The 66110-nt window shown below is 55.4% G+C and overlaps 5 protein-coding genes across 5 annotated transcripts; 4 read left to right on the top strand and 1 right to left on the bottom strand.

The window, feature by feature from the left end:
* Positions 1 to 11592: 11592 nt before the first annotated feature.
* Positions 11593 to 11796, top strand: LOC123827920 (keratin-associated protein 19-7-like). Its single transcript, XM_045852368.1, has one exon. It carries the CDS (start codon positions 11593 to 11595, stop codon positions 11794 to 11796), a length of 204 nt encoding a protein of 67 aa, XP_045708324.1.
* Positions 11797 to 19194: 7398 nt separating this feature from the next.
* On the bottom strand, positions 19195 to 19449 carry LOC123827898 (keratin-associated protein 21-1-like). The gene has a single exon (XM_045852344.1). It carries the CDS (start codon positions 19447 to 19449, stop codon positions 19195 to 19197), a length of 255 nt encoding a protein of 84 aa, XP_045708300.1.
* Positions 19450 to 39022: 19573 nt separating this feature from the next.
* Positions 39023 to 39274, top strand: LOC123827953 (keratin-associated protein 20-1-like). Its single transcript, XM_045852394.1, has one exon. The coding sequence runs from the start codon at positions 39023 to 39025 to the stop codon at positions 39218 to 39220; it is 198 nt and encodes a 65-aa protein (XP_045708350.1). The 3' UTR covers positions 39221 to 39274.
* A 5072-nt stretch (positions 39275 to 44346) lies between these two features.
* LOC123827921 (keratin-associated protein 19-7-like) lies at positions 44347 to 44496 on the top strand. The gene has a single exon (XM_045852369.1). It carries the CDS (start codon positions 44347 to 44349, stop codon positions 44494 to 44496), a length of 150 nt encoding a protein of 49 aa, XP_045708325.1.
* An 11751-nt stretch (positions 44497 to 56247) lies between these two features.
* LOC123827895 (keratin-associated protein 19-7-like) lies at positions 56248 to 56427 on the top strand. Its single transcript, XM_045852341.1, has one exon. It carries the CDS (start codon positions 56248 to 56250, stop codon positions 56425 to 56427), a length of 180 nt encoding a protein of 59 aa, XP_045708297.1.
* Positions 56428 to 66110: the final 9683 nt, after the last annotated feature.

Genomic DNA, 66110 nt, shown 5'->3' on the forward strand with positions numbered 1-66110 from the left:
CCTTCCATCCCTCACCCCTAAATCACTGCAGACCTGTCCGTGCCCGCGGGCTCCTTCCCCTCTTCGTCCCGTCCATGCCCCCCCTCATGCGCCCCTTGTGCCCCCATCCTGCCTCCGTCTGTGAGTCTGTCTCTGTTTCATGTGTTCGTTCAGCTTGTTCATTAGATTCCTCATGTGACAGAGATCACAGGGTGTTCCGTATCCGAAGGAATTCCCCATGAGACACATGTGCACGGGACACACGCAGATCCTTAGGTAACGTGATTTTCTTATAAAGAGTGTGTAAATGAGTCTGACTTTAGTGCAGCTGACAACCTCTGTCTTTCAAGGTGCGTATAGATATGCACATGCTTTGCGGTTTCCGATATGGCCTGAGGTGCCTACTGTATAAACCTACAGAGCAAAACCAGAAAGTGCTAAAATCATCCCATGGAAACAATGTCCCCCTGCCCACCACCCACAACTGAGATTCACACAGGTGACAGGCGTTTGTGATGTCGCAAATGCGGGAATCCTTCTGGCAGAGACAAGACAAATGTGGAGGAAAAAACGTCCCAGAGAAAGATGATTGTTGCCCTACTGACCAGCAAAGAAGCAAGGGCCAACATTGCCTAATAAACGAAAGGAAATGAAGTAACTTGACTCTTCCAGGTTTATTAGGAAATTTGCCATTTATTAGAAAACAGAAAAGCCAATTCAGCACAATTCAGCAAAGTTACAAAAACAGGAGCCACGGCAACCTCGTCCCTGATGTGCAGGGACGTGAGTCCACGGGGACGAGTGTTGCGTCTTCCCAGACCCCAGGCGGCGTCACATCCGGGGGTCAGGCCCTCAGCTGACCCCAGCAGGTTCGTAGTGCTTGTAGGACAGACCCCGTCTGATGGTGGGGGCGCAGAACTAGGAGGTTCAGAGGGGGGACCGTTCAGTGAGGGTTCAGGGACTGAGGTCCCCATGGCGTCCTCAGTTGTAGCAGCCAAAGCCAGATGCAGAGCCCGCCCCGCAGCGGCCCTAGCCACGGCCCCCAGAGTCGTTCCCGTAGTCGGTCCCGTAGCAGCCACACATGGTGCTGGCGGTGAGCGGGTCCTGGGGCATGGAAGGGCTGTGGGTGACTGAGGCCTGGACACTGCTCCCTGCAGGGGCCTTCTGTGTGCCCCAGCGTGGGCGGACCCACCGCCCGTGTCCTGCCAGTGGGCAGTGGGCAGGGGCAGCGTGAGTCCTCTGTGGACTCCGGGACTGGGGAGACTGAGGCAGGAGGAGACCTGCTGTGGCCCTGAGTGAGGGTCCCTGGTCTCGCCCTGGGAGCCTTGTGCAGCGGGTCCCCCGACAGCCACTCCCACCATCTTCAAGGCAGCAGGAAACTGCTTTTGTTGACAAGCTGGGCCCCGCCCCAGACGATTTTAGCTTTTTCATTTCTGTCTCCTAGAGCAGAGCCTTCTACCTGAATGCTGAGCTTCTCCACCCACCCCTCCCTGCTCCGACCGCTGCTGTCCTTCAGGCACCCTTCCCGTGTCCCCGGGAGACAGGGCTTACCGCCCCCGCCCCGTAGGCAGCCCTGGGTCTCACGGGGCTTTGGGGACCCGCCCCCAGTCCGAATCCCCGGGGACTCCAGGCCCCGGGAACCTGGCCGTGTCTCCCGTTCACAGGAGGGTTTCTCAGACGCACACCCTTCCTTTGTGCAGCGCGAACTATTCCCCCCGCGGCTTCAGATTGACGTCCTGGATCCTGGTCAGAGAAAAGGGAAACGCAGCGGTTTCGTTGGATTTAAGGAACAAGCGGTGCCATTTCTCTATGTAGACAGCAATCCTGGCAGAGGTGCCTTTGCGTGCCTGGGACCTGCGGGACTTTCCCTCACGAACACGCTGCTGCTGGAACGCCCACAGTGCCAGAAGTGCGAGCAGCACGTTCCTGGTTCACGTGGGCCGGGCTCCTTGTTGACCTCAGACGTCCACAGAAACTCGCCCTGAGCTCCCTGCCCCGGGAAAGCGGCCCCTGGGCGTCGGTGCAGGTCAGTGCAGCGTGCAGCCAGAGCCGGTCTCAGCTGGGGGCGTCCGGAACCCCGTGCACCCCTGTGTCGTCGTCTGCCGGCCTGACTTCCTCTTCCACCCAAACGGCAGCGACCCCTTCTTCCCCACCCTGACGGCGAGAACAGACCCGGGTCACTCCATGTTTGCCCGTGTTTACTCCTACTTATTCTTTAGGAAAAATCCCAATTTTATTTTTCATTAAATATGAGCTTTTTGGAATCCCACTGGACAGTGCATATTCATGCAGGTCCACCGTGTCTTCTGTGAACATACTAGTGTTGTGGGAGTGATTGTGGGTCTGTCCTCTTGTGTTTGCATGGGTGTGTGAGTGTGTATGTGAGTGTGTATGTGAGTGTGTGTCTCTGCTGTATGTGCCAGCGCATGTGTGGACGTGTGCAGGGACACTGGTCCTCCAGTGGGCAGGGTGGGGGGCCCTCCAGGGGCAGTAATTCCTGGCTGCCCCAGGGATGACACCCCCCATCAGCTGGTCTCGAGGACTGGCAGTGGGGGACCCCGTCCTGACTGGGAGGGCTAAGACAGAAGAGGGCGGTGGAGGCACCAACCAATAGCTCCTGCTGGCACCTTGAGTCTGGCTGGTTAACATACCTACAAAAGCACAGGACTCAAAATAATCAGTGTTCCTAGGAGTCTTCTTGCAAGAGAGAAAACCTCACTTGGGGAGAAGACGACAGGAAGGTGAGGGAGGGAGAACATCCGTGAGCCCAAGCGTGAATCTCTCTGGTTGTGTCAGACGGACCAGCTCCGCCTGCCGCACCTCAGTCTCCCCGAGAGAGCTGGGGAGCGCCAACTCAGCAAGCCGAGACAACGTGTCCAAACACTGCTCTTCTTACAGCCGCGTGTGCGTGAGGGATCTGCCCCTGAACGCCCATGGGTGCCGATGGAGCGCAGCTCTGGTCTCGCCCCGGGTCCGCGCAGGGCGTTTCTGTTGGGGGTACAGCCGTGTGAAAGCCAGCAGCTGTGCAACATCAGGGTCCAGTGTGAGCACTCAGAGGGGCCCCACTTTCAAATGGTGTGGTTCCAAGAGAGGTGGAACGTTCTAGCACATCTTCTCCAGTTCTCAAACTTCTCTAATATTCCACAGCCTTACAGTTTACAAAAGCATAATAGGAAAAGGAAATATATCTGTGTCCTGAAAGAGTTGAGTCCCGAATGCAAATATTCATTAAAGGTGCGAGATGATTACCATGAGGTGAGACTGGTGGCCAGTTTCAGAAATTCTTCTAGAAGTCTGAGTACAAGAGTAACGAGAAAAACTATACAAAATGTAGAGACAGTGCGGAACACAGTCCAGACATCCGAGACACGAAACCATGGTCCACAGAGGAAAGGGGAGCCGGGGGTCTGAAGGGCAGCCGTCTCTCAGCGGGGAGGGCCGAACCCGCACCTGACTGCCGCGTGCGTGGGGAGTGTCAGGCGACGACAACCGAAGGGTGCCGACGCACGAATGTTCCTGGGAGTTGTCGCGCCTTTTCTGGAGAAGTGTCAGCTCGCGAGGAAACACAGTGTACGTTTCTGGGTCAGAGACAAAGCTCATGGCGCTGAGGAGCCTGGGGCTGGACGAAGCCCCTTCCCCCCTGCCCCTTTCCTAGCTGTGAATGGGGTCTCACGGTGACCACATCTTCACGTGGTTCAAGGGTTACATGAGACAAAGACCCACAGGTGCCCTGCCTCGTGATGGCCCCGTGGTGAACAACTAATGAATGCCCTGTAATTAGGGCAGTGGGCAGGGTTCTGACGTAAGAATTTCATGACAAACACCATGGAAGGGAGAGTATTCTCATGTACAAAGAAGCAGAAAACAAGTCACATGTGTCATAGCAGGTGATGGCACATGAAAAGCATTCATTACATTCTAGGCATGCTCTGAGGGCTTTACATATTTTCACACATTTACTTCTCCTTGAAAACCTAGGATGTGGGTGCTGATTTTTATGTAAGGATGCCAGGGCCAAAGCAGGAAACCAATTTGCCCCCCCCACCCCCCCACGGGCTGCTCAGTGGGAGAGCTGAGCCTGACTCAGTGCATTTGGGTCCTGCCTGCTCTCTGGCTCCGGGAGGGCCTGGGAGCTGCCCATCCTGTTGTGATGGTAACGGCTATTATCCCTGAAATCCAGAGAGGCAGGCTGATACAAATAAGCGAGCAGTCAAGTCAGAAGGGAAACTTCTTTGCATTAGAATACCAGCTAATATCTCACTTTAAATAATAAAATCAGAAAACCCTCAACATTCACACTCCATCATCATAATAAATTATTCAGGCAAGAAGAAATGTTGAGACTGGGGAAGTGTTGGGGCAGGAATGGAATATTTCTACCGTCACAGGAAACCTCTAGCAAAGTCCTCTGTCATTGGGAAAGGAATCCCACAGGTGGCTTCTGACTGGAGAAGTCTGCCCGCCCCCCGAGGATCACGTGACGGAGGCTGCCCCCAGCAGTCACCGGGCAGACTGTCCTCGGGTCCCTGCCCACGGGGGGGAGGGGAAGCTGACACTGTGGCTGCCACTGTTCGGTGGGCAGAATGCAGAGCCGTGTCCCACCCTGAGGACACGTGGGCCCGTCCACGGTGAAGAACGTTCTAAACAGAATCTCCCGCGACCCGCAGAAACAGAGGAGCCCCGGGGGCGACCCTCAGCCCGACACTGGCGGCACGCCCTGCCCTGGGCTGGCTGCTTTCGGGAGTGTGTGTTGGTGTGTGAGGGGCAGCCGACTCCTGGGATGGACGCTGTGAAAGGGAGGAGGGGGCCCGTGGGCCCGAGGGCAACGCTGAGCTGGGGGCCAGCTCTGTGGGGGCCTCAGGAGACCCCGTGGGAGCCTGGAGTCGGGGTGTCCCAGCAGAGCCGTGGGTGTGGGGACCAGGGGGTGTGTCTCTATGGCCAGGCTGCCGACCAGGGACAGGGGGCCGGTGCAGGGGAGCGGGCAGGGCCTGGTGTGGGGGGGGCTGTGCGGGTGAGCAGCCTGTGGGGGCGGCCACAGCTGGAGGCCCTGCCTGCGGCCTCACAGCCCCCACAGCCTGGAAGGGACCCTCTGCACCCCTGGTTGGGGCCTGCGTGGCTGCCTCTGACCCATGGAGAAGCGGGCACACAGCAACCTCGGGACAGGGCCGCCCACGGAGAATGATGACAGCTACGTGACCACACGCGTGTGTCTCAGGGACACTGCCCCACCGTGTGAAAACCGTTAGCCCGCAGTCCTCCAGTCACTCCCCACGTCACGGCGTTCTCAGGGCCACGGTCTCCACCCAGCGAGTGCTTGGCCTTGCTCCTCAGTGTCATCCCAGGTCACGTGGCCGCTCCGTGCCCGAGTCAGCTGTGAACTCTCCTAATCCGGGGCACATGTGACCACCTTAATCCTTGCCTTAAAACGTTAATTCGTAAAGCAGACATTCATTAGAATTAACGCAATAAAAAAAATTGTGGCATATTCTAGTGAAGGATCGTCTTTGAGTGCTAACGATGTGTTAACGCATTAACATCGTGGAATAACAGACGGCTGGGAAACACCCTCCGTGTCATGAGATGCTGGACTACCTCAGCCAGTGGCAGGGAATGATCGTTCCCACTGACCGAGTTCCGTGTCAGACGTTTTCAAGAGCAGGTGCAAAGGCGTGAACGCGGCGCCTGAGCGAGGCGACGGTGTGGTGCCCACGCGCGTCTGTGGGGCGACGTGGCTGCGGCTGTGGGTGGGGCCGCCGTCCACGTGCCGAGAGTGTCTCGAAGTCGCCACGTGTCCTCCACGGGGGGACAGTGGTGCTCGGGTGAGCGAGTGCGTGGTGGGGGGCGTCGGGGGAGACACAGAGAGGAAGGGAAACTGGTCACCCTCGAACAATGGCCAGATCCGGGGACGGTATGTACAGTTCCCACAGTGCTTTGCGGGCTTTATTGTGGCTTTGACATTTCTCAAAATTAAATTCTGGGAGAAGCCAATTCATACCGAGACAAACACTGGTTTTGGAGTGCTGAAATCCGCAGTGAGTTATTGCTTTAAAGCTGACATTTCAGGGATTTCTGTTTGAGAGACCGAGTCAAGTAAATGTGGCGAGTAGTGGGGGACGACAGTTTTCACCCCGAGAAAAGGGAGACTGGCCTGTGGACGGGGGACGTGGAGAAGGACGCTGTGTGTGTCCGTTCCAGGGGCGGGGACCGGGGACTGCAGCCTCACGGGAGCGGGGGAGCCCCTGGGGGTGCGGACTGCGGAGCTGCTGGTGCGGCTCCCGGGGCAGAGGCGGGCTCGGCCGCCTGCTGCAGGCACGGCCGGACCGGTGGGCAGGTGCTGGTGCCAGGGAGTGAGGGGCATTCAGGCTCCAGGACCCGTGAAAACCCTGGACTCCCATCCCAAAGGGCACCCCCATCCTGCTGGAGAGCGAGGCTCCTGTAGGGAGGGAGGCAGGGCCCTTTTCTGTCCAATGATCTTGCAAGATCTTGGCAGGCCAGGGCTGTGGGCTCCTCTTTCTCGCTCCCCAGGCCTGGTGACTGTCCAGCTCTGACCGTGGGAGGGCTAAGTCCCAAGTGTCCCCGGGACCTGCTGGTCCTGGGAGGGTTCCCACATCCCCTCCCAGTGGGGCTCCAGGCCAGGAACACCCAGGGGCATCGTCGTGTGGGCCAGTGTCAGCCGTGTTTGTTTGTCACAGCTGTCCCTCATTCCGCCACCATGCTGCAGAGGGGACAGAAGTTTCCCAGCCACCCACGGGCACACAAGGGTCCAGCCCGGGGGGACATCAGACCCCTGGGGCTGCTTGCTGACCCCCAGCGCACACGCGTGTTTTCGCCTCTGCAGCTGTTTACAGCCCCAGTCCGAGGTCCCTCCCGCTGGGGCTGCAGCAGCTGTGCAGGGGGTTTGCGGGTGCCTGCTGCTCGCTCCGCGTTTCTCCCCACTTTTCTGGGGAGAAGCGCCGGCTCTGGGGTCCCCCCTCTGCTTCCCCCTGACCTGGCCTGACCCACCCTGTCACAGAAATACTCAGAGAAGATACCCCCTGGGTAAGACCGTTGTGTCCTTCATTCGATCAGGGGGAAAAACAAACAAATGCCAGTACAGGACTCAAAATACAAGGAAGCCAGGCTGGTTACTGCGGATTGAACAGGTTTATTAGGAAAACAGGGAAACGAGCCCCGCGTGAAGGTCGGAAGGTCGGACCGTGAGAGCCTCATCCCACCAGAGACCTCCCGGGAGTCCTCAGGGCGGGTTTCCCGCCCGCCCCCCTCTCGGGATCAGACTCGGGGGGGGGGGAGGAGGAGGTGGGCGTGTCGCACGCGGAGGGTCCTGGAGCGCACGTCCACAGCGGGGCTCAGAGCGCATGGCCTCCAGACGGGGGAACCCCGGAGTCCAGGCGTGGGGGTGGGTCTCCCGGGTGTCCTCAGTAGTAGTAGCCCCAGCCAGAGCCGTAGCCGCAGCCGTAGCCGCAGCCGTAGCCACAGCCCAGCCTGCGGAAGCCACAGCCGTAGCCGCAGCCCAGGCCCCCGTAGCCCCAGCCCAGGCCTCCGTAGCCGCAGCAGCCGTAGCCGCGGCCCCCGTAGTAGTTCCCGTAGTAGTTCCCGTAGTAGCCACACATGGTGCAGGCGGTGAGGGTGTCCGTGGGCAGAGAAGGGCTGTGGGTGAGTGCGGTGTGCAGGTGCTCCCTGCAGGGCCCTTTTATGCGCCCCGGCGTGGGCGGGGCCCTCCGCTCGCGCGCACCCCATTGGCTGACGCGGTGACTCAGCTAATGAGCTTGTGGTTTCTCAGCGGGAGGACACCGCCTGGGAGGCGTGGGCGCAGGCAGAGCGGGGTGCAGGCGGTCTCCAGGGGAGCCTGCCCGCCCCGGAGTCTGCTGGGAGGAGAGCAGACCCCACGCAAGCACAGGGGCCGGCCCGGCCCCGAGTGGGCCTCCCCTGCAACCTCCCGCAGCGTCTTCACATCAGGGAGAACACATTTGCTGATCTCACTGCTGTTTGCTTTTGGCCCCAGGCAGTTTCCCTAATTTATTTATTTATTTTTTTTAGCATTTTACAAGAATAGCCTGTCTTTTGACTCATGGGTTTGTCTTCTCTTTATCCAAATCAATTATCTTCAGGCATCGAGTTCCCGTTCTCTTCTGATGCCACATTATCTCTCTCACCCCACGATGCTGCTAATAATCCGACTAATTAACGTTCCCAAAAGCCCAGCCTGAGCCATTACGCTTTTCTGCTCTTCGTAATGACTGCGATTTTCTTTTATGTGTGACTTCTGCGGAAGGGCTGAACCATGGAAGTTATTCCTCCCATGACATGTCTCTGCAGTTTTTTCTTAAATGGGACACGCGGTTGCAGAAATTAGTGCTCTCATTAACACGAGGCTCACAGTAAAGCAACTACCCAATGAGCTCAGTGTCGTACGTGTCTGTGTGTCCCCGTGGTGGGTCTCTTTATCCAGACACCCACCCACTCGTCGTCTCTGTGACCTTCAGGCTGAGTTGTCCTGCGCAGACCCGGCACTACCACCGCCTTTGTTCTCCTTGCTGTAACGACCCCTCCCACTGGGGGCGCTGCGGAGGGAGAATGGCTTCGACGCAGAGACAAAGCGGACGCGGGAGCGGACCCCGGGACCCAGAGAACCGGTGTGGGGGCGCCGTTCTTCTCACAGTGAACTGCCGCCCATCAGCAGGTCTCTGTGGCTCCGATGTTTCCGAGGCAAATACTCCTTGTGAATCCACTCGTAGCCTCAGGCGGACACAGAGAGTTCAAGGTGTGGGACACACCCTGTGTTCTAGCCAATTCTCCTCCTAAGAATGCGGACACAGTTTTTTAAAAGTTTCCCCAGTTCTCCTGTCTTGATAAGCAGTACATCTAATGAGTCAAGAAATTTCCCCTGGCTGGCGTAGCTCAGTGGACTGAGCGCGGGCTGCGAACCAAAGTGTCGCAGGTTCGATTCCCAGCCAGCGCACATGCCTGGGTTGCAGGCCATGACCCCCAGCAACCGCACATTGATGTCCCTCTCTCTCTCTCTCTATCTCCCTCCCTTCCCTCTCTAAAAATAAATAAATAAAATCTTTTAAAAAATTCCCCCTAACAAAGTAGAACGTTTTGATGCCGTGGACCCGCAGAAATGCACGCAACTCTCCACCCACATGCGTTCGAGTGCTTCATGAGTGTCTTTGGGTGGGTCCCTTCCTGTGGAATAGACGAGTTATGGGCTGAGATGGGGTCATTCGAGGACCCCTCGCCGCGTGATTTCACGTCCCCAGCCCAGCCAGGACGGTGCAGCCACTAAAGCAGCAACTTGGAACTAAGTTTCCGGGGACAAGGCAGTCAGTTTAAATAACCTGGCGGTGGGCCTTCCTCTGGGCTGAGTCCTCAGACAGTCCCGGGAAACGGGCGCGACTCAGCTGCAGAGGTCAATTTAAGAAGAAAACTCCACTTGACTTGGGCATTTTCTTGGTATTTGATTAAAGGAGCTATAAAAGGCATTATTATTTTTGTGGACTACAGTGTCCCTATTAAATAACATTTATTATGTTACATCTCCACGGACTGACTTCCGCGAGTTCATCTGACTCTTGCTGAGAGTGGAGTTGTTCTTTCTAATCGTGACACCTCTGCAGCCGATGAGCTTTCTCCTCTCCTTTTCCGAATTATGTTTAGCTCTTCAGTACGTTTCATAATCAAAAAGAGAACAAAATGATCCCTCTGTCTCTGCAACTGTCTGCAGCTACTACCCCGCCTTCCTCCCGGTTCACCGTGCAGCCCCCGCCCCCGACCCGCATTTCCGGGGCGGATTCTGTTCTCCGTTTCCCCCCTTTCTCCCCGCTTGGGCCTGGGGCCGCACCCCTCCCCCGAGGCGGCTCCCGGGGTGGGGGGGCCAGCAGCGCGCCGCAGCAGCGTTGCGGGTCCTAGAGGTTGGGCCTTCTCTACGCTACCGGCGCTCTGAGGGGTTGGGGCTCGCCAAGATCCCTCACTTCCAGACGCTCTCGGCCCTCGCCTGCGTCCTGCTCTCACGTGCGGTTTAATTCCAGCGCGCCCCGCTGCCCCCGTCAGCGCCCCGCTGCGCCCGCTCCTTCGGGTTGTCCTCGGAGGCCGGAGGCCACAGCCCCGGCGGCGGGGTGCTGCCCGGCGGCCCTGGTTCCCGCGCGCACTCGCCTTAGAGGCAGCAGCGGCGGCCGGTGCAGCGCTTCGCCCGTGCCTCTCGGTTCACGTCTGATGCTCGCCCTCCAGGGCCGCCCGCGTCTCCCGCCGCCGCTCCACCTGGAATGCGCGCCCCTCGACAGTGGGGGTCTCCTCTGCGCCCCTCACTGCTCCCGCCCGAGCATTCAGAGCAGCGACCCCCAGACCGCCCACTCCGAAGGTTTCCTCGCAGAAGACCTAGCAAACGGTGGAGTCCATGCAGCCCGAGGGCGTGTTTAAACTCTCCCCCAGCCTTTTCACTTTAAAATTGTTTTATTTGCCAACGGTTCAAAAACAGCGAGGGCTTCAGCCTGTCCCCTGCGCCCAGTCACACCGGCGTTACCGTCTTGCGTGACCGAGCGCCATGGTCAGAACTAACAAACCAACATTGTGCAACACCCCTGACGGACCCCCACACTTCGCTGGATTCCTCCCTTTCCCCTCCGCCGCGCTTTTTATGTGTCCTGGGGTCCGGTCCCAGACCCCCCCCCCCCGGGACCTAAACTCATGTCTGTCCGCCTCGTCTCTTTGGGTGGCGGTGTCCCCGTCTTTCCCTGGCGTCCGTGGCAGCCTGGAGCGCCGAGGGTTTGGCAGGTGCGCGTCCGTCTTCTCACAGCGCAGCGGAGGGTGGGGATCTAGGACACGAGCGCCAAGGAGATGTGCCCGTCACGTGTTGTCCTCGCGGGAGGTGCTCGCAGTCCGTAAACCTCTGATAGTTTTTGGAGCAAACTCTTAAGCCGGGATTACTAACAGAACAAATCCTTCTACTTCTGCATAATCGTGGTCCCTGGGTTTGAGCTTCAGGGACCCTGCCCCGGCATTTGATCGCACACAACGGGACGGGGGCAGGTGTGCGGGACGTGGAGATCCAGGTGGACCAAGCTGCTCCGCACAAGAAGCACGCACCGCGCTGACCGTCGGAGGACCTAGAGCGGAGCCGCCGCGCCTTCACCGCGCCTCCGCCCGTCCGCCCTCTCGCCTTCTCTGCAAGCTTTCCGTCCTCGCCGCCTCTTTGAAGCCACACTCTGTCCCCAAGGCTGCACCTGTGCAGGTAAGAAGAAGGATGTCATTCAAGGGAAAAAAAGAGTTTTCCAGGGGTGGAGCCTGTGTGGGTCAGTTACATGATGGCATGGCAGCTGGTAACCACACAGTTTAGATTTCCGTCTGGAATGGACAAGCCGCCCGACCGGAAGAGCCTTTCCCGAGAGGCCCGTGATTGCATCACAGGCGCCGGACGCACGGCAGCATTCTCCGGCAGGGGCTGGTTTACGGGGAATTCCTGAGATGGCTGCCATGCCAGTGAGGTGGAACACGAGGTCAGCAGTGTTTGTGGTTTGTCCCACTTCCTCCCCGTCGGTATATAAGGCCCCGCGTTGACCGTGAACTTAGAACGCTAGAAATCGACTCTGCTCTCCCACTGGGTCTGCTCCTCACACCATGAGCTTCTACAACTACTACGGTGGCCTCGGCTGTGGCTGTGGTGGCCTCGGCTACGGCTGGGGTGGCCTGGGATGTGGCTACGGCTGGGGTGGCCTCGGCTACGGCTATGGTGGCCTGGGATGTGGCTACGGCTGTGGCTGCAGATACACCTGTTACCGTCCGTGCTGCTATGGAAGATACTGGTCTTCCGCCTTCTTCTAAGGAGCTCTGGGTCGCCCCTCTGTTCAAGACATTCTCTTGTGAAGGACTCCGTGCACCCCGGCATTACTTGCTGCTTGTTCAAACAATGACATCCGGACCTTCGGCTGCCACGTAACATCAGAACCTTTGTGACAGAAATGACCTGCGTTTCCGGTAGCTTAGAAAAACATTCACGTGGCCGTGTCACTGTCACGGGATTGGGTACGGCGAATGCGATCCATTTCCTTTGCAGAAATGTGTAAATTCGTCTTCCATTAAAGGCAGCCTGCTTTGCACACTCACCACATCCTCCCGTGGGTTTATTTGCACAAGCTCTCTGTGTCTGTGTGTGTGTCTGTGTCCGTGTCTGCGCCGGCCGGCCCTCCGGTTGCTCACAGTGTGTGTTCCCAGGAGCGGTCCCAGGGCCGCGGCCCGCTGCGCTGGTCTGACCACAGCTCCACCTCTGGCGGAGCGGCACCTCTTCACTCCGTTTCCTCAGCATTTCGTTGTCTCTTGATAAGTGAATGTGCCTCTGGGCGGAGGCCACTTTTTCTTCTAAACTTTGTGTCGTTGCCCTTTCTTGCCACTCACTGAAAACACGTTCTTGACCTCAGGCTTCGCAGCTGCTCAGGCGGCCCGCCTCTGCGGCACTCACGCGTTGTCCCGGGCCGACGCGGAGTGCAAGTCCGCTCCGGCAGCCGGGGCTGGAGGCCTGGCTTCGTGCAGAGCGAGGAGCGCTGGGCCGGGCCGCGCACGCCTGCCCCGAGGTACGGGCTGCCGGGCGGAGCCCTAGCCCGCCTGGGCTGGGTCCTGTCCGGGGAGCCGTGTGCGGTGAATTCCCCTAATTCACTCCATTTATGAGACTGAGTGCTAATGATAATTCCAACAATGATAAACTATACGCCAATCACATTTATTAATGGGCTAGTAACTCATTTTGGAATTGGGGGTATCTAGCACAATGCGTTCATGAAAAACTACTTTCTGAACACAGATGAAAGTACGAGACTGACCCGAACCCCACCCTGCACCAAGGGCACGCCTTCTGGAAGCATCTGGAGGAGAGGCTTTTACGGACACATCTCCTGCATCAGCTGAAGTCAGACAACCCACGGGAGAATGTGTGATTGCAGTTTTTAAACTGTATTGGCTCTTGCTTTTTTCCTAGCATGTGATCTGTTTTGGAGAACAGTCTCCGTGGGTGCTAGAGAGAAACGGGTGTTCTCTTGCAGTTGGGCAGCACGCTCTCTAGAAGTGCGTTAGGTGTCACTGGTTTACAGTGTCTCTCAGGTCTGTTTATACTGAGACCTACGCAGTGGCTCTGTCCATCATCCTAAGTGGGACATTAAAGCCCCAATCACGATTAGAGTGGCCTCTCTCTCTCTCTCTCTCTCCCAATTCTGTCAGTTTTCGATGTGTGTGTTCTGGTTACACAAATCAGAAAGTGTTGTTAGGTACATGTTGATTTTAAATTGTCGTATCTTCCTTATAGATTGCCTTTTTATTATTACAAAGTGTCCCTATCTCTTTGAAAATTCTCTGTTTTGAAGTCTATTTAGAGACTTCTGGCTAAGATGGAGGTGTAGGTAGGCACATTGCCTCCTTGCACAAAAAAAGGAGGACAACAACAAATTTAAAAACTAAAACAACAACCAGATGTCACAGAAAGTTGAACTGTATGGAGGTCCAACAACCAAGGAGTTAAACGTCCATCCGGACTGGCAGGAGGGGCGGAGACAGGCAGCTGGGTGGAGAGGGCTCTCGGCAAGGTGGCGGATGGATGCCTAGGGCGGGCAAGGTGGCGGCTGGTGGAGCAGGTGGTCCCACATTCTCCTGCGGATAAACTGGGGGGAATAAGTGGGAAGCAAGACAGACCACACAGCCCGGGGCTCCAGCTGGGGGAGATAAACCCTCAAAACCTCTGACTGAAAACACCTGTGGGGGTGAGGCAGTGGGAGAAACTCCCAGCCTCACAGGAGAGTTTGTTGGAGAGACCCACTGGGTCCCACAACACACAGACCCACCCACCCGGGAACCAGCACCAGAAGGGCCCTATTTGATTGTGGGCAGCTGGGGCAGTGACTGAGAGCCGGCGGAGAGCCGAGCAAGTGGCAGTGTTCCCTCTCGGACCCCCACAGAGCTACGAGGCAGCAGTGACGTGGTTTGCCCCACCCTGGCAAATACCTAAGGCTCTGCCCCTTACCACATAATGGGCATGCCAAGACAAAAATAATAATAATAAAAAAGGCCCAAATGAAAGAACAGATCAAAGCTCCAGGAAAAATACAACTAAGTGGCCAAGAGATAGTCAGCCTATCAGAAGCAAAGTTCAAAAACCCGGTAATCAGGATGCTCACAGAAATGGTTGAGTATGATCACAAAATAGAGAAAAAAGTGAAGGCTATGAAAAGTTAAATAAAGGAAAACATACAGGGAACCAACAGTGAGAGGAAGGAAACTGGGACTCAAAACAATGGTTTGGACCAGAAGGAAGAAATAAACATTCAACTAGAACAGAGTGAAGAAACGAGAATTCACAAAAACAAGGAGAGGCTTAGGAACCTCCAGGACAACATTAAACATTTCAACATCCAAATCATAGGCATGCCAGAAGGAGAAGAGGAAGAGCAAAAAATTGAAAATTTATTGAAAACATAATGAAGGAGAACTTCCCTAATCTGGTGAAGGAAACAGACTTCCAGGAAGTCCAGGAAGCTCAGAGAGTCCCAAAGAAGTTGGACTCAAGGAGGAACACACCAAGACACATCATCAAGACACATTAAGTTACCCAAGATTAAAGATAAGGAGAGAGTCTTAAAAGCAGCAAGGGGAAAGGAGAGAGTTAAATACAAAGGAGTTCCCATAAGACTATCAGCTGATTTCTCAAAAAAATCTTGCAGGCAAAAGGCTGGAAAGAAACACCCAGAGTCATGAAAGGCAAGGACCTACATTGAAGATGACTCTATCCATCAAAGCTATCATTTAGAATGGAAGGGCAGATAAAGTGCTTCCCAGATAAGGTCAAGTTAAAGGAATTCATCATCACCCAGCCTTTATTATATGAAATGCTAGAGGGACTTATCTAAGAAAAAAATAAAAATATGAACAGTAAAATGATAACAAACTCACAACTATTAACAACCAAACCTAAAAACAAAAGCAAAAACAAGCTAAGCAAACAACTAGAACAAGAACAGAATCACAGAAATGGAGATCACACGGAGGGTTATCAGTGGGGAGGGAGGGGAGAGGGGAAAAGGTACAGGGAATAAGTAGCATAGAAGACAGGTACAAAACAGACAGGGGGAGGGTGAAAATAATATGGGAAATGTAGAAGCTCAAGAACTTACACGTACGGCCCACGGACATGAACTAAAGGGGGGGGAATGCTGGTGGGAGGGGGTGCAGGGCAGAGCAGAGTAAAGGGGAGAAGAAAGGTGAGACAACTGTAATAGCATAATCAATACAATGTATTTAAAAATGAAAGTAAACAAAGAAAGGAAGGAAAAAATAAAGTCTATTTAGTTCGACACTGTTATGTCAATTCTGGCTTCTCAGTAGTTGCTGTTTACATCCCATGGTATACATCATTTTAAAGCAGAAATATGTGTAATTCTTTCCCTTTCAACCTACTGGTTTCAGGAGACTTTGGTTACTGAGGCATTTTTAAGATGGCTGCTTTAAAATCTGTACCGGATAATTTGCACATCTGACTACCTCAGCGCCAGGGTCAGTTGATTATCTCAAGTTGTAAGGTTCCTGCTTCTTGGTAGGAAGGTGTGGTTGAGATGTCGTGTGCCGGGGGCATCTCGGTCTCACTTCGTCTTTATCTGCGGGCGTCCCCTCGCTCCTGGCTAACGTGGGGGCCTGTGGGCTGTGGGTCGTGACTCGAGGAGTCGCTGCTTTGTCCCTTCCGGTTGGCTGGGCGTGCCGCGTGTCCCCGTCTGTCCCCCGGCGCTGCTGCTGCTGCCGGAAGCACAGAGGGCGTGCATCTGCCCGCCCGTCTGCTCTGTGTCCCTCGCGCGGCCGTGGGCAGGAAGGGCCCCGCTGCCGCCTCACTGCTGAGATGTCCCTGGGGCGGGGTGGCCGAGTCCCGGTTTTCGGGGGACAGGGTCTTCCCGGGCTGAGGGGTGACCCTCAGTCAGTCACACAAAAACGCAGCACACGCACTGTACGGCTTGCCCCTGAAGCAGCGATTAGAGGGGACTTACAGCTCTACTGTGTTGGTGTTAGAAAAAAGTGGTATTTTAAAAATCAGTGCTCCAAGCTTCTTTAAAAAGTTGGAAAGGAAGAGAATTTAAATATAAAGAAAGAAGAATGTAGAAAAATAAAGACAACCGTGGTATCAATTCAATAGAAAGTGGACAAACTATGAAGAACATCAATAATACACAAATTTGGTACTTTGATCAGATCAATCAAATTGATACATTTTAATCAGATCAATCAAGAATATAAGACAGAGAATACAAATGATCAATATGAGGAATAAAAGAATCACTGTCTTTTTAACATCTTACGAGCACCAAAAATAGAAGTGGATATTATGGAGAATTTATATCAATATTTTCCACAATATAGGTGAAACACAAAATTTCTTTCACATACACACATTTCCTAAACCGACTCAAGAGAATCCGAACAGCACCTATCTGATAAAGAAGATGCATTTACAATTAAACGTGCCTTTCCAGAAAGAAACTTCTAGGCCGAATGTCTTCACGGGTCAATTCTACACAGCATTCTTCTGGGCAACTTCAGAAAACGGCAGTAGCTTAGGGACTGGAATCCCAGTATTTTTCCCCTCTCTAGAAAGTAGTGAATAAGAAATAAACTTGCATTTTGTGCGTGAACCCGAGTCTTGTCGCAGTTTCCGTGTCTGTGTCTACGAGACCTAGACAGATGCCCTGGTGCCTCATGTGAGGCTCCGACACGCCACGCACAGATGCCCCCACAGCAGCCCTTTCCCAGGGAAAAGCTGCCGAACCTTCAGGCAGGACAGTGAGAATGTCCCGTCCCTCGTCCCAGAGCACCGCCAGTGAGAACCAGCTTCCCGATCCCTGCCGGGGCAGGGGCCGGGCGCCGCGCTTTCTGCCTCTGTTGTCCGTGGCCGGTGTGCTGCCCTCCTGGTGGGGCCGAGACGTGCGAGTGACTTTGACAAGCGGAAGGTGGCAAAGGTAACGCTGCATGTGTATACACGGGGGGATCCCATAGAAACTAGAATCATCTTCTGGAGGGTGGGCCCCTGGTAGGACAGGCTTCTCCCACTGGGTGGAGGTTCTAGGAACCCACCTGTATCCGCGCACCAGCTGGTGTGGTTGTGAGAGGCTGCGTTCGGCCTCAGTGAATTGTTTCTGAAGACTCTCTCACTGTGCTTGCCCGTTTGGTGGGGGCGGTTTATGAGCATGCCGGCCACACCACACCGGGTGATCTGCTGATTTTTGACTAAAACAGCAGGAGCCCCATGCCCCGCCTTCCCCGTTCACCCGATCTCACCCCGAGGGACTTTCTATTTGTTTTCCCGGATGACAGAAGCCCTCCAAAAGGAAGCACCTTGCCGACGTGGAGGAGATGAAACAAAGAGACAGCAGAACGCTACGAGGCGTCCACACCGACGAGCTCAGAGCCCGTCCTGAGCCGTGCGGGAGGCGTCTCGCTGGGCGTATTGCGTCGCATGGCGAGGACTGGGAGGGGGCCCGGAGTCTAAGCACGTGAGCATTTGAACAGACACTCAGTTTTTATGAATACTTCCCGATTCGGGGGTGCCCTCCCCCATGCACGACTGTGTGTGTGTGTGTGTGTGTGTGTGTGTGATCACGCTGCTGCACCTGTGTGGGGGGGCCGCAGCGCCATCTCCCTGGGGCCCCCGCCTCCCCTCTGGCTCTGCGGAGCCAGCGGCCACATCTCGGCACCCACAGGGCAAGAAGCTACCGCAGACGGCCTCTGGGGCCGCGGGGGGCCTCCTGCACCACCAGGGCCGAGCCCCTCGGTGACGCCCCGAGCTCCACCATGAACGTGAGCTTGGAGGCAGGTCCTTCTCCCACTGAATCTCAGATGAGACCTCAGACCCGACCAACACCCTGGGTGCTGCACGGTGGGACCCCAGAACTTTGTCTGCCCCAGAAACGCTGCTTTTATCCGGGTATCACGGCCCACCATGCCGGCCAGAGAGGTTTAACCCACTGGTCCTTCAGGGAGGGGGAGCTTGTAAAAGTATTCTTGGGGGCTCTTTCGAAAGATGTTCAACATCACTAGTCATCAGAGAGATGCCAACGGAAACCACAGTGAGACACCACCTCCCGCCTGCCCGAACGGCCGTCAAGAATAAATCAACAACGAGTGCTGGCGAGGACGTGGGGGAAGGGGACCCTCGTGCATAGCTGGTAGGAATGAATGCAGACTGGGGCAGCCACTGTGGAGAACAGTGTGGAGTCTCCTCAAAAGATTAAAACTAAAACTGCCTTGTGACTCAGCAATTCCCCTTCTGAGAATATATCTGAAGGGACCCAAAACACCAATTTGAAAGAACCCATGCACCCCTGTGTTCATTGCGGCGTTATTTACAATCTCCAAGACACGGAGGCAGCCCAAGTGCCCATCAGTGGACGAGTGGGTAAAACAACCATGGGGCATGTACACAGCGGAATGCTACTCAGCTGTGAAGAAGAAAAAATGTTGCCCTTCGCGACAGCGTGGACGGACCTGGAGGGCGTTACGCTGAGTGGAGTCAGCCCGCCAGAGAGACACAGACACCGCGTGATGTCACTCCCGTGTGGAGTCGCTGATCGAACTGCAGTGACACGTGAAACGGAGACCGGTGTCCAGGTGGCGGCTCTGGGGGGTGAGCGGGGGCGGGGGGACCGAGCCGACAGAGGAGGGACTCTTGAGCGCGACACAGTGGGTGACTGTGGGGGCGGGGGTGTGAGGGGACTAACCGGCGACGGAAACACACAGTGACAGCTTTTTAAAAGGCAGGACGAGAAGCAGAGGGTGCACGACACTCTTTATTTTAAGAAAGGTGTGAACTGGGCGTTGGGGGAGTTACGGAGTTTCTGTTCTCACGAACCGCACGGTGCCCAACTTGGCTCTCCGGTGAAGTCACCTTCTGCTCGGACAGTCCCCCTCACGGCGAGTGTCACCCCTCGGCAGCCGAGGAGGAAGCGGAAGTCTACAAAACGCAAGTCACTTTCGGGCAAACCGACACCAAACTGTCAGCGAGAAGCTGGAGACGCCCAACCAACCGCTGAATCTGAGCTGGGGCTGCCGCCGGGAGAGACATGCTCGTTAGGTGCACAGGGGCGGGGTGCGGGGGGGAGGACCAGCAGCCACACAGAAGGCTCCAAGGCGGATTCGGGGGCATCAGGGTCCATGGAGGTGCGCTCTGCTCTGTCAGAGCCACGGGTGCCGTGGGATGACGTCCTACCAGCAAAAGGAGTAGCATCTTCGGTAGCAAAAGGGTCGGAAGGTACAGCAGCCATAGCCATAGCCCAAGCCATAGCCGCAGCCCAGGCCTCCGTAGCCACAGCCATAGCCAGAGCCATAGCCACAGCCGTAGCCACAGCCATAGCCAGAGCCATAGCCACAGCCGTAGCCACAGCCATAGCCGCAGCCCAGGCCTCCGTAGCCACAGCCGTAGCCGCAGCCGCAGGAGTTCCCGTAGTAGTTGCAACACATGTCGGCAGAGGGTGAGGTTTAGGTGTGGCTACAGAAGGTGCTTCTGAAGTCGACTGTCCCCTGTGACCCTGGAAGCTTTATATACGGACCAGAGGGCCGGGAAATGTTGTTTATCTGGTGACTCATGGCACAGATGCTTGTCCACAGCCCTGTGCGTGCCGGTCGCGCCTGTCGGCTGACGGTGACAGGGCTTGGCGTCCGTCCAGGAGCTGCAGCATCTGCTCTGGACGAACCCACCATCACCGCCTCTGGTTTCGTTGGGGACCGTGTCTGTCTTTTGTCACCTGGGCATTGTCTTGAGCCAGTCGCAAAACTAGAGGAAGAGTTCCCGAACCACCCACCCATCTGGGCGGGGGTCCAAAGCTCGGTTCTGGGCATTGGGCTCCGGGGAGGGCAGGGGAGCCTCTGTCAGAACGCGGCCGTGAAAACGGGCTCGGCCGACCTCTCCGCCTGGCTCGCTCATTGCCGGCGAGTCTGTGGCCGGCGTCATGGGCACGCAGGGCTGCCCCGCACGGGAACGCCCCCGCGTGTTGAGGTTACGGAGCCCCTGCGAGTCCCGGTGCTCAGAAGTGGGGTGCTGTCGTCACAAAGTGTCTCACCCCCAGCGCCACTCCTGGGTGAATGTTTATCAACGCTGGGTGGTCGCTCAGCTCAGCCCCGAGAACCGACACAGACAGAACATTCCACAATAACCCTGTTGCACACTCTGTCAGTCACAGATTTCCCCAGTTATTTCATCTGTTTGACGTGAATAAAAATGTGAAAGTCGGCTAACTTATAAGAACTGATGAACTAAAAGGTTAGGAAACTCCCCAAAAGTCTCCCAGCGGACACGCGGCCCAGGTCCAGCGTCGGCCCCTCTGTGCGATGCGGCCTGGAGCCCCCCTTCTGACCCCCGGGGGCTGAGCACCTGCCGAGGCCGGGAGCTTGCTGTTCCCTGTGGGGACCCCGTCCCCCGGGAGATCACCGGGTCCAAGTCCCCGTGTGTGGCGGAGTCTCCCGTCACTCCTGGCGTGGCTGTGGGTCCGAGATGAAACTCACTTCGGCGTGTTGCTGACCAGCCAGGTCCGTCAGGAAGGGCTGATGGCACCTGTCACCCTCCCCCCCCGTCACCCAGGGCCGTCTGCCTTTGGGGGCCACCCCCCGGGACTGGGCCCCCTCCTCCCTGCATCGGACGGGCACGCTGGGACACCCAGGTCCTCCGAGAGGACACCTCTCACCAGAGGCCGCGGAGGACAGGAGGCAGCTGGTGTAGGCGACCACAGCAGGAGCGGCTCAGAGCAGCGGCCTGTGACCACCCCACAGCCCCAGGGGACCCGGGGTCTCAGCCCAGCCTGACCGGGGCCCCCGCCCCGAACCTCCCGACATCACACCCACGGCGTCCGAGGGACGTGAGGAAACGGCTTCGGTGTGAACTTCGACCTGGGCCGCCGGGTCTGCAGGTCGGCCCCTGACACCGCAGCAGGCACAACTGTACCAAACAAGGAATCGGTTTTTTTAACTGGAGTTCACACTTGCTCATTCGAGTGTCGGACGCCAACCCCGCGCACAGCCACAAAAGTCACATCTTTTCCTCGACGTTGGAGGCGAGTTGAGTTGCAGGCCTGTCCCCGGCTGAGGGGGCGGGGACTGTACTTGGCCGTGTGTCCTCAGGGGTCACCGTGGCCTGCCCACACCTGTGCTTTTGCTCCTCACGCCGAACTGGTGAAGGCGGTTCCTCCCAGACAAGCTGCCGTGGCGACAGGTTTCGGCACAGAGGCATTTCCTGAAATGCACGCCCCCCCCGGCCCCCCCCCGCCCCCCCTGGGGAGACAGCGATTCCCTTCTGGTGTGATGGACCAGCTCTCTCCCATCCTGCCTCCTGAAGCGAGAAGTTTGTCTCTTTCCCGGGAAGGTTCCAGGCCCTTCCCTCTACTTCCCTGCAGTCCCGGCCTGGCCTCCGTGTCCCCCCTGCACCCCGTGTGTGCAACGATGGCGCAGGGACCGTCCGATCTTTGCGGCGAGTGTGGCTTCGCCCTCCCCGCACGCGTCAGAAGCAGATGAAACTCTGAGGTCCCTGTTCACGGCACACAAGGAAACGTCCTCTGTTGGGAGCGGACTGAAGGTTTGTGGATGGGACCGCCCACTCACCTAATTTATAAAAATTGCTTCCATTTCTGCGAGAGCAGCAATCAGTCTGCCCATCCTCCTCTGCCCTTCCTCTGCTCGAGACGGCAGTTTCCTTCAGGATTCCTGGGATCCTGGGAACACGACATGTGTTTAACCTGGGTGGTTAAACTTTGACTCCAGTTTTTGGAGACTTTTCACGCCCCGCACGAAGACCAGGTTTCTGAAACCAAAACACCCCCCGGGGCTGCATCCCCCGCCCCCCTGCCCCCCCCAGATGCGGGTGCACGAGCGTCCCCGGGTCTGCGCTCTCCTGGGCCCCGCATCCCCACCGTCATCCCCATCGGGCGGCAGAGCTCACGTGCATTCCCGAACGATTTTCGGTGATCCCCGAAAACCACCTGGGAACAGGTGGCCCTGCCTGGGTCTGGGCACAGCCGGCAGGAACGCGCCTCATGAGGGGGTCGTCCTGGTCTCGGGGGGGTGTGTCACCCATCAGGAGGGCACCTGGGTGGGGCGCTGTGTCAGGACCATCCCCTCCCTCCGTGTCTGTGCAGCGCGTCCAGAGAGACGCCGCTCACCCGCCGCACTAGTCTCCCCGACACCGACCCCCGGCCCTGCAGGTCTCCCCTGGGCACCCACCCCGCGTGCCCCACGTTCCTGGTGCTGAGAAGAGGCGCAGACCCGTCCAATAGCACCTCTCGGGGCGCTCCCCCTTCTCCCCTCCCCCCCCACCATGGGCATCTGAGGTCTGGAGGGTCCTCCCTGCATGGAACCCTGGGGTGCTCTGTCCCCTCTCACTGTCGGTGGCATCACCCACCCCAGACTCCCCGGCCAGTCCCCAGGTCACTCCGACACCTCCCTCGGAGCCCCCGCCCCCACCCGCCCACGTGTCCACTGTTAGCGTGTCCTCTGGGCAGCCTTCCCTGGGTGTTGGACTCCGAGTGTGGGTGCAGGGGTGCGGGAGGGTGAGGGTGCGGTCAGAGAGGGCAGGGAGAGGCCGGGAGACCGGGGTCAAGGGGCACCGACCTGAAGGATGAGCCCTGAGTGGAATGGATGAATGGAACCTTCCTCAGAGACAAGACCGGTGTTTTCGGAGACGTTATCGGAGCTCCTTCCAGGCCGACCGTGTCCAGCCCAGTGTCCGCGGTTCTCGGCTTCCTGTCGCCGACGGTGTCCGAGTCACAGCTCTGCCCTCCCGCGTGTTTGCCGGTCTGGCGGCTTTTAGCGCCGGCCCCACAGCGCCAAGGATCCGCTGGCTGGAAAGTGGCCTTTGTCATCTTTCTTCCAATCCCGTGAAAGTTGCTTTTGGCGTGTGGCCAAGTTGCTTGTGTCTTTCTTGGTCTTTCTCCAACTTTGTGGGTCTCGTGCAGCCATTCGCACCGGTTTGCCCAGCCACGGAAGCGTTCGCCCTCTGGGGTCTGACTCCCCGCGGGTCTCCTCACCCCGGCAGGTGGAGCTCTGGCGTCGCCCGGCGTCGCCCGGCCTCGCGCAGCCTCCAGGGATCGCGTCGCTTGCAGGGAGCAGGTGTTACTCCCGGTGCACTTGGCTGCGCGCGAGTGTCTTGGTTCCGGTGACGCGGGCACCAGAGGGCCACTCAGCGACCGTCAGAGCTCTTTCCTGCGTCAGCTTGTTTCTCCTCCTCCTGACGCAGAAACCGCAGCCGCTCTCTGGAATTCGGTCTCCGCCGTTCAGCACAGTGTTGACGCGGTGCTGCCCGTCCTCGGGCCCGAGAGCGTCACAGGCAGAAGCTAGCCTGGTAGACTGGAGGGCGCCCACGGGCCCGTGGGCGGCTTCCTCTCCTGGAAGCACCTGCTGTGGCCCCGCCCGCAGCGGTTCTCCGTCTGTTTCGTCCCGTTCCACCGGCCGGGAGGGGGGTCCCGCACCCCGCTCCTCTGACAGAACTCCTGTGAGTGTCTCTGCTCTGCGCGTTTGAAAAGAATGAAATAGCTTTCTACTATTTTTAATAAAAAGTCAGATTGCATTGTAAGTAAAAGAAAGCAAGTTGAATAATAACATACACAATGCTCACATTTTTATTAAAGTTGTGTAATATTTGGCATTTATTGATACACTATTATAACATAATTGATGTCTTCAATGGTGATGGAATGTAATTCTTAGAGCAAGAGGAGGATATTAAAAATAGTTATTTTAATACATAATTGCCTGTAAATATTCGGCCCGTTCTGTCTTTCTGCACACCTGGGGCTCAGGTGTTCCAGGGGCGTGGACCGGAGCCGGAGTCCCTGCGCTGGCGGGGCGGCCAGCACGCCGCGAGGTGAGGGCGCGGCCCGGAGAGGGGCGCCGGGCAGTCCCCCCTCCCGTCCCTGTCCCGGAGAGATGTCCTGTGTTCCCGCGGACCGCCAGTGCCGGCTCTCGCGCCCTTCGCCGGTCCGGGGAGCACCCTCACATTCTCCAGCAGCAGAACAAGCCCAGCGCAGGGGTCCCACTGCCCCCTCGTCCGAAGTTCTCTCCCCGCCGGGGGTCGGACACGTCTGGGAGCGGCCGGCGGTGCACGGCAGCGCTGTCTCAGACACTCACTCGCCTGCCGCACCGGCGCAGAAGGCCGAGGCTCGGCGTGGTGGGGGGCCGGGTCTGCTCCCCGAGGGGCTTCCTGGGGGCCCGGACGTGACTCTGCTCCATGCACGGACTGGTGTGAAAACCACAGCACTGGGCACTAAGTTCGTTCTGCGCCTGCACAAGTGCCTGGACTTATCACTCGGACAACGTGCAGGCTCCCCATCACAGCACTCCTCCGAGCGTCCCTCGGAGACGCCTGCTCTGCAGACGCCCGTGGCTCCCAGGCGCCCGCTGCCCGTGCCAGAAGCCGCTCCTTTTCTGAAAACGGACCAGCGCCCCACGCTCTTACTCGTCCGCCCTCCCCACCTCCGTGGCGCCCAACTGCGTCCTCTGCACAACCGGTCCAGAGCCTTCCGTGGCCAGCTCTGTCCATCTGTTAGGTTTTGGCCTCACGTCCCCTGCGGGCCGAGGTTCGTAGGCGTTGCCCTGTCATTGTTGATCGCGTCACCTTCACACTCAAGTACCCGTGTGCAGAGGGAGTCCACGGGTCTCCCGTGGGCTCTGGCAGCCACACGCCTTTCACGAGGTCTTCCCCCTCCCCACGGCCGCAGGAACCCAGGGGCGCAGGCCAGAGAGGCCCGTGCCGAGCAGCGGGGCCCCTCCTCTGTGCTCCGGCCCGCCGGGACGCCTCCCCTTGACCGTCGCCCCCAGGCCTCTTGTCCGCGGCCTCCTGCTGCCTCTGCCCGTTTCTGTCCCCAGCTCTGGCTCCTTCTTTCACGGAGAGGGGAGAACCCATCAGGGGGGCTCCACCGACTCCCTTCCCACGCCCTCACCGACACTTGCACCTGCCCGTGGCCCTGCGTCTCGTCCCCGGGGCAGCCGCAGCCGCAGCCCGCCTGCCCCTCGGCGGCGGCCCTGTCTCCGTAGCGCCTTGCCGGATGGATGGCCCCTCTGCCTCCTGCCTTTTCAGCTTCTTCTTCCAGAGACACGTTCCCTTTTACCTGTAAACACGCTCGCGTCTTCTGATACGAGAAAGGCCGACTAAACGCCCAGCCAATCTCAGCTGGCTTCTTCTCCGTTCCTTCCACACCTGAGGCTTAAGTAGTTTTCTCTGGTGCCTCCCGTTCCCTCTCCAGTCCATTCCGGCCCGTCTCCTGCTGCCACTGTCACTGTCACCCCAGGGTGTTCTCACGCGAGTCACCGCCACGCTCGGCCACCCGTCCCCTTGACCGTCCCGTCTGTCCTCTTTGTGGTGTGGCGTTCGGCACTTGCGACCGCGGCCGTCCTCGGCTTCTGTGGCTCGCCTGCCCCGACGGCGCGGTCCCGCTGCGCGGGGCTCCTCACACCGTCCGGAAGGCCGTCTTCCCCGGGAGGCCGGGGCGCTGGGCTCGCTGGCCCCGTCTCCTCGCACGGGACCCAGTCTCATCGGCGGCACGGGAGTTCCTTCTCGGCACGGCCCCAGCAGCGGTGTCTGGTGCCGTTTCCAAGTTCCCTTTCTCTGCCAACAGCCGTTGTATCCGGTTTTCCTGCCCAGTGTCTGCTGACAGTGATGCGGCTTCTCGGGTGTCCCCGTCTGTGGGCCGCTCCCACGTCCGTGTTGGTGCCCCCGCCCCCGCCTGCCACCCGGGGACCGAGTCACCGGCTGGTTCCAGCCGGGCCCCCACAGCCCCGGAGCAGGGCCTTCCTGTCTGCCCGCCACCCTGTCCACCCGGCCGTCAGCAGGCCCAGCGGCCTCTCAGTTGTCCCCTGAGGGCCCCGCCCTCAGCTTCCGCAGGCTTTCCAGCTGTTTATCCCAGGCAGGCCGACCCCCCAGGGTGTGTTAATTCATCAGCTCACACACCCTGGATGAACCGGGCCCGTCCCCCAGAGGGAAGTCAGGCATAACCCCTGTCCCCAAAGGGCTCCCAGCCTCGCGAGTCCGAGTCCGAGACAGGCGGGCCGCGCTGCAGGGAAGCGCTCTGAGGCCGTGACCCCCAGGCCTCACGGGCACGTCGGGGGCGACTCATCCCGGGAGAGGGGATGGCTTGGTTGTCAGGGCGACGACGAGGGAGCCAGGTGAGAGCGAGGGGGGCCGCTCCGGGGGAGAGAACTGCGCATGGACAGGCGCGGAGAGGCGAGGCCACGGGGGCTTTCTGGATACACACACACACACACACACACACACACACACACACACATACATAGTCCTGAATTCCTTAAATGTCCTGTCTTGCCTTGTTTGTTTCTGTACTTTTGGCAGCGAAATTTTTACAACAGAGGTCTGGCTTCTAAATGGATAAATTACTTAACTAATAAAATCATATATATATATGGTGTGTACTATACAATAAAATTATACAGAGAGAAACTGTATACAGGGGGTGACAGAAGCAGGTTTGCAGTTGTCCAGTAGGAAACAATACAATACTTAGTACGTAATCACACCAGCACGAACTGCTTTGAGGACGCACCGCCGTAAACCCACCTTTGCCCCACCCTGCGCCCACGACCATGACGATGATGACGGTGCAGCAGCTAAAACACCGACACGTGGGCGGGCGTGGATTTCCACGTGGGTGTTTTCCACCGGATCCTGTGCGGCACCATGGGTGGTTGGCGTGAATCAGCTCTAGTCGTGATACACTTCCCATCTCATTCAGTCACGGCAAGGCCAAGGCCTCTGTCCGAACTGGCAGCTCCCTTCTCCCCGTCCCCCCGGCTCCGGGCCGCCGGGTCTCATCCGTGGGGCCGGCTCTCCTGCGTCCGTGACGCTGAGCTGCTCCACGGCCACACTCAGTCTCTTCCTCCTGGGTCCTCTGGGCGCCGTGCTCCGACTCATCGGCGGAAGGCTGCAAAACCACGGTGTCTCGCGGCTGCGAAGCTGCTCAGCCTGGTGTTTACGCATGCCCAGAGGATGTGCCCTCGTTGGAAGGTGATTGTGGGTGAATTAAGAAGACTATCTGGCAGCTGCCCCAGTCTGACTCTTCCCAAGTGGTTGGTGGAGTAAGTTCCAAGATACGCTGTGATCCCAGCAGGTCCGAGGAAGTCTGCTGGGGGGATCCCAACTGTGTCACTTCTTCACGTTTCGGGGAGGAGGAAGGGCCATCTGTGGTGGTGGGAACATGGAACAAAATGAAGGAAAGTGAATCCAGGACCACACACAGCCGGGTGGACTTGACTTTGAACCATCGCCCTCTGTTTGTGTGACTCGGGACCGGCTGCTCGACCTCTTGGCGCCCCCACTGTTGGGCATGCCGAGTGGGGCGTGTCTGTCTCTCAGGGTTCTGTGACACGGCAGTGAGATGAGACACAGCAGAGTGCCTGATAAAGGTCCGTCCCCACACAGGCCTGGACCCTGAGAGGGGGGAGGGTGGGGTGTAACAACTCCGGGGCCGGCAGAGCAGTGATACTCCGCGTGTCTGACGTGCCCGTGATCAGCCGTCACGGCTGTGCCAACAGAGAGACGAGCTGGCGCGGGCACAGCATTTGGTGACATGCATAAAAAGCTATGTTATGGGTTTTACGTTATGTTAGTAAACAAATAATGTGCCTAAGTGTCTGATGTCACACACGTCCTGCTTCTCAGGTGAAAACACCGCATTTTTGTGCCAGAAGGAGCTTCCTTGTGACCGAGGGCACTGGAGGTCACGGCAGGCTGACAGGCTCCCGTGACGAATTCCAGCCGAGCCTGGGGGTGCGGCAGCCTCCGGAGGGGAAGCTGTTTGCAAGAAGGAACTCCACCACTACACGTGACATGTTAAAGGGACTCATCTAGGAAAAGGAGATCAACACTATGAACGGCAAAATGACAACACACTCACAACTATCAACCAAAGAACCTAAAAACCAAAACCAAACTAAGCAAACTAGTAGAACAGGAATAGAATCACAGGAATGGAGATCACATGGAGGGTTATCCGTGGGGAGGGGAGGGGGAGAATGGGGGGAAAGGTCCAGGGAACAAGAGACATAACTGGTCGGTACAAAATAGACAGGGGGAGGGTGAGAACACTATGGGAAATGGGGAAGCCAAAGAACTCACATGCACGACCCACGGATGTGCACTAGGTGGGGGAATGCTGGTGGGGGGAGGGGTGCAGGGCGGAGGGGAATAAAGGGGGGAAAAAGAATGGGACAACTGTAATAGCATAATCAATAAAATGTACTTGGAAAAGAAATTAATAGAAATAGACTAGAATAAAATTATTGGACAAATATGTAATAATTATACTTATCTTCATCCTGGGCATCTATTTTTGTGTTAGTTATTCGTAACATTGTAAGAAATGTTTTTCATTTTCATTTTTTAATATATTTATTGATATTAGTGCCTCCCAGTCGCCCCACCCGGTCCCACGCCCCGAGTGTTGGCGGGACGGCTTCCTGCTGAGGCCGCGTCGGACCGACGCCACGGACACGAAGACGCTCGCGGCGGACGTGGTCTGTCTTCTCTCAGGGTCAGAGAGCACCTGGGAAGGCGCTGTCGGTGCGTCAGACAGTCAGACAGCAGTGTGATGTTTTGTTCCCGGACCAGCGTAGAATAGACCACACATTGTGGAAGGGCCGAAGGCTGCCTGGAAGAAGTGGCGTCTGCAGGTTGAGGAGGGGCGTGGGAGAGCGCCGGACAGGGAAGGTGGGTCTCTCCGGGCGTGTTTGTGAGTCTCCGTCTGCGTGTGGGCGTCTCTCTGTGGGTCTGTGGGTCTCTGTGTGTGTGCGTGTGTTACAGAAGCGGGGGGAGCCAGGGCGCTAGGAGGAAGCGATGGGAGAGGAACAGACGCTTCATGAGCCACAATAACCGGAAAACGTTCCATGCGGAAAACGAAATGATCCCGAGACAGAGAGAGAGGCTCAATGTTGAAATGACCACATGTTACATCTCGAGTCACGGTGGAGCTGAAATTTAATGTGTCCAGCCTGTTTTCTAGGACGTGAATGTTTTCATTTCGCACACAAGGGCCGCGGCTGCTCGTCACGACGGAGTAGATGACACCGTCCACCCCCTAGACGCGCCTCGAGGTGCATGGCCCTGCCCTGCAAGAGGCCTTTCTGAATCGTCAGGTTCAATGAACTCTGCTACCAACCTGCCCCACGCGTACTGGGACGCTGTCTCGGGGGGCAGCTGCCCGAGCCCCGGAAACAGGATCCCGCGGAGGCTTCTCCAGCGGCCGCCCCTTAACCCCACCCACCCGGACCCTCCCACCTCCGCGTTTCCCGCCCCCGTGCGCCCTGCTAGGGCTCCGCCTCCCCGGGTCTCCGCGCGGTGTTGTGTCTTCATCGTCCTCAGGTCCCCCATCCTCTGGACCCTCCCCAAACCCAAACATCACGCGGATGACCCAGCACGTGGACACGCAACGCCCAGATGCTCCAGCAGTAAACCGACAGAAGACCACGCCCTACCCACGCCCCAGGGACAGACCGACGGCGCCCACGGACCGCGGTCCCTGGAGTCTCATTCCCCAGTTCGCTGTCGGACGCGAGCTCCTCGGTGGAATCCGGGGCACCTGCTGTGGCCGGCCCCGCCCGTCCGGACCCCTTCCGTGTGTCCCTTCTGCCCCGAGCACCCCCAGCGCCCTTCGGTGCTCCGCGCTGGAGTCGCCACGGCCCGCATCGCGGACCCGGGTGGGCATCTGCGCCGCACCTCGGTTTCCCCCTCGGGCTCGCCTCCGCCCTGTCCGAGGACAGCCTCCCGCGGAGTGGGGCCTGGAGCGGGGCTTGCCCACGGGGCCTTGGGGGAGGGGGAGCGAGGCGAGAGGACAGCCTGTGCAGGCAGCGGGGCAGGTGCAAGCGGGCGGCTGAGGTCTGGCTCTCCTCACCCCGGAGGAGCCCAGGGGTCCGCAGGGCGCCCAGGGGGGGCCCCTTTAGGTGGGGGTGGGGCGGGGTGGGGCTTTGTCCCCCCACCCCGGCTCTGCATCGGTTGGTGTAAGACAGCCCAAGTTCCTCCAAAACTGAAGACCAACCTCGGACGCCACGCATAACAGACATTTGTCGAGGGAGTGGGCGTGAGAATGACCGAACGCAAAGCCGTCGTGGTTCCCTCGTGTCCTGTTCCCTTGGGGTGCAGGGCGGACGTCGGGGCTCATCAGAGGTGTCCCTTCTCCATCCGTCTGTGACAGCTCACCGGTCTGCGCGCGGGTCCCGGGCCGGCAGCCCAGACCCCGAGGGCCACAGTGACTCCGCGGCTCAGCCGCCTGCGGACGGGGCCTCCAGCCCAGGTTCCCTCTCGGCGCGCCCCCCTGCGGCTCAGGGGCGCGTGGGCAGCCTGGGCCGCGGAAGACGCCCTTCACCTGGCACGTGGGGCGTGTCCTCCGTGGCCCGAGGCCTCCACGACGCGCCACCTTGCTGATGCCCTGGGTCCCGCGTGTCTTTCTGGAGAGCACTCGCACCCGTTCAGCGCTTGGTGGGCGTCAGGGCTGCAGGGGCCACCCTGCCGACCCCTTCACTGTCCTGTCCTTTGTGCCCGGGTGACAACCCTGTCAGGTGGGCGCTGTGACTAAGCCCCGTCCCCATCATTTACTTGTGACACTTTATGTGGCTTAGATCACTGAAATCACGTAGTAATTTTTCTGTGCGGCCTCGGACCACCGGGGATTTCCCGCGGCAGTACAAGGCCTGATGCTGAACACCGTGTTTCATTACGGCAAAGGGTTTGGTGTTGCCCGAGCACTTCGTTTGACTGTTCCTCCGCTGTACACGTAGGTTGTGTTTCATTCTTGTTTTCCTTATTGTAGGAGCTACTGAGATAAGTGCCTCTGGGCGGCACTTTTATCATCATTTGGTATCTGATCCTCAGGGAGAGTTATAATTATTACATGTATTGTGCATTCCGAAGTCTTTTTTTTTCTTTCTAGGAATGATTCCTGACTTTTGCTGCGTACTCCCTGGCAGCTGTCACCGACATTAATGGTACGACAAGTGTCCGCAGGACAAAAGGACACCTCCTTCCCCGATGGGGTCCCGCCTGGCCCCGAGGTCCGAGGAGACAGCCTTCCGCGCGTGCGCAGAACACACCGCGGGGTGCAGTCGAGGACGAGGGCACGGGGCGTGGCCTGCGGTGTGTGAACGCAGACGCCGTGCAGCCAGGCCTTATTCTCCCGTCACTGCAAGGATCGACGGCAGAAGATGCTCTTGTCAGAGTCCTCGACAGCAGCTGGAGGCGTGGCGACAGGGGACACGTTGGTAAATGCAGTCCCGCCGTGGCCGGAGAAAACTGTGATCCACCGCTTTGCACCCACCCAAGGATACTTGCTAGAGAGCTCCCTGTTAAAACAGCATGAGCATCACGCCCAGAAACCCCGTGCCAGTTTCGCTTCCCTCGCTCAGCCTGGACGACCGAGCTGTCCCGCTGAGTCCTAGGTCATGTTTCGGGAGGGGCGCGGGGGACCGAGGAATCTGTGTTGTGGTGGGCGGGAAGCCCCGTGCCTTATAGCATCCGCTCCTACAGCAGTAGAATCCTGTGAAAATCGCTGTGCCTGTTATAGATTACTTTATTTTTTTAAAGGTTTTATTTATTTATTTTTAGAGAGAGGAAGGGAGGGAGAAAGAGAGAGAAACATCCATGGGTGGTTGCCTCTCCTGCGCCCCCTGCTGGGGACCTGGCCCGCAGCCCAGGTCTGTGCCCGGATGGGGAATCGAACCGGGTTTTGGTTCACAGGCCTGCGCTCAGTCCACTGAGCCGCACCAGCCAGGGCTGTTACAGATTATTGTTAAGAATATGAGGATAGCATTCAGAATACCCCAGTACTGTGGACTTCAGACCGATCTGTTCTGTGGTTGACAGCAAAGAGCTAAAGAAACCTCGGAATGAACCACGGCCTGCGTTGCTGGGGCCGCTCGCTTGGGCTCTTTTGCACCGTTGACGTGCAGACCATCCGTGTCTGCGGGGAGGGCGGGCGGGCGGGCGGCCAGGTGCTGAGGTGGAGTGAGGACCTTGGTTCCAGCGTTCGAGGCTTCTACGTCAGGACGTGCTGGGGAGGAAATCAAACAAACAAAACAGAAGGCAAAGTAGTTCGGATGGTTAGTTCATGGGGTTAAAAATAACAGAGAGGTGACGAACTTCACGCATTAATCAAAGACATCTAGTTGCAAAGAAAACACAGCCTTTAGCCCACCGGTGCATCGGAGGGGAAGCCGGTTGTGACAAGGGTGGGGCAGGCTGTGGTTGCCAGAGAAGCACAGGTGGGGGGGTCGGGGGGACCCAGTGGGAGGCCTGCACAGGTGACCTCGGATGCTGCTCAGTGGACGCACACAGGAAGTGGGCTGGGCAGTTACATTTTCCGGAATATAATGGGCACAGGGCCTGGCTCCAGCAATGTGTTGACAAGAAGCACTCCTTGCATAGCTAATGCTCCTGGGCTCGCAGAGGACCGACGGAAGGATCCGGAATCTCCCAGGCAGCCAGATCTCCCGAAGCCTCCTGGGAGAGCCTTGACCGCCCTGATGAACCTCTCGGATCCGAAGTCGGGCTCCTCAGCGGGGAGGCGGGTCACGGGTTGGGCTCAGTCGGGGCGCTGGGATCAGACTCGTTTGTCAGGGGCCAGCGCTGGCGAGTTCCTGCAGACCGGCTACAAAACACAAGCCGACCGGTGAGTAGGAAGCGATTGTCGCAGGGACTGAAACCCTTGAGTCTGCCTGACTGGTGAACCCTCCTTGCAGTGAACCTGCATGGAAATCCAACTGTAATCGGATCATTTTATCCATTCGCAGAGACGAAGCCCTGTCCTGGAGGGATGAAAACACCCACAGCCCATTTTACCACCACGTCCTCTCGCGTTATGCGGGGGATGAACCCATGGCCAGAGACCAGCCGACAGACTCACGGCGAGGCGGCGAAGGCTCACCCCATGCCTCCTCCTTCCCCCTAAGGAGGGCGAAGCCTTCCTTCCGTCCGCGGGCGAAGGGAGACTGGGGGTGGGAGATTTGTTTCTGCTACTTAAAAACATCCCCCAACGTACGTGTGATGCCGGATGGGTACTTGAATTATCGAAAGAATCACTGTGTCAGTTATATGACTTTCCAATCACTGTGTGGTACATCTGAGACTCACACGAGATAACATCGAATGCCAACTGTAATCGAACGATAAAATTATAAAAAACCCTTCACTGCCTCAACACTGTGGGAAGTTGAGTGTCCTCTACTAGGGCCCAAGATGCCCAGCCCATGAGTCACCTAACTCAGCTTCTATTAACTTCATGTGCTTTTAACTGCTGGCTGTCTCTACAGCTTGAGATTCCATTTAAAGTGCTGTGTTTGTGTACGTTTCTCTGTGAGAGTGCTGCCTCTAATTTCCAGCGATTTGACACACTGAAGGGCACATAACTTCCAGAACTTCGTGACAATGACGAAGACGTCATACTTCACTCTTCCAAATGTAGTATTTGTCCAATCAGTAATAATTCCAGCAAATAATTACTTTACGCATTGGGAGTGTGCTGCCAGTAGGTGTCAGTAGTGGTCACTTGCTTTCAAAATGAAAAAGGTAAATACAGTATATATTAAAAAAAAGCCAAATAGAAAGGAAAAATAGAACAACAACAACAACAACAACAAAACACAAGACAAAAAGTCCTCCAAAATAATGTACAAATTGAAAACATTATCTAGTCCGGATGTTACACGTTAATAATGGTGCAATTGGTAATAAAGTTACAATTCTTGTCAGCTGCGAGCCAAGCACTAGCGCCTGAAATGATGGGAAGGGAAATATTCAAATTTGAGGGGAACACATCTGATGCGTGATAACTTACCACACGACCATAAATTTAGAGAAAGCCATAGATGAAGTAAAAATACAGTTGGTGCTGCAGAAAAACAGTGCTGTTCTTAACCACTCTTTCCAGTAATTTGTAGGATATTGAGAAAAACAGCAAGCAGAAGTGAAACTTCTGGCCGAGAGGGAGGCGTAGGCAGATACACTTGCCTCCTTGCACAACCGAAAGAAGGACAACAACAATTTAAAAATGAAAAACAACCAGAACTTACAGAAAATCAAACTGTATGGAAGTCCGACAACCAAGGAGTTAAGGAAGAAACTTTCACCCAGATGGGTGGGAGGGCCGGAGACGGGCAGCGGGAGGACAGGACTCTTGGCAAGGCGGCCGCTGGCGGACCACATGGACTCACATTTGGGCGCAGATAAACCGGGAGGAACAACCAGGCAGCAAGACAGACCACACAGCCCAGGGCTCCAGCTCAGGGAGATAAACTCTCAAAAATGGACTGAAAACACCTGTGGGGGGTGAGGCAGTGGGAGAAACTCCCAGCCTCACAGGAGAGTTTGTTGGAGAGACCCACTGGGTCCTACAACACACAGACTCACCCACCCGGGAGCCAACAGCAGAAGGGCCCAATTTGACTGTGGGCAGCTGGGGCAGTGACTGAGAGCCGGCGGAGAGCCGAGCAAGTGGCAGTGTTCCCTCTCGGACCCCTCCCCCCCACACAGCGCCACAACACAGCCCTGTGGGCTGCCCTGCCCTGGTGAATGCCCAAAGCTCTGCCCCTTACAACATAATGGGTGTGCTGAGACAAAGAAGTATGGCCCAAATAAAGGGATAGATCAAAACTCCAGAAAAAAGTACAACTAAGTGACAAGGACATAGCCAACGTATCAGATGCATAGTTCAAAACACTGGTAATCAGGGTGCTCACAGAAATGATTGAGTATGGTCACAAAATAGAGAAAAAAGTGAAGGCTATGAAAGTTAAATAAAGGCAAGTGTACAGGGAACCAACAGTGAGAGGAAGGAAACTGGGACTCAAATAAACGGTTTGGAACAAAGAAAGAAATAAACATTCAATCAGAACAGAATTAAGAAACAAGAATTCAAACAAATGAGGAGAGGCTTAGGAACCTCTGGAACAACTTCAAATGTTCCAACATCCAAATCATAGGCATGCCAGAAGGAGAAGAGGAAGAGCAAAAAACTGAAAACTTATTGAAAACACAATGAAGGAGAACTTCCCCAATCTGGCAGAGGAAATAGACTTCCAGGAAGTCCAAGAAGCTCAGAGAATCCCGAAGAAGTTGGACTCAAGGAGGAACACACCAAGACACATCATCATTAAGTTACCCAAGATTAAAGATAAGGACAGACTCTTAAAAGCACTAAGGGGAAAGGAGAGAGTTACCTACAAAGGAGTTCCCATAAGACTGTCAGTTAATTTCTCAAAAGAAACCTTACAGTCAAGAAGAAGCTGAAAGAAGTATTCCAGGTCATGAAAGGCAAGGACCTACATCCAAGATCACTCTACCCAGCAAAGCTATCATTTAGAATAGAAGGGCAGATAAAGTGCTTCCCAGATAAGGTCAAGTTAAATGAGTTCTTCATCACCAAGCCCTTATTAAATGAAATGTCAAAGGAACTTACTAAGAAAAAGAAGACGGTAAGAAATATGAACAGTAAAATGACAACCAACTCACAACTATCAACAGCCAAACCTAAAATGAAACAAAAACAAAAACCAAACTAAGCAAACAACTAGAACAGGAACAGAATCACAGAAATGGAGATCACAGGGAGGGTTATCAGTAGGGAGGGGAGGGGGAGAATGGGAGGAAATGTACAGGGAATAAGAAGCACAGATGGCAGGTAGAAAACAGACACGGGGAGGGTAAGAACAGTGTAGGAAATGGAGAAGCCGAAGATCTCACATGTACAGCCCACGGACCTGAATGAAGGGCGGGGGTGTGTGTGGGAGGGGGTGCAGGGAACAGAGGGGGGAAATGGGACAACTCTAATAGCCTAATCAATAAAATGTATTTAGATAATAAAAAGAAAAGAAAAACAGCAAGCATAATCCATGTCTCAGAAGAAGCTCAATAACTAACAGATATTTTTAAGTGGTATTTATCAACCCATGATGATAAAACACCAGAGACTGGTTCACTAAAAACTTTATTGAAATATGTATTTTAATTAAGTCGTGAGCAGAAGAAAACATCCAGTATAAAACAATAAAACCAAGTCTGTTTTATTGCACATGACAATAACAGAAAGGCTGTTTTATTGTGTATGAAAATAACAGAAAATCTGTTTTATTGCATATAAAAATTTAAACTTCTCAATGTATAAAATGAAACATAGTCAGTGCTTTAAGTATGTTTATTATGTGACATTAACAATTAAAGGAATAAAATTAAAGGTATATTTATGAAATTCAAAAGTTAGGAGGCGGCCAAAAAGGCAATTACATGCAAAGAGGAAGTTACAAAATTAAAGCAAACAGCGAAATATTAGAATGTAGAAAGATAGTAGAGTCAATAAATAGATCAGTTGGTTGAAGAAATTAAAAAAAGATCTGGGGTGTAAATTGTGTGTGTGTACAAGAAATTAAATATAAGCAAGAAAATATAAAATGATTACAGAAGAGTTTTTCTCCCACATTGTAGGTCAACAACATTCAGGTTGCATGCCAAGAAGCTACAAACATCTCAATAAAAGTTGTGCTTTAACTCTATAAATATTTTAAGAGCTTTAAAAAGTTGTGCTTTGGAACTAGTTAGGGCCCCACTGCATATTTTAAGAGTTGTGCTTTAACTCTATAAATGTTTTAATATTTTGAGATGGGCAACTTAATTAGAACAGTAATTATGGAAGTAAATCAGAATATTTCCAACAAATATTTCAGAGGCATTGTTTTAGGTTGTCAAAGGTTAGATGGGCCAGTAGGGAAATACATTGTGTAAAGTTAACATTACGTTTGTACTTAGACTTAAAAACAATAGCACAAAAGACAACTAAACAGTTAATGCCCTCCTTTATAGCCACAAAATCCCCAAAGAAACCACCAGGAGATGAACGCACTTGAAGATAAATTGAAGTTTTTAGTGCCTTCTCACGAACGGTTAATTCTAACAAAGGTGCCGTGCTGTTTTCTTTTACATATTTTAGTACCTGCTGGGGACGTTCTAATGTGGAAGACTATACACTCTTTCAGATAGATATTGAGATAATTCTGGAACTAGTTAGGGCCCCACTGCATTTATAAATTAAAACCGGGAGGAATTATCATCATTTCTGCATGTTATCTTCTCACGTAATAAAGGAGACGTGAAACTCCACTCGTTCCAGCCTTCCGTGTCCTTCCGCGCGGTGCTCACCACGCGACCCCTGGCACCCGCGCTCCGCGCTCACTCCATCGCTGCGTGACACTGGCGTCGCAGTGCAATAGGCTGTTACCCGCCAATACTTTCGGAGAGGCTCCGGCGGCGTGTACAGAAGGGTCTTGAAGGGTATAATGTTTATTTTGCTACAGCCCGCCTCAGCGCAGTCTTTGTTGCTCTCCCGGTCTCTGCTGTGATGTGCTCGTGTGGCCAGGTGTGACCGCGCGGTGCGCCCTCCCGCGGCCGGGATGCGCCCTCCGCGGGCCCGCCCCCGCCCCCGCCCGCTCCCGTTCCAGGCGCGCCGGCCCTCGCCGCGGGAACCCGGTCTGCGGCGGTGCTGACGGTGGAGGCTGCCGTCGCCTCATCTCAGCGTCCCTCTGCAGCGCCTGTGCGTGGTTTTCACACTGACGACGACACGCAACAGCGAACTCGGATCGCAGCAGCCACTTCGGGAAACACAGAAACAGAGAATCGCTCGCTTTCCGTGGCTGAGTGTCCACAGAGTCACTTCATGGGAAAAGCATGTCTTTATCTTGCCAAAGTATTGTCACCGTCGGGATTGCCGGGAAAACGACCTAGAGATTTTGCGTCGGATATTTAACACAACCTCTGCCCATAAAAACCGTGTCGTGTCTCGAATAACTTCATCCCACAGAGACGCTCGCACCCTTCCCCGGTACATGGAACTCTCTGGTCGCGTTTACACGCCACTCCTCACACCACCGCCGTTCCTCCTCACGTCAGCCGTGAGCGGCTGGCGGTGCACACGCTTCTCGAGCACGAGCGGAGCTGCAGTTGGCGTTGTGGGTGGCGACGCGGAGACCCGACGGGAAGCCCGGGCCGTGTCGCCAGGCCGGACTCGGTGAGAACGTGGCGCGGCCCTCATCTCAGGTGTTGGCGGCGGCTCGTGCAGCGCGGAGAACATCGCGACCCTGCGCACAGTTGGTGTCACTGACGCTTCGCACGCCTTCCCGGGGTTGGCTGAATGTTCCCCGATGTGCCTTTCACTGACCCCGGGTGTCACTAGGAAATACCGAGGGGATCGGTTACGGAGAGTGTGAGGAGGGACCCGTGTGTCTTAGGTGTTGGTGTACAGGATACACCTGTCGATACATACAGTTACTCTGCACGTGTGCCTTTAAAGACACACACAAGTGTCACACACACACACACACAAATTATAGACACACCTACTTTCCACCAGCAAACACCTTTTAGGTCGCTCACGCTTAGGAAACGCGGACGCGCGTCAAACTCAGCAGCACAGCGCCCCCGGGAAGCGCCCGGACCGGGAGGAAGGCCGCGCCGAGAACCAGCCTGCACGCACGACCGGCCGTCCAGCGCCAGAGTCAGTTCTGCCGAGAACTAAAACGAGGCAGAAGGCCGTGTTTGTCTGGGCGTCGGGCGCCTCTCCCGAAACGAAAACGGGGACCGCGTGGCTGGCGAACACCAGCGGCCCTGCGCGCCCGCCGGGCGGCCCGCGCCCTGCACGCACCGTGGGGCGTGGGCCCATTTCTCAGCAAGATCGAGCGGCGAGTGTGGCTTCCGGGACGCCAAGGCAGGGAGCTCGGCCGCAGAGCTCGCGGCGGCCGTGAGTGCGGTTTTATTACTCAAGGCCTCCGTCCACTGTGAGGAATTCGGAGGCAGCAATAAAGAACTCGGGGACGAGTGGGTGTGAGGGCCTCCTGTCTGGTGGCCACAAGGGTAATGACCTAGTTTTCGTGCCAATCAGGTGTCAAACACAAGCAGGGCTGCTTGTTGGTCACGCCCGCGGCCCCGGGGTGTATAAAAGGCCCAGCTGCGGCCACATTGCCATCCTGCTCACAGACTCGCCTTGTCCTCCAACCCTCACCTCCCGGCACCATGAGCTGCTGCGGCAGCTACTACGGCAACTACTACGGGGGCCTGGGCTGCGGCTACGGCTGCTACCGAGGCCTGGGCTGCGGCTACGGCGGCTGGGGCTGCGGCCTCGGGGGCCTGGGCTGGGGCTACGGCGGGTGCGGGTACAGCTGCTACCGGCCCTGCTGCTACGGGAGGTTCTGGTCCTCCGGCTACTACTGAGCGGCCTTGCCCATGACCGGGGTCCCCTCGCTGACCCTCCCGGGACACGCCCCTCTGTCGGCACCTGGTTCGGATGCTGAAGTTATGGGCCAGCCCCAGGCCGCCGGGACCACCTGAGATTTCAGTACCCCGCACCGAACGGACAGTCACCGGAACTTGCAACTCCAGTGGGGTGGGGTGGGGGGGCATTTGGGCAACGACGCTCCTTGTGGATTCATACTTTGGCAGCACCCTCATTCCAGACTGTCCACGGAGATGTGGAAATCCGCGTCGCATTAAAATCTCTCCCCCAGCACTTTCGGTGTGTTCTTGGGTCCTGTCTCTGCCTCGAAGCTGGGCTTCCCGTCCCCGCAAGCGGCTTGGGCTTCCGTGTGTCCGTCCGCAGTGTGTCTGCATGCTTGCGGTTGGGCCATGCCTGGCGATGGTGGCATGGCTGTCACCCGGTGTCAGCCTGCGGGGGGGTTGGGGGGCAGTCCAGTTCTCCGAGCACTTTGTCGGCAGGGTGTCCGCCCAGCCGCTCCTGCTCTGGTCCGGTCTCTGGTCCTCAGAGGGACCTCTGTCCACGGCCCCGCGCTGTTAGTGCTCGCTGTGCAAGCTGTCCCGCTGCCGTTCCGGCTCCGGGCTCCGGGCAGGTCGCGCTCCGGTGCTGTCGGAAGCGGTGCTGTGACTGGGTCTCTTCTACTGCGGCCGCTCCTCTGGACTCAGCCACACCTGAGACGCTCAAACGGCCTTCGCCATTGGTGGCGATGGGTTGGCCAAGTTGCCGGCCCGGTTTACAGGAACCTGGGGCTTTGCGCTGTATGTCAGTGTGCGGCTCAGGAAGTCCTTACCTCCGGAGTCCACACAGACCCTTGCCAACTGCAGGCGTTGGCTCCTGGGAACGCCGCTCCCTTGGTTAGTGCTTCCCCCGATAGTCGGACCGATTGCACGTCCGTGACTCCGGGTGTGACTCTACTTAAAGGGCCCCAGTCCCGCCCGGGGCTCGTGCGTGAGCGTGTTTCTGTGTCCAGGCTTCACGGAGCCCCCGCGCCCGCCCCGCTGCTCTGTTCCCCCATCGGTTCCGCCTCCAGTTGCGTCACCACGCACTCACATAAAAACAGCACACACAGAACGGCGTCACTGGTGGCAGCATCCTGCCAAATGGAATTCTGTTGCCTCTTCCGGGAACTTCTTTCTCAGCCGTCAGGACAGGAGTTCTCACGAAATGCCTTAGCGGGAACGGCAGCTTCTGCAAGGCCCTCTGACCCACTTACGTATCAATTATGTGGGTTGCATCCTTAGCTCTGGATTCTAGAAACCGCACTGATCAAAGGCAGAAGCACATAACATTTGGAAAAACGGGGTGAAAAACCTCCGTGAGACGCCACATTTAATTTCTTTCCAGAACCTCAGATCATCATGAAAATAAAGTAGTCGTGTGTCTGCTGTGTCACTGCACACAGACACAGTGGGTGTCTTCCGAGGTCCACTCCTGGAACGGTGGGGGCAGCTTTCAGTGACAATGGTGGACAGGAGACAAGACAGGTCACCTGTAGTACAAGTTCAAGGGCCTGAGACCAGAAGTTCTGTAAATTTACAAAGTAAGTATGCAGTAGTCCACGTTGCAAAGCAACTCGTATTCCTAGACAGCTCGGGCTTGGCACCTGGGAAGAACCGTGCTGTGAACTGTGTCAGCCGGAGCCAAGCTCACTCAGCAGGGCTGTGCGTGGTGTCACCCTGGTGACAGTGCCTCCCAGGATGGACACCATCACTCACTTGTCCCGTCAGACCCCCGAGAATAACATGTCATCACGCGGGCCCGGAGTGCACTGAACACCGGAGGCAGAGACACAGAAAGTTCCCTGTGACCCAGATGGCCCTGCAGCTCAGACGGAAGGAGTTACTGTCTCAGTTACAGTCTCTGGGCTCACTCGTGAGGGAGGGTGAGGTACTGGGTGCAGTGCGCCTCCCAGGAGGGGCATCGCACCGAACCTCTCGCAGCCAGGGAGCGCTCCCTGCCTGAACTTAGCGTTAAAGAGAAGTCCGACCGGAGAGCATGCTGCTGCGGCCGGGTGGCTCCGGTGGCTCCGGTGGCCGGAGCATCCTCCCACACACCGAAAGGTGGGGGGTCCGATTCTGGGTCAGGGAACATGCCTAGGTTGCGGGTTCAATCCCTGGTCAGAATCAGACTGCATATGGGAGACAACCAACTCACTCCCTTCCACTCTCTAAAATCAATAAACATTTTTATTAAGATATACTTTTTATTGTTGTTCAGTTACAGTACTCCGCTTTTTCCCTCCCCCTCCCCTCCCCCCACTCCCGCAGTCAAGCCCCCCGTTGACCACGCCCATGAGCCCTCTACTCGCGTTCCTTTGCTTGACCCTTCCCCTTCTTCCCCGTTATCTCCCTCCTCTGCCCGCCCCCCGTCACTGTCAGCCTGTCCCCTATTTCAGTGTCTCTGCTTATATTTTGCTTGTTTCTTTGTTTTGTTGTTCAGGTTCCTGTTAAAGGTGAGATCATATGGTATTTGTCTCTCACTGCCTGGCTTGTTTCACTGAGCACAGTGCTCTCCAGCTCCATCCACGGTGTCACAAAGGGTAGGAGCGCCTTCTTTCTCTCTGCTGCATAGAATTCCATCGTGTGAATGTACCTCAGTTTTCTGATCCACTCACTTACTGATGGGCACCTAGGTTGTTTCTAGCACTTGGCTATTGTGAATTGTGCGGCTGTGAACATCGGGGTGCACAGGTTCTTTGGATTGGTGTTTTAGGGTTCTTAGGATACAATCCCAGCAGTGGAATTGCTGGGTCAAAAGGCAGATCCATTTTTAGTTTTCTGAGGAAACCCCATACTGCTTCCCACAGCGGCTGCACCAGTTTGCATTCCCACCAGCAGTGCACTGGGGTCCCCTTTCTCCATGTCCTCTCCAGCACTTGTTGTTTGTTGATGTGTTTATGATGGCCATTCTGACCGGTGTGAGGTGGTCTCTCACTGTGGGTTTCATTTGCATGTCTCTGATGGCCAGTGATGCTGAGCATCTTTTCATGTGACCATGGGCCCTCCATAGAAGTCCTAGACGAAAACATAGGCAGAAAAATTTCAGATATCCCATGAGAAAATATTTTCACCGATATGTCCCCTCGGTCAAGGGATATAAGGAAAGAATAAACAAATGGGATCTCATCAAATTAAAAACTTTCTGCATGGCTAAAGAAAACATCAGCAAAATGGAAAGGGAGCCAACCGTATGGGAAAACACATTTGCCAATGAAACCTCAGACAAGGGTTTGATCTCCAAAATATGCAAAGAACTCACACAACTCCACTCCAGGAAGAAAAACTCTCCAATTAAAAAGTGGGCAAAGGACTTAAACAGACCCTTCTCCAAGGAGGACACACAGAGGTCAGTCAACATATTGCAAAAAAATTACAAAGAAAAAAGGGAGGATTCAACTGTGTTGAGGCACAGTGTGTGTGTCAGGCTGAGCAGTCTGGGCGGCGTCTCCCTGCAGCCAATGGCTGGAGGCAGCTGGCCCAGGGAGTACCCACCCATCCCACAGCTTCCGGGAGGCTCGCTCCGAAACTGGACGTGGGGGTGGGCTGGGCGGCCGACTGTGGTCGTCGCGATCATCGGGGACAGTGGTGACCGTCGGGCAGGATTGCTACGAGTGCAGATATGAAAACGATGGGAGATGACTTGGAAGAATCACAGCCCGGTTTTGTAACCATTATCAGTCTAAAGATCGAATTTGCAGAACTGACCGTGTAAGAAAGACAGTAGTTTAATGGCCATAGGTTCTAATCATAAATATATTGCCGAAGGCTTTCATTGAACTCTCCTTAAGTCAAACATCAGTGAAGGATATTTTTACTTGGTAGAGAATATCGTATTCTTTTCAAAGTGCTTTATGCTCCCCTTTAACATTTACAACAGCTTTTTCTGAATTACAGTCATTTTCATTCTAGTTTCCTTGATGAATCGCTAGGTGAATGTCTCTGTGACAGATCACCCACTAGAAAGCCATGCAGGCTAGTGGGTCCCCTAGGAACTTCTGGGTGACAGCATTACATCGGTCGCCACCCACGACAGCGTCCTGCGGCATTCAGACAGGCGACGTTCCGAGCCCACCAGAGTGGATAGAAAAAGAAATGTTTGAAGCATTGATTTTAATTTCCTTTTAAAAAGAATCGTGTTTTTCACAGCCTGTGCTTCTCGTGTGAATGTGAAGGACTTTCCTCTGAAGCCACGCTCCCCCCGAAGGCCTTGACAGGGACGGTGTTCAGGGCGCGCCCTGCACTGCGCTCGGAAGTGCAGGTTCTTGAGCCAAAAGGAGTGGCTTTCAGCTCATCTCAGCCGCCAGCCAGCTGCCTGACCTTGAGCCAGTAACTAAGCGGGACTGTGGCAGTGCCGCAGGGAACGTTCACACGGATGAGCAGGAACTCTTCTGATAGAGGCTGCAGCGGCGTCTCCCCAGCAGGCTTCTCCCGCGGGACCTGCGGTGTCTGGGGAGTTGCTTCGACTTCGGCCTGTGGCTCCCTCGAAGGTTAAACGTGGGTGCGTGTGGCTCTCGGCCGAGAGGAAGAGCGTGCTGCCGTGCGAGGTGCGTCACGGCCGCTGCGATCTCGCACGGGACCCGTGTTTCGGGGAAGAATGGGCTCCGGTGTGTGTGTGTTCCTGGGATAAGGACCATAGCGCCCTTGGCTTAGGAGAGAGCGAGTGGCCGCAGGCCGTCACGGGGAGGGCGCAATTAGGGCAGACGCAGCCCACGCGGTGCAGCTGGAAGACTCTCTGAAGTCCTAGAGATTAACTATTTATGGGGTGTGACACTCAGAAACGCAAACAAGTGTGCGGATCATAAAAACACGGCAGCATCTCATGGACGGTAAATATCTTTCTAGGAATCCACATAAAGCACACAAACACGTCAGGTGCCTCTTCAATAACTGGTCACACGGACCAGGGGAAGGCACGGGTCACTGTCAGGAAATCAGGTGATCCACGCAAGTCTCAAGGAACTTGTCCTTGTGGATGACACTCACAGGTGGGGCTTCCCACGCCCACCCGAGCATTGAAATGTCTCTCTGTGCTGTCACACTCACGAAACCGACCCATGACATCAGGCCTCAGTCATCTCCCTGACACCATGAGCTACCACGGCAGCTACTACAGAGGCCCTGGCTATGGCTATGGTGGCTTCGGTGGCCTGGGCTATGGCTGTGGCTACAGAGGCTATGCGTGCGGCTGCTGGCGTCCGTGCTGCTATGGAAGGTACTGGTCCTCTGGCTTCTACTGAATGAGTCTGTGACCACCTCCTGAGTGTGCACCTGGACTTCTGCAAGGCCAGTGCACCTGGACCCACGCCCACCACCTGCAGGCTGCGTCTCCTGCCCGGATCACCCCACTGCTGTCTGACCACCTGGCTTCTGACACCCAGGGGAGGGAGGCTGGGGAACTGGATGCTGGTGACCGCTCAGCCATGGTCCTCGGGTCCACTTCTGGCAGGAGGGAGGGTCGTCCCCTTCCAGCCGAGCAGCGTCTCTCCAGCTCTGGGGTCTGACAGTGAACTTGTCTGACGGGGGCGGCCTGTTCTGAGCCTCAGTCCCGGTCCTCATGAGGAACCTCTGGGCTGTGTCAACACGGTCATCGGCTGAGGACCTGGTTTCTTCCTGTGTTGCCGGAGTTTATCAGTATATTTTACGTCCTGTGCACTTCTTCCTTTTCTTCTTCCTTCCTCCCTTCTCTCACCCCTTCCTCCTCCTCCTCTTCCTCTTCCTGTCCGTCCTCATCCTCCTCCTCTTCTCTCCTTTCTTCCCGACCCAAACATGGGTTTTTATGAATGAAGGTAAACGGATCTGTGATAATAATCAAACTTCAGTTTAACATTTTTATTTATTATTCCTTCGAAATTATATTGTTAATTTCAAAGCAAAGCAATAAGGAGAAACTGAAGTTTGCATGTGAATTATTTCAGAACCCTTGAGAAAATAAAATACAAGAATTATATGAAAATGTTAATAACCGTAAACTCTCAGAAATGGGTGTGTGCTATCTGTTCTGCTATCTAGTCTTCCTCATTTTGGGCATGTTTAAAATATCTTATAAAATAAAGAATCTGAAATAAAAGCAAAAACCATTTTTTGGCCTCCAATATTTATTGTTATTTTAAATTTGTGAAGAATGACCCAAGAAGAAAAAAGTCCATATTGCTGTATATCTCATGTAGAAATTAGATCCACATTAAAAATTTCCTCAGAAATCCTGTTTAAGATCAGACAGTTTCACTGGTGAATTCTTTCTATTCCAGAGAATGATGGAAACACCTGTATTTGTTTTGCAATGTCTGAAAACAAAAATATAACGTCATCAGCAGGGAGAAGCACAGGCCAGCATTTCTCATGAAGACATGCCCAAAACTGAGACGTGTGTGAAACTCCCCAGAACTTACGAACAAACTGAGTGTAGCAGTGTGTGTGACACGGGAAGCCCGTGAGGACCAAGTGAGTTTCACGTGAGGAATGGGAGGAAAGCGCACCGTCAGAAAATCAGAAAGATAAGCCGATACGTCAGCCGAGTGAAGGCCCAACTGGAGCGCACCCGTAGGCTGTTTTCAGCTCTCAGCCTGTTGATTCCAACCTGCGTGTTGCATCTGAGCCCGGCTCTGGTGATTTGTTGCCGAGTGCTTTTCCCCTGGCCTGTCGGCATTTCACAGTACAAACATTTACGTTCTCGCGGTTGCTGAAAGTCAGACACGCTGCTTCCCCGGCGCTGGGCCCTGGAGCGGACACCCGCGGGGCGAGGGCCTGTCACCCGGGGGTGGGGGGTGGGGTGGGGGGCGGTGGCTGTGGGCCCGGCTGGCTCCCTTCCCTTCGGTGGATCCTGCGTCTCTCCTCCAGGCAGAGCCTGTGTCCCCCCACGACACCAGCGCCCCCTGGTGGGAGGATTGTTATCTTACAGTCAAGTCTCGTCTTCCGTGGCCTGGTGGCCCTCGGCCAGCATTCCAGTGCTCCATCAGTGGTCCAGCCTCGCGTCTCCCGGGGGTTTACCGGAACCCTGACCCCTGGCCTTTCCGTGTCTTCCCCTCCCGGTGAGACAGGGCGGCTGGAGGGGCTGGAGGGGCTGGGGTGGGCGGAGCCCCCTCCTCGCAGGTGGGCTGAAGCTCCGGGAGGCCTTCGTCCCCGGTGAGGAGGCCTTTGTTGAGGGCAAGGCCCCGGATGTCTTATGCATTGATGACTATGGAGGCCTCCGCGACGTTGGCCTCCGGGGCTCGGCCATCCCTACATCCTCGGCCTCCGGAAATTTGTCAACACCGCCGTCCAGGGGTCTCTTCCGGCCGATGTCGCCCACAGCCTCTGGCCCAGGGACACAGGTCTGGGTGCGACCCCAGACCTCCTCTCTGCAGACGTGGGGTGTGGATTCGCTCCGTCCTGGGTCTCCAAGCCCTCGGCGCCAGAGGAGGCCCGTCTCCTGCGTGCGTCTCTCTGGTTCTCTGAAGCGGCAACGGTTCTCTGTTGTTAGGGACCCAGGTGACCGGATCGGGCCCAGCTGCGCAGACAGGACAACGCCCACCTCTCAGGTCCAGCGCCACAGTCGCGTTGTGGCCGAGGGCTCTTCGCCACGTACTGTTAACAGACTTCCGGGCTGTGGGCACGCAGGCCCGGGCATGGTGGGGGCGTCGTTCTCCCGGCTGCTCGCCCCACCTGGGTGTGAGCAGCGTGGGTGCCCACCCGCCACACGGGAGAAGGTCTGTCGCCCCCCCAGCCTCACTGGGACAGGGCCCCAGGCTGCCCCCCGCTGCGCCCGCATCTCCTTCTTGTTCCTTGCAGCCACCCCTCCGTCGGCTTCATGGAGCCTCTGCGGCTCCTCAGCGTCGTCTGCTGCTTCCGCCTGAAGCCGAGCTTCTGCGGGCGTTTTGGAGCTTGGTCTTCATTTGATGCGACTTGACCTTTTTCTCTTACTTTTTTTTTTTACCAGTTTTTCATCTCATATTATGACTTTGGATTTCTTGTACGTTTACCTTTTTAATATTTAATTCGGAGGGAAGTGCTTTATTAGAGTTTCCTCCTGCTTCTTCGGTTGGTTGGTTGGTTGGCTGGTGGGTGGGGGGCGCGGGGGCTGTCGGCTGAACGCTCGGGTGTTTCTGTCACCACTTTGCACGGACTGCGGACCGCCGGCGCCTCCGAATCTGCGGACAGGGCTGCCTGAGGTTCGTTACGACGTTCCCCACATCCTCTCTCCCCGTGTTTTAATTTTCCGCTCTTACGTTTTAAATTCACCAAAAGAGTGTGAGTCCAGGTAACCGTTGACCCTAACCCTTGACCCTGGCCGAAGCAGACGCTCGGGCCCCTGCTCTCTCTCTCTCTCCCCCGCCACCACCACCACGCAGCCCGCACCCTCTGCCGAGTGGGCCCAGGCGTTCTGTGCCGTTCCCGGGCCTTGTGGGCGATAACCCTGCACCTTCTCGGAGTGTCCCGGTGGTCACTGCCGAGGGCATCTTGCGATTCTAAGGCCACCGCGGCCGGCCCGGCGAGGACGCTGGTTCCTGACAGGCCGCGCCCAGCACTAGGCGGCGCATTTTGTGGTGTGACGGTGAAGATGACTCTCGCTGACCGTCAGCGATGAAACTGCCGTTTTGTGTTATTGTTTCAGTGCTCGTGCTTGACGTCCCCTAAATAATCCAGGTCCTTGTGTTGTTGACCCTTCGATTGTAAGACGGGTCTTGGGGATGGGGTCCCGGCTGCGAACAGTTCGCGGAGGAAGCCTGACTATTTATTCGTGCGACACCGACCTGCTTCCCCGAGTTCCGTTTCCTCTGCCTCGCAGACCCCGCAGACCCCCGACAGCGGCTCCTGGCCGAGAGGGGGCGGCGCCCCGGCCACGGTTCCCGCGGTGAGCCGCTGCGGCCGCCTGGCCGCCCGCGTTCACGAGAGGACGCAGAGCAAACCCACCGCTCTCTGACGGCCGGTCACAGACGACCCTCTCGTTGCCGGTTTAGACACAGTCCGTCTGAGTCAAAGTCACCGTGTCCTCTCCTCGAATGTCTTCCAGTTACAGGGAGAGACGCTTAGCATTGTGGAGAGAATTCGAGGAGAAATCAAGTCTGACGCTGAATCACCTGTTTCTGGTCGATCCTCTAGGAATTACGCGACCTGAATAAAGTGGCATTAGACACAACATCTCCCCCACCCACCCGTGAGGTGTATCGGAGACCTGGCGTGACCCCGCACACACCTGTGGGTGCAACTCTGTTTGGGAACTGGCCTCTGCACATTTAATCACGTGCAGAGGGGTCACGAGGAGGGCGTCAGGGTGGGCCTCACTGACAGGATCACGCAGGAGGCCGGGGGTGCGCGTCAGGGGAGGGGACTTGGACACAGAGACTGACACTCACAGAGGGGCGGGGGTGTGGGGACACGGAGGGGTGCACCCCGCGGTGACGGAGGAGGCAGGATCGGGGACACACAGGTGCAGGCCAGCAGCCACCGGGGTCGCCTGCAGGACCAGCAGAGGGTGGGGCGGGCAGGAGAGCCCCCGCCCCGGCGGAGGGAGGGAGCGCTGCCTTGGGAGCACCGGGATCGGGGACCCCAGCCTCGGGCGCTGCGGGGCGGCAGCCACCCTGGTTCCCAGACCCGAGTCGGCGGCCCCTCGGCGCTGCAGCCCCCGAGACGCAGCAGACGCAGCCGGCTTTCCTGGGGGCCGCCGGCCCGGGTTCTTTTCCTTTCGCTCCTGTGGCTTTTCCGGACTTGCTCTTGAATACACTTCCTGGTGAACGTGACATACTCACCTTTATTTCTTTCGACTGTTCAAAGCAACAAATGTCTGCGTCTCCAGCATTCATTAGTATGTTTGCCTTGAAAAGTATTCTCCCGTGGAACATTCGACCTTTTATTCCTGCTTCTTAGAAACGACTCTCGCAGCTAACCCACTTGGGGGATTATTCACTTATTTATATTTTGCTAAATCGATGCCTCTCTTTCTACACGGCACCCCACAGGGCAAAGTAGGTTCAGACACTTCCTCCAGGCACGGAAGTCACGCCCCTCGTCCACAGGAGGCGAGTCTGCCGGGGCGCCCGCTCTCTTCGCCCCGAGAGGTGAGCGGGACCCGGCCGGCGAGGGAGCGCGTCCCCCGGGCCGTTTGCGGCCGAGACGGAGCTGCTTGCCGCGCCCGGGGCGGAGGCAGCGTCACTCCTCTGACTGTGGTTTGTCACCCACACGTGGGGGGACTTGCCTGCGAGAGACGCTCCCGCTCCACGAGGGAGAGAGAGCCCGAGGAGTCCGCGCACCCGGCACTGGGGTCCTCCCAGCGCTGCAGCACGTGCTGACCGACTTCTGAGAAGGGGCGGCTCTCACTTCCCAGGCGCCCGAAACCCAGACGCCCACTCGGAATCAGCGCCTCTCTCCGTCGGACCCTCCGCTGGTGCTGTCCACCATTCACGTGCCGGTCACGGCCTCGCTGCAGACACGGGCCCCTGACTGCGCCCAGGCTGGGCTGCCCGGGTCCCAGCCTCACCTGGGGGCTCACCGGAGCCCCCTGACCTCCGGCGCCGTGAACCGTGAGCCCCGCGGCCCCACCCCCCGGGGCTCACACGCACGCCCCACGCTGTGCTGAGAGAAAAGCTTGTCGCAGTGCGCAGGCACCTCCGGTCCCGGAGAGGCAGGCTGCGCTCTGCCTCCTCTCGTGCCAGCCCCTCGCCTTTCGGACCCAGCTCCCTCCGACCCCGCTCTGCGCGCTCACCTCGGGCCGCCGCCGCGCTCCCACCGCGCCCGCGGAGCGCTCTCGCAGGGGCAGAGCGCGTGTTTCCTGTTGTCCTCCCGCCGGCGAGGCTCGTGTTTACCCCTTCGGGAACACCCGCCGCACCTGTGGCCGCGTGTCCCGGAGCGTGGCCGGCCCCGCCCTCTGGACGAGCATGACTCCTGCGCGACCAGCCCCCCAGTTCCCTCTCGGTGCTCACCTCCGAGCCGGCGCCGGCCCAGGAGAGCAGGACGCTGGGGACCCTCACGTCACGGAAATATTTCCATGTGGGCACCGCAAAACCCGTGACTTTAGGTTCTACCACAGCCGTGATACTATTGGGTCATCGCACACATAAAATGCACCTCATTTTCTATTTATTTGCCTTAACAGCAAATCCGTTAACAGAAAGAACTAGGTATTATTTATCTCTTCCTGTCCAGAAATACTGTGTAGCTCCTACAAAGTCAGGATATATGCACTACATAGAATATTGTATTACATAAGATTTATATATATATATATACGGCATCGGAGTGAGGTTAAGAGCAAGGATGGGAGGGAGGAAGGGAGGAGAAAGGGAGCAGTGTCTCCATAAATGAGACAGTTTTCGCTTTAATAATCAAATATCACTTATTAAAAATTATAAAATTGTTTCGGCCTTGCAAAGATTGAAAAAGGCATTAGTGGAAGCGCTCTGGCCGTTTGTCATGTTTCGACACACGCAGCTGAAGGAGAGAGGACGGGAGAGCGTGAACTGCGCTGTTCCTACCCGAACAGAACCCCAAACCCTCCCCCGTGTTGCCGGGTGCCCGCTGACCCGCGCGCCCCAAACCCCGCCCTCAGGACACCGCAGGGTCGCTGCGAGGCCACGGCAGGGTTCGGGGAACAGATGTCCAGACGCAGCACAAGACCGTTTACAGAAGTTGAACTACAGAAAGGTTTTAAAGGACGCACTTGTCACCCAACGACCATCCTGTGGTCACGCGCCGCTGAGCGGAGTTTCTCTGGGCAGCATCGCGGCTGCAGTGCGGGGACTGGAGAGGGGGCTGGAGAGGGGGCAGGACCCCCGAACAGGCAGAAGTGACGCGCTCGCTGGACCTGCTGGGAGTGGTGGCCAAGGGGTGGGCTGGGCTGGGGTCAGGGTCTCCGGGGACGCCCGAGGGCTGGAGCTGCCCGCCTGGCGCAGGGGGACTCAGAGAGCTGCGCCCTGGCCGCCACCTCCCTGCGGGGCCTGCCCGGCCTTCTCCCGCGGGCGAGCTCGGGCACGCGGCCCGCAGCCGGCCTCCAGCAGGCCCTCGTCCCGCCCCGCGGCTGCTGCGGGCACCGGCGTGGGCACCGGCGCGGGCACCACGGGCCCGGCCGCCCGCCTGTGCTTTGGCTCTGCCGCGGGGTCTCCGTGCCGGCCCCGGCCTCAGTTCTGCACACGCGGACGTGCCTCCTTCCGAGCCCAGCGAAGCCCGCGGGGCTCAGAAACAGGGAGCTGGCTCCCCGGGGGGGTTCTTACCGCGAAGGGCTCCCCGTCCTGCTGCTCGCGGGGGGCGGGGGGTGCTGTGAAAGGCCGCCGTCTGCCCGCTGGGGGCGGGGGCGGGGGGGCGCAGCGGCCGGGGCAGGGCCGAGGGTGCCCGGGCCGAGAGCCTGCGCCCGGCTCCCCACCTGTCACTCCCGCACCGCCGCTGCCTCCGTGGCTGAGAAGACTTCTCTGGGGGGTCGGGGCTGCACGGGTCCTCCTCTCCCGCCCCCGCCCCCAGCCGGTCAGAAGTAAAGGGCGTTTCCAATCCGGGCGTGAAGCGGTCTCACCGGAGTGGGGCCCCCCCCCCCATCGCTCTCTGGGTCCCAGCCCGCTCCGTGCCTGCGCAGCTCGCGTTCCAAGGAGTTCGTGGACTCTGCTGGTGGCCGTAGCTATTTTTAAAGAGAACAGAAATTTGGGGTGTGAAGAATGTCACTTCTTTGTGACATTCTAACAGATGCACCTTAGGTCTCCAATAATTTTTTATTCCCGGTGTGAAACAAGAATAAACGGCAAAATTGTTGCTCTCAAAGAACTCCACTTTTAGGGCATTCTTAGCAGATTAAGGGGAGGGGTGGGGGGTGGGGTGCCGGAGGTGAAGGCGTTAAGAGAAGAGCAACCAGCCCTGGACCCACGGAGAGCGGGCTGGTGGAGGGAGGGAGGGGGGGTGGGGGGGTAGAAGAGGGTAAGGGGGTGCATGGTGAGGGAACCAGGCCGGACTTGGGGGGTGAACACTCAGTACAGTGCACAGATGATGTGTTACAGAACTGTACCCCCGAAACCTGTGTAGTTTTGTTAACCAACGTCACCCCAATAAATTCAATAAACAGAACTTAAAAAGGGAAACATTCTTCAGTGACATAATGGTCTAGTAACTGAGTCTGAGGCTGCAAGGCCAGGACAGAGGCGAGCAGCTCTTGGGCTCGGGTGGCCACACAGGGGCCACCCATTCCGCACAGACACTCACTCACACATCTCCTCCTTCGGCGGTGACGAGTTCCAAATGTTCCCACGTTTGAGGAAGTTCCCACGGTCAGGGACAGCCTCGGCCTACTCTTGAGACAAGTCACCGCGACTCATGGCACCTGCACTTTCGCCCCCTCCCTCATCAGCTCCTGCACAGGAAGGTCCGCGGGGACCTGTGTCCCCCTCCCTCCAGCCTGGCCTCGCCCCCTGGGGGGGCCCAGAGAGCGCCCCCCCCCCGTCCTGATTGGGTCTGGCGGCTGTGAGGGGCATCAACTCTGATTTAACCGGGGTGCGGCGGTCCTGATGAGGCTCAGACAGGACGAGGGGGTGGGGACCGACGGTGGGAGGCGGGGCAGGGGAGAGCAACTGGGGGGATGGGACAACTTTAACCGAACAACAATAACAAATAATAATAAAGTAAAAAATTAAAAAGTGGAATTTCAATGAACAACCAGTCACCAAAGGCATTTTATTGTTGGTGCTTCACGTAATAGGATGCCGGAGAGACGCGATCCAGCACACGGCCTGTTGAAAGGTGGAGGATGGCACGCACAGGTGAGGTTGGTGGTGAAGGTTTTCCGTTCTGGTTGGCGAAACCCACTAAGGCGAGGGCTGCACAGTGCTGCCCCCTGGAGCCCACGCGGGGCACTGCACACAGCGAGGGAGCCTCTGGGCGGGGAGCATCACAGGGTGGGATCCAGGAGCAGAAAGGGTCCTGGCGCCCTGGTGCTGGCTGCGCCCCGCCCTGCGCCCCTGGCCTTCCATTGTTTGTCCGTGAATCTCAGCACCACCCGGAAAGTTCTTCTCACGTGTCCACGAACAGCCGCGGTTTTATAGCTGCGTTTAGGGGGATTCGTTTCCTCTGCTGGATTAACTGCCGTTCGCTGGCTGTGCTTTCTCGAACACTTTCATCGCTGCAACCTTATTTCAGAGTCTATAGTCCCCTGCGTCTCGAGTTTCTGACGTCGTTGGACTTCCAGGCAAAACACGAGTTGTTGTTAAAACTCGATCTTTGCGACCGTGGGCTTCTGTTAGAAAGATTTGGATTTGTTTACACCACGTGAGGATAGAAGAGAAAACACACCTGGCCAGCTCACCGGCTTCTCCCGAAACTCTCGCTGGAGGAGGACGGAGCTCTGGCTGCGTCGGAGGGGCCGTGACCATCGGGGGCACTGAGTCTGAAACTACCCCGTCCTCCCACCGGCCAGCACCGTCCCAGCCCGGGGAAGAAAGGGCGAAGTTGCAAATAAAAAGCATTACGAGCACAATCAGACGAAGAAAAAAGCACCCAGTGACACTCCTGGGATAATTCCATACGTTTTTGTGGTCTGCATGCCCACATTGTATTGATCTGTGTCTGAGTCACAGGAAAACCTCCGTAATGTGTCACGAGAGTCTCCAGTTTGTGGAGGTGAAGGCTCCTACTTATCCTGAGTGAGACACATCGTCTGCTTTCCTCCCCATTATCTTAGGTTACCTAACCTCTCAAAGGAAACTCCTTAAAAGGGAAAAGGACAAAACAGAAAGGTCATCGTCCCAACTACTTTGGGTCTAAGGACTGAGCAGAAAACTCACACTTCCGCAGAGAAGTACGTGTCTCTCATTTTCCAGCAGGTCCTTCCATTTCGGTTATTTTTTTTCACTTGGGACATAACAAGACGAGTATTTGTCACACGCATGTATAATATTTTAGTGTAATATTGTATATCTAACGATCACAGGCTGCTTCTGCGAGACTGTCACGTTTTGTTTCAGAGAGACGCACCCTTTCGCTCCCCCACACACGCAAGCGTCCGTCGTGCACTCGCACGGCGGTGACCGAGGTAAACGGGCGGCGATGGGATGTGTCGAGTCCTCTCGGAGTTGTTTGTGGTTCCGCGTCTTCACAAGTGCTCACTGGCAGTGAGAAACCCAGCCCATCAGCTGAGTGTATCAACTGTTTGTAGTTCACGACGACACACAATTAACCAGGATTAGGATGAAGAGACACGGCAAACCGCGGCTTTCGGCCCCCGAACCGGGGGCGTGCTCAGCGGCAGCGGGAGAGACCGCACAGCTGTGGCCCCCGACGGACACCGTGAATTTATTGTGACTTCTACCTTACTGCAACAGCCCGCCTTCGTTCCTTATGCTGCCGCTTCAGACTGAAACAGCCACTAAGGAAACTCATCTTTGATAAAAAAAATGTTTGGAAATCTCACAAAAAGTCAAAGGCACGTTCAAAATCATGTAAATGAAGTTGTTAGTGGCCCGAGTCAAGGTCAGGTGCGCCCCGGAGACGCATCGGGGGTCTGGTCCCCCTCGGACCCGGGTCACCCACTCAGCGCCGCTCGTGAAGGGCCTCGGCGGCGTCACAGCCAGACGTCCTCACAGACGGTCCCTGGTGCCGTTTCACCGTGGTGCCCGCACCTGGAAAACTTCAGGATGTCCCCAGTTTCACGGTGCTCCCTTCGTGTTCAGAAGGCTTCGGGTGCTGTTGCACGTTTAAAAATGAGACCTTAGTGAAGCACTAACAGATCAGCAGGGAGGGGTGGCAGTTGCCCGACAAGAGGGGGGTACAGAACAGACTTCCAGGAGCAGAAGGAGAGCTGTCGTGGCGGCTGTGGCGAGGGGCAGAAAGAAGGGAGCGCTGATCGGGAGAAGCGAGGGGAAGCCTGGGCGGGGGAGGGGGGACTGCTGTCCCCTTACACGGGCACCTGGCGTGTGAGGGAGGTGCGGGCAGGAGGGAGAGGCGGGGACAGGGACAGCGAGAATGGGGATGGAGATCAGACCGGTGACTGGGGGGGTGGAGAGAGGAGGACGCTGGCTGGGGAGTGTGCGAACCCAGGTCGGCATGCAGGCTGCTGTCTCAGGGCCTCAGGCCGAACCGCTTACGGAGGAGGGCGCTGGGGCCTGAGACCAACATGCAGCTGCTGCTCGACCCGCCTGCTTTGGAGGCGGGCTCGGTGCCGTCGGCTTCTGAAGTCCATTTTGACGGAAGGCGCTGAAGCTGGTGTGTAAAGACAAAAATATTCTACAGATTATTACGATTCAAATGCTAAAAAAATATGTGCCTTCTTTAAAAAAAATTTAAAATGTTTTCATATATTCTCAATAGAGGCACTTTTCTCAGTCCTCCCTTGAAAAATAAGTTTGCTTTTTTTTTAAGCTTTTTTTAAAAGATTTTTTAAAATTTATTTATTTTCAGAGAGGGAAGGGAGGGAGATAGAGAGAAAGAAACATCAATGTGCGGTTGCTGGGGGTCACGGTGCAACCCAGGCATGTGCCCTGCCTGGGAACTGAACCTGCGAAACTTTGGTTCACAGCCTGCGCTCAGTCCACTGAGCTACGCCAGCCAGGGCATAAGTTTGCTCTTTGGTGAGCAGGAGCTTAGCATCCGAAGACCGAACAGATATCTGTGGGTTTGGGGGAAGGGAGCTCCCGGCCTGCGAGCTGACGGAGCAGAGGGAGTGATAGCTGAAGCGGGACGCCACCGCCTGCAAACGGCGGGCCCCGTCCGGCACACGAGCGGTTCGGTGCAGGGCGTGCAGCGCACAAGTATGGAGGACTAGGCCACTTCTTCCCTTCAAAGCAGAGCAGCACGCTCCGGGACGTGCCAAAGAGGAACCTGAAGAAGCTGAACTATTTTCACGAGCATGCGGGCCTCTTCCTGTGACAGGACACAGACCATTTACGAGTTCCACCGTCACAGGTCACATGTCGAGTGGCAAACATGCAGGACAGCCCCCTCGTGCATCACATGCCCTGCGCAGGGTATATAAGTGCCCCTGCACACTCACCGACAGACACGCTCAGGATCTTGTCTTGAACAGCAGACACACTCTCTCTCCTGACACCATGAGCTACTACGGCAGCTACTACGGAGGCCTGGGCTACGGCTATCGTGGCTTCGGTGGCCTGGGTTACGGCTATGGTGGCTTTGGTGGCCTGGGCTATGGCTGTGGCTACAGAGGCTATGGGTGCGGCTGCTGGCGTCCTTGCTGCTATGGAAGGTACTGGTCCTCTGGCTTCTACTGAATGAGTCTGTGACCACCTCCAGTGTGCGCACCTGGAGTTCTGGGGTGCCGGTGCACCTGGACCGCGCCCACCACCTGCAGGCTGCGTCTCCTGCCCGGATCACCCCACTGCTGTCTGAGCACCTGGCTTCTGACACTCAGAGGAGGGAGGCTGGGGAACTGGATGCTGGTGACTGCTCAGCTATGGTCCTTGGGTCCATTTCTGAGCAGGAGGCAGGGTCATCCTGTTCCAGCCGAGCAGCGTCTCTCCAGCTCTGAGGTCTGACAGTGAACTTGTCTGACGGGGACGGCCTGTTCTGAGCCTCAGTCCCGGTCTTCCCGATGAACCTCTGGGCTGCGTCAACACGGTCATCCACTCGGGCGGTGATTTCTTCCTGTGTCACCGGAGTTTATCAATGTGCTTTACGTCCTGTGCACTTCTTTCTTTTCTCCTTACTTCCTCCCTTCTCTCACCCCTTCCTCCTCCTCCTCTTCCTCTGCAGTATCTCTCCCTCCTCATCCTCCTCCTCTTCTCTCCTTTCTTCCCGACCCAAGCATGGGATTTTATGTCTAAAGGTAAAAGGGCTCTGTGATGATAATCAAACTTCAGTTTAACATTTTTATTTACGATTCCTTGGAAATTATGTTGTTAATTTCAAAACAAAGCAATAAGGAGAAATTGTACTTTGCATGTGAATTATTTTAGAACCCATGAGAAAATAAAATACAAGAGTTATATGAAAATGTTAACAACCGTACCCTCTCGGACATGGGTGTGTGCTATCTGCTGTGCTATGTAGCCTTCCTTCCTTTAGGGGTGTTCAAAATATCTTATAAAATAAAAATTCTGAAATAAAAGCAAAAACCATTTTTCTTGGTCTAAAATGTTTATTGTTATTTTAAATTTGTGAATAGTGACCTGAGAAGAAAAAAGTCTGCATCGCTGTATATCTCATGTAGAAATTAGATCCATGATAAAAATTTCTTCACAAATCCTATTTAAGGTCAGACAGTTTCACTGGTGAATTCTTTCTGTTTCAGAGAATAACAGAAATACTGATATTTGTTTTGCAATATCTGAAAACAAAAATATAATGTCATCAGCAGGGAGAACCACAGGCCAGCATTTCTCATTAAGACATGGGGAAAATTAAGACGTGTGTGAAACTCCCCAGAACTTGTGAACAAATTGAATGTAGCAATGTATGAAATAGGAAATAGGTGAGGACCAAGTGAGTTTCACTTGAGGAATGGAAGACAAGCTCACCACTAGAAAATCACACCAACATACACCATACACACAGATAAACTCAAGATGGAGAGAAGACTTAAATATATAAATCACGACACCAAAAACATCCTAGAGGAGAACATAGGCAGGGAAATCTCAGACATTCCCAGCAGCAACACCTGCACTGACATGTCCCCTAGAGCAAGGACCATAAAGGAAGGAGTAATCAAATGGGATCTCATCAAATTCAAAAGCTTCTGCATGGATAAGGAAGCATCAACAAAATGAAGAGAGAACCAATCGTACAGGAAATACATATTATTTTTTTTAATTTCATTTTAATTGTTGTTCAAGTACAATTTTCTATCTTTTCCTCCCATCCCAGCCCACCTACCCAGCCCTCCCAAACTGGAAAATATATTTCTCAATGATACCTCAGACAAGGGTTTGATGTCCAAACATATGAGGAACTCACAAAACTCCTCACCAGGAAAACTAACAATACAATTAAAAAAGAGGCAAAGGACCTGAACAGACACTTCCTCAAGGAGGACACACAGAGGGCCCAGGGACATATGAAAGGATGCTCAGCATCACCAGCCATCAGACAGATGCAGATGAAAACCACAGTGAGACACCACCTCACACCGGTCAGAGTGGCCATCAACAACAAATCAACAAACAACAAGTGCTGGAGAGATGTGGAGAAAGGGGACCCCAGTGCACTGCTGGTGGGAGTGCAGACTGGTGCAGCCCCTGTGGGAAGCGGTGTGGAGTTTCCTCAGGAAACTAAAAATGAAACGGCCTTTTGACCCAGCAGTTCCACTGCTGGGATTGTACCCTAAACCTGAAACACCAATCCAAGAGAACCTGTGCACCCCAATGTTCATAGCAGCACAATTCACAATAGCCAAGTGCTGGAAGCAACCTAGGTGCCCACCAGTAAGTGAGTGGATCAGAAAACTGTGGTACATTCACACAGTGGAACTCTATGCAGCAGAGAGAAAGAAGCAGCTCCTACCCTTCTCAACAGCCTGGATGGAGCTGGAGGGCACTGTGCTCAGTGAAACAGGCCAGGCGGTGAGAGACAAATCCCACATGATCTCACCTGTAAGTGGAACCTAAACAACAAAACAAGCGAGTAAAATATGACCAGAGACGTGGAAATTAGGAACAATCTAACAATAGACAGAAGGGGAGGCGGGAAGGGGGACAGTGGAGCAAAGAAGGGGGAGGGTCCGGGAGGAAGGTGTATGAAGGACCCAGGGACACAGACCACAGGTGTCGGGGGGATTGAGTGTGTGGGGGGTGGGGGGGGTGGGTAGGGGAGGGGAGAGCAATGGGGGAAATGGGGACAACTGTAATTGCACAGCAATAAAAATAAGCATATAAAATCACCAAGATAAATTAATATGTTAGTTGAGGAAATGCCCAAAACAGAATCTATCTATAGATTATCTCAGCCTGTTACCTCTAATGTCCTTGTTCCACCTGAGTCTGGTTCTGCTGATTCATGGCTGAGTGTTTTTTCTTGCCCTTTGGCATTTCATAAATAACACGAATATTTACATTCTTGTTGTTGCTGACAGTTAGATGTGTTTTGATTGGGTGCCGGGGCCCCAGGCAGATGCCTGTCTTGGGTGTGAGGGCGGGTGTCAGCCCCCGAGCAGTGCTGTGGGGAGGGGGAGTCTCCAGCTTGCACTGAAATCCCGTCCTGGGATCCCGGGGCTGAGGCTCTGAGAAGATCAATCGAATTACCCAGATTTTGCAGGAGGCGAGGTCACTGGGGCGCAGCCCGGATCAAACCCCTTCAGCCTCTCAGATTTCCTGACCATCTGCCATCTCCTGGCTGTTTGGCTGCTGGGTCCCCTGGTGCCCTCGCTCTGCACAGTCATCACGGGGCACTTTTCTATTCCCTCTGAAACAAATTACCCTTCTTCGAAGGGGCACCCATGGCTTCAGTCATGTATTTATTTAACTACATTGTGGCCCCGTTCACTGTGTACCCCTCCAGGATTCCTCCCGGACACACAGCACACAGTTGGGTTGTATGTCTGTCCCCGACCCCGACGACCTCAGTGCAGAGCAGCAAGGATCGGCCTGCCCTCCGCGTTCATCACCCCATTTGGCAGAGCGGCACTCGTGTTCATTTAGAATCGTTAACCTATGAATTTCTAGTTGAGCTAGACCTGAAAAAAAAAAACAAAGTAGTAAACACGGTGGAGTCCAACTGCCATAGAGCATTAGGGTGGATGTTAAAGACTCAGGCTTGTTCACTCAACCTAAGGGTGGGTTTGCTCAGCCAGCGGGAGTGGGGGGAGGTGCCAAACCTGGGGGTCCTCCCCTCTCTCCTGCGGGTCGGCTCTGCACTGCCCAGGCCCGACAAGCACGAGACTCTGCCGGACAACTCACTACCAGGGCGAGACTAGGTCTTCAGTTGTGAGTGTGCAAAACACCATTCACTTTGGTATTGTTATTGATGAATTATGGCGTTCTTGATTATCATTGCTGTTGACCTGCTTTTGCCCACCCCTGGACACTTCTTAGTTTGACAGATCCCCACCAAAACCTTTCTGTGTTTTAATGGTGGACAGCCTTTCTCCATGAGCGAGGAAAGGCTTTGTGGAAGGAGAACAAGGGTCACAGCTCCTTGGATGAGGCGTCGACACTCCTGCTCGGCAGCGGAGTGACTGTGGCATCGGAGTCGGAAATCAGTGCTTCCGGGGCTTCTGCCCAATGCTGGGTCCCGGGCCCGTGAGGGCGGGAGGGGCCCCGTGCTGTGTGCAAACAGACTACTGGGCGGGCCGGTCTCCCTACGGGTCCGGGGAAGGCAGGGTGAGATGCTCAGGACACCGGGGAGCCAAGTGACCTGCATTTTTGGTGGCACAGTGAGCAGAGCATGTGCCAGCTAGGAGTCAGGATGTGGAAAGAAAGTTTTTAATGTTTTTATGCAGCTTTGAAATAGATGTTTGATTACTGTAACCTGCCTTTCCCATTTGAACATGGTCACCCCATGTTACTGATCCAAGTGTCTTTTATTTTCCAATCTAGTCTGTAAAATCAGAAACAGGGTGTTGTTCGTGATGGCCAATGTTACGGAATAACAAAAAAAAACAGTTGTATTTCCACATTTTGTCCCAAAGTTCTATCTGAGGGTTCTCAGGGGGCAGGTGGACGCCTTCAGCCTCTGTGACGTGTCTTGGCCTTGAAACCGGCTGCACCAAGAGGTATCAGGTGACTTTGAAAGCACAGGACTAATTGTAGCCTCAATTTGGGCAATCTTTTTCATTTAACCTTCGGTGAGGCATAATAACTCCAGGAAAGCCACAGATGAAGCAATACTTAGTTTTAAAACACAGCGCTACCAAGTGTGCAAACCCATTACGCAGTGTGCTCGCCCAGGGAGAACTCCTGCAGTCTGGTATGTGCGGGCTTTGAAGATGCTGCAATATCTTCTCATAAAAGAGATGCCACATGTTTGAGGCACCGGTGCAAGCTGAAAGGCTTTAATGGGAACAGAGACCTCATCCTCAGATGCTGGGTTGCGTCAGCCGGGGCCACGCACAGAGACGCAGCCCAGGAGGCACGTGTCCACGGCGTGCTCTGCGCCAGGTATATAAGCGCCCCTGCCCACTCGCCCACAGACACGCTCAGGACCTTGTCTTGAACAGCAGACACACTCTCTCTCCTGACACCATGAGCTACTACGGCAGCTACTACGGAGGCCTGGGCTACGGCTATCGCGGCTTCGGTGGCCTGGGTTACGGCTATGGTGGCTTTCGGTGGCCTGGGCTATGGCTGTGGCTACAGAGGCTATGGAGTGCGGCTGCTGGCGTCCGTGCTGCTATGGAAGGTACTGGTCCTCTGGCTTCTACTGAATGAGTCTGTGACCACCTCCTGAGTGTGCGCACCTGGACTTCTGGGGCGCCGGTGCACCTGGACCCGCGCCCACCACCTGCAGGCTGCGTCTCCTGCCCGCATCACCCCACTGCTGTCTGACAACCTGGCTTCTGACAACCAGGGGAGGGAGGCTGGGGAACTGGATGCTGGTGACTGCTCAGCCAAGGTTCTCGGGTCCACTTCTGAGCAGGAGGGAGGGTCGTCCCCTTCCAGCCGAGCAGTGTCTCTCCAGCTCTGAGGTCTGACAGTGAACTTGTCTGATGGGTTCGTTAGTCCCATTTCTGACGACACATCTCTGGGCTGTGTCAACACCATCATCCGCTTGGGCGCTGGTTTCTTCCTGTGTTGCCGGAGTTTATCAGTATATTTTATGTCCTGTGCACTTCTTCCTTTTCTTCTTACCTCCTCCCTTCTCTCACCCCTTGCTCCTCCTCCTCTTTCTCCGCAGTATCTCTCCCCTCATCATCCTCTGCATCTCTACTTTCTTCTGGACCCAAACATGGGATTTTATGTCTAAAGATAAAAGGGCTCTGTGATGATAATCAAACTCCAGTTTAACATTTTTATTTATTATTCCTTGGAAATTATATTGTTAATTTCAAAGCAAAGCAATAAGGAGAAACTGTCATTTGCATGTAAACTACACTTTCCTTTTTTAGAAAACATGAGAAAACAAAATACAAGCATTATATGAAAATGTTAACAACTGTAACCTCTCGGTAATAAGTGTGTGCTATCTGCTGTATTATTTAGTCTTCCTCATTTTTGCTGTGTTTAAAATATCTTATAAAATAAAAATTCTGAAATAAAAGCAAAAACCATTTTTCTTGGCCTCCTATATTTATTGTTATTTTAAATTTGTGAAGAGAGACCCGAGAAGAAAAACAGCCTCCATCATTGTATATCTCATGTAGAAATTAGACCCATGATAAAAATTTCCTCAGAAATCCTGTTTAAGGTCAGACAATTTCACTGGTGAATTCTTTCTGTTCCAGAGAATAATAGAAACACCTGTATTTTTTGCAATGTCTCAAAACAAAAATATAATGTCATCAGCAGGGAGAACCACAGGCCAGCATTTCTCATTAAGACATGGGGAAAAATAAGACATGTGTGAAACTCCCCAGAACTTGTGAACAAATTGAAGGTAGAAATGTATGAAATCGGAATTATGTCAGGACCAAGTGAGTTTCACTTGAGGAATGGAAGACAAGCTCACCACTAGAAAATCACACCAACGTACACCATACAAACAGATAAACTCAAGATGGAGAGAAGACTTAAAGATAAATCGTGACACCAAAACTGTCCTAGAGGAGAACACAGGCAGGGAAATCTCAGACATTCCCAGCAGCAACACCTGCACTGACATGTCCCCTAGAGCAAGAGACATAAAAGAAAGAGTAATCAAATGGGATCTCATCAAATTCAAAAGCTTCTGCATGGATAAGGAAGCATCAACAAAATGACAAAAGAACCAATCATGTAGGAAAATATATTTCTTTTTTTTTAATTTCATTTTAATTGTTGTTCAAGTACAATTTTCTATCTTTTCCTCTATCCCAGCCCACCCACCCAGCCCTCCCCACCTGGAAAATATATTTCTCAATGATGCCTCAGACAAGGGTTTGATCTCCAAATATATGAAGAACTCCCACAACCCCACCCCAGGAACACAAATAATCCAATTAAAAATGAGCAAAGGACCTGAACAGACACTTCTCCACAGAGGACACACAGAGGGCCCAGAGACATATGAAAGGATGCTCAGCATCAGCAGCCATCAGACAGATGCAGATGAAAACCACAGTGAGACAGCACCTCACAGCGGTCAGAGTGGCCATCATAAACACATCAACAAACAACAAGTGCTGGAGAGGACTCGGAGAAAGGGGACCCCAGTGCACTGCTGGTGGGAGTGCAGACTGGTGCAGCCCCTGTGGAAAACAGTATGGTTTCCTCAGAAAACTAAAAATGAAACGGCCTTTTGACCCAGCAATTCCACTGCTGAGACTCTATCCTAAGAATCCTGAAACACCAATCCAGAAGAACCTATGCACCCCAATGTTCATAGCAGCACAATTCACAATAGCCAAGTGCTGGAAGCAACCTAGATGCCCACCAGTAAGTGAGTGGATCAGAAAACTCTGGTACATTCACACAGTGGAACTCTGTGCAGCAGAAAGAAAGAAGCAGCTCCTACCCTTCTCAACAGCCTGGATGGAGCTGGAGGGCACTGTGCTCAGTGAAACAGGCCAGGCGGTGAGAGACAAATCCCACATGATCTCACCTGTAAGTGGAACCTAAACAACAAAACAAGCGAGTAAAATATGACCAGAGACGTGGAAATTAGGAACAATCTAACAATAGACAGAAGGGAGGCGGGAAGGGGACAGTGGAGCAAAGAAGGGGGAGGGTCCGGGAGGAAGGTGTATGAAGGACCCAGGGACACAGACCACAGGTGTCGGGGGATTGAGTGTGTGGGGGGTGTGGGGGGTGGGTAGGGGAGAGGGAGAGCAATGGGGGAAATGGGGACAACTGTAATTACACAATAAAAAGCAAGTAAATAAAATCACAAACAGGTTAATATGTTAGTTGAGGAAATGCCCAAAACAGAATCTATCCGTAGATTATCTCAGCCTGTTAGCTCTAATGTCCTTGTTCCACCTGAGTCTGGTTCTGGTAACTCACGGCTGAGGTTTTTTCTTGCCTTTTGGCATTTCATAAATAACACGAATATTTACATTCTTGTTGCTGCTGACAGTCAGACGTGTTTTGATTGGGTGCCGGGGCCCCAGGCAGACGCCTGTCTTGGGTGTGAGGGTGGGTGTCAGCCCCCCGGGCAGCGCTGTGGAGAGGGGGAGTCTCCAGCTCGCACTGAAATCCCGTCCTGGGATTCCGGGGCTGAGGCTCAGAGAAGATCAATCAAATTACCCAGATTTTGCAGGAGGCGAGGTCACTGGGGCGCAGCCCGGATCAAACCCCTTCAGCCTCTCAGATTTCCTGACCATCTGCCATCTCCTGGCTGTTTGGCTGCCAGGTCCCCTGGTGCCCTCGCTCTGCACAGTCATCACGGGACACTTTTCTGTTCCCTCTGCAACAAATTACCCTTCTTCGAAGGGGCACCCATGGCTTCAGTCGTGTATTTATTTAACTACATTGTGGCCCCATTCACTGTGTGTCCTCCAGATTCCTCCGGGACAGACAGCGCCGCAGTTGGGTTGTGCGTCTGTCCCTGACCCCGACGACCTCAGCGTAGAGCTCCAAGGGTCGGCCCGCCCTCCGGGTTCATCACCGCATTTTGCAGAGCGGTGGTCGTTTTCATTTAGAATCGTTAACCTATGAATTTCTAGTTGAGCTAGGCCTGAAAAAACAAACTGGTAAACACGGTGGAGTCCACTGCCATAGAGCATTAGGGTGGATGTTAAAGACTCAGGCTTGTTCACTCAACCTAAGGATGGGTTTGCTCAGCCAGCGGGGGGGAGGGGAGTTGCAGAACCTGGGGGTCCTCCCCACTCTCCTGCGGGTCGGCTCTGCACTGCCCAGGCCCGACAAGACTCTGCTGGACAACTCACTACCAGGGCGAGACTAGGTCTTCAGTTGTGAGTGTGCAAAACACCATTCACTTTGGTATTGTTATTGATGAATTATTGCGTTCTTGATTATCATTGCTGTTGACCTGCTTTTGCCCACCCCTGGACACTTCTTAGTTTGACAGATCCCCACCAAACCTTTCTGTGTTTTAATGGTGGACAACCTTTCTGCATGAGCGGAGGAAAGGCTTTGTGGAAGGAGAACAAGGGTCACAGCTCCTTGGATGAGGCGTCGACACTCCTGCTCGGCAGCGGAGTGACTGTGGCATCGGAGTCGGAAATCAGTGCTTCCGGGGCCTCTGCCCAATGCCGGGTCCCGGGCCCGTGAGGGCGGGAGGGGCCCCGTGCTGTGTGCAAACAGACTACTGGGGGGGCCGGTCTCCCTACGGGTCCGGGGAAGGCAGGACGCGGCGCTCGGGCCGACAGGGAGCCGTGTGACCAGCATTTCTGGTGGCACGGTGAGCAGAGCACATGCCAGCCAGGAGTCAGGATGTGGAAACAGGGTTTTGAACATTTTATGCAGCTTTAAAATAGACGTTTGATTACGGATATTGTAACGTGCCTTTCATATTTGAACATGGTCATCCCATGTTACTGATGCAAATATCTTTTATTTTCCAAACTAGTCTGTAAAACCCAAAACAGGATATTGTTTGTGATGGCCAATGTTACAGAATAACAGAAAAAGGATGGTTGTATTTCCACATTTTGTCCTAAAGTTCTATCTGAGGGTTCTCAGGGGGCAGGTGGACGCCTTCAGCCTCTGTGTCGTGTCTTGGCCTTGAAACCGGCTGCACCAAGAGGTATCAGGTGACTTTGAAAGCACAGGACTAATTGTAGCCTCCATTTGGGCAATCTGTTTCATTTCACCCTCGGTGAGGCATAATAACTCCAGGAAAGCCACAGATGAAGCAACACGTAGCTCTAAAACACAGCGCTACCAAGTGTGCAAGCCCATTACGCAATGTGCTCGCCCAGGGA

Source organism: Phyllostomus hastatus, unplaced genomic scaffold (genome assembly GCF_019186645.2).
Source record: "Phyllostomus hastatus isolate PE091 unplaced genomic scaffold, TTU_PhHast_1.1 phas_contig_948, whole genome shotgun sequence".
Lineage (NCBI taxonomy): Eukaryota > Metazoa > Chordata > Mammalia > Chiroptera > Phyllostomidae > Phyllostomus > Phyllostomus hastatus.

Coding starts and splice junctions, on each gene's coding strand:
- LOC123827920 (XM_045852368.1), top strand. CDS start 11,593: ATGAGCTTCTACAACTACTACGGTGGCCTCGGCTGTGGCTGTGGTGGC.
- LOC123827898 (XM_045852344.1), bottom strand. CDS start 19,449: ATGTGTTGCAACTACTACGGGAACTCCTGCGGCTGCGGCTACGGCTGT.
- LOC123827953 (XM_045852394.1), top strand. CDS start 39,023: ATGAGCTGCTGCGGCAGCTACTACGGCAACTACTACGGGGGCCTGGGC.
- LOC123827921 (XM_045852369.1), top strand. CDS start 44,347: ATGAGCTACCACGGCAGCTACTACAGAGGCCCTGGCTATGGCTATGGT.
- LOC123827895 (XM_045852341.1), top strand. CDS start 56,248: ATGAGCTACTACGGCAGCTACTACGGAGGCCTGGGCTACGGCTATCGT.